We start from the raw sequence: 72,089 nt of genomic DNA on the forward strand, positions 1-72,089 counted from the left end.
CGTGAAGCTCCGCCGCCCCGCCTCCTCATCGCCGGCGGCCTCTCCGGCGAGAGATCCGGCCGCCGCGGCTCTATTTCCGGCGGTCCTCGAGCTGCTACAGTGCCGCCGGAGTTTGCCTCGGTTTCCGTGCAAACCCTAGATCCGGATCCGGAGGTTGAATTTTTCCTAAGTCCCCAGAATTTTTAGTCCAAGTGCTCCTGTTCGGGCCCCCGTAACTTTGCATTCGTAGCTCCAATTCATGCATATAGCATATCAAAATGTTCACCTCAGAGAGTACATCATTTCATTCCATTGCATCATTTTCATTTGAGCTCATCTTGATGCCCGAAATGCTATTAGAATAGGGCTACTTGAGTTAATTGTCAGATCTGTTACTCCGTTTAGCACTTTTGTCATTTTTGCCATGATTAATGTGTGCCTGTTATGCCCGTGAGTTCTTCATATGTTTTGTTAAGGGTTTTGTCATCTATCCAGAGGTGCAACCCATGTATTTTTAGGATGTGTGTAGTGACTTGTGCAAGCTTGCAAAGTGGTGCACTTGCTAATTCTGTTTTCAGGGACTTAGTGATTTCACCAAGTCCTGGGATTGTTTATCTCATGATGTCATATGTTCTTGTTGTTTCCTAGTGATCCGTGCCTCTTTTGAGGATGATCATTAAGGGAGTTTTGTTAATATTGTAGTGCTCTATCCATCCATGTCTTTGTTTGCAATTATGGAGCACCCTAGCTTGAGTCAATCGAGCTCTACTTTTGCTTCGTTGTGATTCTGGGCAGATCATCAACTTGTTTGCGATTTTGCCGATGTTATTGTAGTTGATACGTGCATGCTATGCCATTGTTCTTCCCATGCCTAGCTTCTATTTTGTGCCTTCTTAAGGGATGTATGCTTGTCTTGCCATGACTTGCACCGTAGTGAGTGCATCGAGCTCGTAAACATGCCTTCGTGAGTTATGTTTCAGCATGTCCCAGTTTTTCACTAAGTCTGAAACTGATTATGTTTTTGCTATGTTCGTGTGCTTGTTAGTATATTTTATGATCCCTTTTGGCTCAAGGTCACTAAGCTTGTTGAGTAGCTCCATGCCATGTTTTTCTTTGTCATGTTCAGGTCCTGTAGCATGTTGTTTTGTTGCTCCAAAGAGGGCTATATGATCTGAAATTCCAGACAAGTGTTAATTTCACTAAGTCTGAGATCTGTTTGTCATTTGCATTTTTGCCATGCTTGTTTGAACCTGTTAATGGATGATTTGGCCGTAGCTCAGTGCTAGACTTTTGTTAAGCATCTTGTGTGCATCCCTGCCATGTATTTTGTTGTCATGTTTGGGTGCTGTAGCATGTTCGTTTCGTTGCATTTAGATGCCTACTTGCTTTAAATCGCAGACCGGTGTCATTTTTGAATCGCATGCCATTTCCAAACCGTAACTCCGATTCCGGCGTTCTTTATATCGTTTTCAAGCGATTTCATCTCATCTTTCCAGTGGCACACTTGGAATTCCAAGTTGAGGCCAGGTTCATGCATTTCCTGTCATATCTTGCATTTTGCATCTCGCATCGCATCCCGCATAGCATATCACCATTTCATCATGTTGCTTGATCTTGCACGTGGTTGATTGTATCCTTGTTGTTGTTTGTCTTGTTTGGGTAGAGCCGGGAGATGAGTTTGCTAACGAGGAGCCCATTGATTTTGCTTTTGAGGATCCAGTCAACTCTGACAACTGTGTAGGCAAGATGATCATACCCTCGAAATCACTACTATCTTTGCTATGCTAGTTTGCTCGCTCTTTTGCTATGTCATTGCTATGATGCCTACCACTTGCTTGCAAGCCTCCCAAATTGCCATGTCAAACCTCTAACCCACCATTCTCCTAGCAAACCGTTGATTGGCTATGTTACCACTTTGCTCAACCCCTCTTATAAAGATGCTAGTTGCAGGTGAAGTTTGGAGGCCGTTCCTTATTGGAACATTCATTTACTTGTTGGGATATCATTATATTGCTATGTTATCTTAATGCATCTATATACTTGGTAAAGGGTGGAAGGCTCGGCATCTCGTCTAGTGTTTTGTTCCACTCTTGCCGCCCTAGTTTCCGTCATATCGGTGTTATGTTCCCGGATTTTTGCGTTCCTTACGCGGTTGGGTTATAATGGGAACCCCTTGATATTTCGCCTTGATTAAAGCTTTTCCAGCAATGCCCAACATTGGTCTTACCATTTGCCACCTAGCCTTTTCTTTCCCTTGGGTTCTGCAGACACAAGGGTCATCTTATTTTATCCCCCCCCGGGCCAGTGCTCCTCTGAGTGTTGGTCCCACCGAGCGATGTCCGGGGCTACCAGGGGCAACTTTGGGCTGGCCTACCCGATGTTTGGCTCATCTGAGTGTGCCCTGAGAAAGAGATATGTCCAGCTCCTATCGGGATTTGTCGGCACATTCGGGCGATGTTGCTGGTCTTGTTTTAACCTTTCGAAGTGTCTTGAGTTACCGAGATACCGAGTCTGATCGGAACGTCTTGGGAGGAGGTCTATTCCTTCGTTGACCGTGAGAGCTTGTCATGGGCTAAGTTGGGACTCCCCTGCAGGGATTGAACTTTCGAAAGCGGTGCCCGCGGTTATGGGCAGATGGGAATTTGTTAATGTCCGGTTGTAGATAACTTGAACCTTAATTTAATTAAAATGAATCAACTGAGTGTGTTACCGTGATGGCCTCTTTTCGGCGGAGTCCGGGAACTGGACACGGTGTTGGAGTAATGTTTGCGCAGGTTGCTCTCTAGTTTCTCGCTCGCGCTTTGCCTCCTCTTCTCGCTCTCTTTTGCGAATAAGTTAGCCACCATACTTGCTAGTCGCTTGCTGCAGCTCCACTCATATTTTACCTTGCCATTCCTACAAGCTTAAATAGTCTTGATCGCGAGGGTGCGAGATTGCTGAGTCCCTGTGGCTCATAGATTACTATTACACCAGATGCAGGGCCTGATGATTCCGCTCCAGGAGACGCGTATGAGCTTAAGTGGGAGTTCGACGAAGACTCTCAACGATACTATGTTTCCTTTCCCGATGATCAGTAGTGGTGCCCAGTTGGGGGTGATTGGGACCGTTGTCGCATGTTGGGTTCACTTTATTTTGGCGCCGTAGTCGGGCCATGAGTGTTTTGGATGATGTAATGTTATTTATGTACTTGATTGACGTGGCGAGTGTAAGCCAACTATGTTATCTCCCTTTTTATTATCATATTACATGGGATGTTGTGAAGATTGCCTAACTTGCGACATATGCCTTCAATGCGATTATATCTCTAAGTCGTGCCTCGACACGTGGGAGCTATAGTCGCATCGAGGGTGTTACACTTTTGGTACTTTTGCTTATAGACGTATGCCTTTTGGTTTATGTAATGCACCTGCTACCTTTTAAAGATGCATGATGGCTATATTCTCTGACTTTTGTGGAAAGATTTGTGAGGTTTTCATGGACGATTTTTCCGTCTATGGATCTTCTTTTGATGATTCCTTGAGCAACCTTGATCGAGTTTTGCAGAGATGTGAAGAAACTAATCTTGTCTTGAATTGGGAAAAGTGCCACTTTATGGTTAATGAAGGTATTGTCTTGGGGCATAAAGTTTCTGAAAGAGGTATTGAAGTTGATAAAGCCAAGGTTGATGCTATTGAAAAGATGCCATGTCCCAAGGACATCAAAGTTATAAGAAGTTTCCTTGGTCATGCCGGTTTTTATAGGAGGTTCATCAAAGACTTCTCAAAAATCTCTCGGCCTCTGACTAATTTATTACAAAAAGATATACCATTTGTCTTTGATGATGATTGTGTAGAAGCATTTGAAATACTTAAGAAAGCATTGATCTCTGCACCTATTGTTCAGCCACCTGATTGGAATTTACCCTTTGAAATTATGTGCGATGCTAATGATTGTGCTGTAGGTGCTGTTCTAGAAGAAAAGTTGATAAGAAACTAAATGTTATTCAATATGCTAGTAAAACTCTAGACAATGCTAAAAGAAATTATGCTACTACTGAAAAAGAATTCTTAGCAGTTGTATTTGCCTGTGATAAGTTTAGACCCTATATTGTTGATTCTAAAGTAACTATTCACACTAATCATGCTGCTATTAAATATCTTATGGAAAATAAAGATGCTAAACCTAGACTTATTAGATGGGTTAGAATTTGATTTACATATTGTTGATAGAAAAGGAACTGAGAACCCCGTTGCAGACAACTTTTCTAGGCTAGAAAATGTGCTTGATTACCCACTACCGATTGATGATAGCTTTCCCGATGAGCAATTAAGTGTCATAAATACTTCTCATACTGCTCCATGGTATGCTGACTATGCTAATTATATTGTTGCTAAGTTTATGCCACCTAGTTTCACATACCAGCAAAAGAAAAAGTTATTCTATGATTTGAGGCATTACTTTTGTGATGACCCACATCTTTATAAAGAAGGAGTAGATGGTGTTATTAGACGTTGTGTACCTAAGCATGAATAGGAACAGATCCTACGCAAGTGTCACTCCGAAGCTTATGGAGGACACCATGCCGGAGATAGGACTTCACATAAGGTACTGCAATCTGGTTTTTATTGGCCTACTCTCTTCAAGGATGCCCGTAAGTTTGTCTTATCTTGTGATGAATGTCGAAGAATTGGTAATATTAGTAGACGACAAGAAATGCGTATGAATTATTCACTTGTTATTGAACTATTTGATGTTTGGGGCTTTGACTATATGGGACCTTTTCCTTCCTCTATGGTAATACACATATTTTAGTTGCTGTTGATTACGTTACTAAGTGGGTAGAAGATATTCAAACTAGTAGTGCTGATCATAACACTTCTATTAAAATTCTTAAAGAAGTTATCTTTCCAAGGTTTGGAGTCCCTAGATATTTAATGACTCATGGTGGCTCTCATTTTATTCATGGTGCTTTCTGTAAAATGCTTGCTAAATATGATGTTAATCATAGAATTGCATCTCCTTATCACCCTCAGTCTAGTGGTCAAGTAGAACTGAGTAATAGAGAACTCAAATTAATTTTGCAAAAGACTGTTAATAGGTCCAGAAAGAATTGGTCCAAGAAACTTGATGATGCATTATGGGCCTATAGAACCGCATATAAAAATCCTATGGGTATGTCTCTGTATAAAATGGTCTATGGAAAAGCATGACACTTACCTCTCGAACTAGAACACAAGGCTTATTGGGCTATTAAAGAACTTAATTATGATTTTAAGCTTGCCGGTGAGAAGAGTTTATTTGATATTAGCTCACTTGATGAATGAAGAACTCAAGCCTATGAAAATGCCAAGTTTTTTAAATAAAAAGTTAAAAGATGGCATGACAAAAGGATACAAAAGCGCGAGTTTAATGTAGGTGATTATGTATTGCTATACAACTCTCTTTTAAGATTTTTTGCAGGAAAACTTCTCTCTAAATGGGAAGGCCCTGACGTTATCGAGGAGGTCTATCATTCCGGTGCCATAAAAATCAACAATTTTGAAGGCACAAATCCGAAGGTGGTGAACGGTCAAAGAATCAAACACTATATCTTAGGTAATCCTATAAATGTTGTGAAACCGTAACCCCAGAGGAATACATAAGGGACACTTTCCGGAACGTTTCAGACTCCGAAAAGGAATATGTATGTGGTACGGTAAGTAAACCGACTCCAAAACAGTTTTTAAGGCAATATTTCTCCGTTTTGGAATATTTAGAAAAATAGAAAAATAAGCGGCAGTCCGGAAAGGACACGAGGGCTCCACGAGGGTGGAGGGCGCCCCCTACCTCGTGTGCTCTCCGGACTCTGTTTTCTTACATGACACGTATTTTGGTCGGTAAAAATTCATTATATAACCTCCTGGGGGTTTTGACTCCCGTATCACGTGAAAATCTTCTATCTTTGTTTCGAGCTGTTTTCTGTCAGGGTTCTCAAGGCCAGGCACTATGTCATCTCCCTCCTCCTCCAACCATGAAGGCAATGAGGCTTGGCTGATGAAGATAGAGCTGAAGAGAGAAGAACCTATGGAGATCAACAAGGATGAAGGGATCAAGAAGGCCATGGAGGACCAAGTTCCAGCAACAGAAGACACCCTCCAACTGGATCACAATCTTCATACCCCAACAGAAATCAAAGCTTTCAAGATGATTGAGTTGGCTTGTATACAAAATAAGTATCTCACACGTGAAAATATTTTGTTGAAGGAGCATATCATCGCACTCAAGGGCATTATCTGCAAGCTAGAAGACCTCCTACGCTCGATGTGCGACTATCCATCATCAACAACTCCCCCTTCTTCACCAACAAAGGAGACATAATCACCTGGGTATGGGCACTCCACTTGGCAACTGCCAAGCTTGGGGGAGTGCCCCGGTATCGTATCACCATCACTTTATCTTTACCGTTTTTCTTAGTTCGATCCTTTTGGTAATATCTTGATCTAGTAGAATAAAAGCACTTAGTATGATCTAGTTGTGAGTTTTGCTTTATTACCCCTCTATGTAATCGAGTCCGTGAGCTATATAATCAAGATTAGTGTTGAGTCAAGGGCTTGATTATTTTGCCATGATCATAAGTGAATAAAGGAAAAGAGAAAAAAATAAAAAGAAACAAAGAGATCATGTGACTCTTATGGAGAGTAATGAGCTCACATAGAAAGAGTATGATGAATAAAAGTTGTTGAGAGTTGACAAACATAGTTTTGGTCATCGTTGCAATTAATAGGAAGTAATAAAGAAACAGAGGTCTTCACATATAAATATATTATCTTGGACATCTTTTATGATTGTGAGCACTCATTAAAATGACATGCTAAAGAGTTGACATTGGACAAGGAAGAGAACATAATGGGTTATGTTTTCTTACATCTGAGACAAATTATATTGTCTTGGATCCTCCAACATGTTGAGCTTGCCTTTCTCCCTCATGCTAGCCAAATTCATTGCACCAAGTAGAAATACTACTTGTGCTTCCAAATACCCTTAAACCAGTTTTGCCATGAGAGTCCACCATACCTACCTATGGGTTGAGTAAGATCCATCAAGTAAGTTGTCATCGGTGTAAGCAATAAAAATTGCTCTCTAAATATGTATGATTGATTGGTGTGGTAGAAATAAGCTTTATACAATCGTGTGATATGGAAGTAATAAAAGCGACAGACGCCATAATAAAGGTCCATATCACAAGTGGCAATATAAAGTGACGTTCTTTCGCATTAGGATTTTGTGCATCCAACCATAAAAGCGCATGACAACCTCTGCTTCCCTCTACGAAGGGCCTATTTTTTACTTTTATCTCCTATACTGCAATAGAGTCATGGTGATCTTCACCGTTCCTTTTTAAATTTTATCCTTTGGCAAGCACAATTTGTTGGAAAGATCCTGGTATATATGGCTAATTGGATGTGATTTCTCATGAACTATTACTGTTGACATTACCCTTGAGGTAAGACGTTGGGAGGCGAAACTATAAGCCCCTATATTTCTCTATGTCCGATTAAAACTCCATACCCATAAGTATTGCGTGAGTGTCAGCAACTGTGAAAGACTATATGATAGTTGAGTATGTGGACTTGCTGAAAAGCTCTTATACATTGACTCTTTCCTATGTTATGATTAATTGCAATTGCTTCAATGACTGAGATTATAGTTTGTTAGTTTTCAATGAAGTTTACGATTCATACTTGATGTTGTGATTGAATTATTACTCTATCATAAGAAATCATATGACAAGAATTATATAAGTTGTTGTTCTAAGAATGATCATGATGCCCTCATGTCCATATTTTATTTTTTAACAACACCTCTTTCTCTAAACATGTGGACATATTTTTCGATTTCGGCTTTTCGCTTGAGGACAAGCGTGGTCTAAGCTTGGGGGAGTTGATACGTCCATTTTGCATCATGCTTTTATATCAACATTTATTGCATTATGGGGTATTATTAAACATTATGTCACAATACTTATGCCTATTCTCTCTTATTTTATAAGGTTTAAAAAAAGAGGGAGAATGTCGGCAGCTGGGATTCTGGCTGGAAAAGGAGCAAATATTAGAGACCTATTCTGCACAGCTCCGAAAATCCTGAAACTTCACGGATGATGTTTTCCAAATATATAAAAAACATTGAGCGCAAGAACTTCACAAGGGGGGGCACACCCTGCCCACGAGGCTGGGGGCGCGCCCCCTACCTCGTGGGCCCCCTGGTGGCCCTCCAGTGACCATCTTCTGCTATATGGACTCTTTCAATGAGAAAAAAAATCATAAGCCACCTTCTCGGACGAAACTCAGCCGCCACGAGGTGAAACCTTGGTGGAACCAATCTAGGGTTCTAGCGGGGCTGTTCTTCCATGGAAACTTCCCTCTCGGAGGGGGAAATCATCGCCATCGTCATCACCAATGCTCCTCTCATCGGGAGAGGGCAATCTCCATCAACATCTTCATCAGCACCATCTCATCTCAAAACCCTAGTTTATCTCTTGTACCCAATTCTTGTCTCCAAGTCCTGGATTGGTGCTAGTAGGTTGCTAGTAGTGTTAATTACTCCTTGTAGTTGATGCTAGTTGGTTTAATTGGTGGAAGATCATATGTTCAGATCCTATATGCACATTAATACCCCTCTGATTATAAACATGTTTATGCTTTGTGAGTAGTTACTTTTGTACCTGAGGACATGGGAGAAGTCTTGCTATTAGTAGTCATGTGAATTTGGTATTCGTTCGATATTTTGATGAGATGTATGTTGTCTCTCCTCTAGTGGTGTTATGTGAACGTCGACTACATGACACTTCACCATTGTTTGGGCCTAGAGGAAGGCATTGCGAAGTAGTAAGTAGATGATGGGTTGCTAGAGTAACAGAAGCTTAAACCCTAGTTTATGCGTTGCTTCGTAAGGGGTTGATTTGGATCCATATGTTTCATGCTATGGTTAGGTTTACCTTAATACTTTTGTTGTATTTGCGGATGCTTGCAATAGAGGTTAATCATAAGTGGGATGCTTGTCCAAGTAAGGGCAGCACCTAAGAACCGATCCACCCACATACCAAATTATCAAAGTACCGAACGCAAATCATATGAATGTGATGAAAACTAGCTTGACGATATTCCCATGTGTTCTCGGGAGCGCTTTACATCATATAAGAGTGTGTCCAGGCTTGTCCTTTTCTACAAAAAGGATTGGGCCACCTTGCTGCACCTTATTTACTTTTGTCACTTGTTGCTCATTACAAATTATCTTATCACAAAACTATCTGTTACCACTTGTTTCAGTACTTGCAGAGAATACCTTGCTAGAAACCGCTTATCATTTCCTTCTTCTCCTCGTTGGGTTCGACACTCTTACTTATCGAAAGGACTACGATAGATCCCCTATACTTGTGGGTCATCAACCATTCGTCCTAGCCAATGATGTGGCATAGATTTTCTATGTGAAGGACATGTCTACCAAGCCGAGAAAAAGAAAAGATAAGGAATCGAATGCATCATACGATGAGCCAAAGCGCCACATAGTTCTTTTTGGAAAGAGAAACATCGTGGGAGTGGATGACAAGACAGACATATCAGAAGATTATGAAAAGTTTGATGAAATTGCTCCATTCACAGTGAATATTGACCCGAGCATCCCGTTAAATGATGAAGATTTTCCATGGCTACGGCGCAAAGGGACACACGCGAAGAAAAAGTTTCACACCCAAAGATCTGGGATGTTATCGGCTTCACTATCATCACTTTCTTTTGTGTTTCACACCCAGGAGGGAATCTCTGTAATAGTTAGGTAGTTATGTGTTTTGGCATTTGAAACGCGAAGAAATTTTATGTGCAAACAAATTATTTCAGGCATTTACTGATTTTTTCAGCTAAATGGCCCTGAAATTGAAAAGCATTTCAAATGAACTGAGAAAAGGTTGAAAGTTAGCATGGTATCATAATTTCACCCACATAGCATGTGCAAAAAAGTAGAGAGGGTTACTGCAAAAACTGGATGCACTTCGGGTACAAAATGGACAATCTCTTTCGAAGTATCAGGGTTTCGGACGAAAACTCATCTGTTACAAAGGCATTTCATTTTTTAAATAACCTAAGCATTGCCAAATTGAATATAATGATAAAACACACTAATATTAAACATAAAAAAAAGAATCACTGAAAAATCTATTTTCAAAGTTAAGTTATTCACAAACTAGTGATTCACACAAATTTCAAATAATTCAAAATTTAAGCTATTCAAATTTGAAAACTACCGGCACTAATAGAAAGTTAGTAATTTTTTGTGCCTAAAGCAAAAATATTCACAAAGAAACCCTAAATACAGCAAAAAAAACTAAAAAAATAAAAAAATAAAGCAAATAAACAAGAAAATAAAAAAGCCCGCCTACTGGGCCAGAGCGGCCTACATACGACTAGAAACCCAACGTGTTATTGGGCCAGGATGCAGGCCCGCAAAGGCCCAGTAGGCCCACAGGGCAGCAGAGAACATATAGGCCCAGTAGGCCTGCTTTGGAGAGGAGCTCGAGGGAGCTGCCGCACTGAGGCTTATAAACCAGTGCGGACGCCCCTCGACTAGCGAGGTGGGACTAAACTTGCCGCACCGCACCTGTGCCAACGCAACCCCTTTAGTACCGGGTCGTAGCTCCAATGGTACTAAAGGGGGATCTTTACTACCGGTTGGTGTCACCACCCAGTACTAAAGGGGGTGCGCTTCCCGCCGCTTCGCCTAGCCAAAACAGACCTTTAGTACCGGTTGGTGGCTCCAACCGGTACTAAAGGGGTGTTCTATATAAGAAAACCCTTCAAAAAATTCGTTAGTTCGTTCTCCCTCTGCTTCTTCTTCTCCTCTGCCCCGTCACTCCCGCCCCTCGTCGCCGCCCCCGTCGCCATCCCTGTCGCCGTCCCCTCTGTCTCGTCGTCCCATCGCCGTCGCCCACGCTGTGAGCCCCTCTCCCCGGCCCCTCTCCTCCCTCCAATCGAAGCCGCTGCGCCACCGGCGCCGTAGGTGCACACGCGCACACGCGTGCGCACACACACACACACACACACGCACACACACGCGCGCGCACACACACACGATTCTGTTTTTTGTTTTTTCTGTTTTTATACAAATGTTTTAGATGAAATAAATAATTAGATTAGATTAATGTCAAATAGTATATAGAAATTTTAGAAATGTTAGTTTTAGCTAGATGAATTAGATTAATTTCAAGTTGTTATAGAAATGTTAGAACTGTTATAAAAATGTTAGTTTTAGCTAGATAAATTGGATTAATTTCAAATTTTTATAGAAATGTTAGAAATGTTAGTTTTTAGTTTCTTATAATTCTAGTTATAGAAATTTAGAATTTGCATATAAGTCACAATCAAATAATTTAAAAAATGTTACTTTTGGGGCATATAGTATTTTTCCTCGACGATGCCCGCCCGCATCCTCGCCGTCGACCCGTTCGTGACGACGTCCTACTTCAGGGGACCCATGTCCAGGACTGGGCTCCGCCGGGCTGGCACTGGGAGGTGCTACCTTTAGGGGCTCGCCGCTTGGTGAGGAACCCGGGCCCCGTCGTCGACCCTGATCTCCTTTGGTGGCCTTCACATGGGCCACATTCGATGCAGAGGGAGTCGGCCCCGCCGGAGGTGGTGCATCGCCGTGTCAGGGAGGAGGACAAACACGTCCATCGCTACATGGCTGCTATGGACGCCAGGTTCTCCAATACCTGGCAGGTTCTTTGGGCAGATGACCGGAGATATGATCCTGTGATGGTTCCTTCTCTTTGGGTGTCCACCGCCCGCGCCCTAGGAACCGCGAGTGGCCTAGATTCTTTTGTAGTATTGGATCTTTATTAGCTACCTAGCCAGTGATTATTCGAGACGATGTATTCGAGATTATATATTATTGGAGACGATGTATTCGAGATTATATATTATTCGAGACGATGTATTCGAGATTATATATTATTTGAGACGATGCATATTATGTACTATATGATTCAGTTTTTCCTTATTGATTGCATCCATGGTTGTAATTTTTGAATATTAAATTGTTTTATATTTCTTCTGGATTAGTTAAATAAAAGCTATGGCGGACAATACTGGCAGAGAGGGAAAAGAGGCCCTGTTCGAGATCATACGAGATCATACACAGCCAGATGATCTGAATGAAGCAGATGACGGCTCCCAATATCTGAGTAATACCAGGGAGGATGATGATAAGATATTCGATCAGGATGGCCGAGCCGATGAAGTCATGAACTATGATTATGATTATGATGACGCAGACAATGTTGATCTTCAAATAACAAAGACTACCGGCGAGGTATATTTATATAAGCAGGCATCTGGTGATCGTCGCATGTTTTTTTATTTGAAGATATATTAATGAATCGATCTTTCTTCTTTCAGCCCTCCAGATCGAGCAAATCTGTTTCTACAGACAGTAGGACAAAGCGAGGCCCAGGCACAAAGTTGAAGGAGGGTGTAAATTACAACATCGATTCCATCAAAGCTAGTGGCGAACCCCTCACGCCTAAGAACATTGCGAACAAGTTTGTTCGTCAGTGCGGAGTTCTTGTGAAGGACCAACTCCCGATCTCCATTCAAGAATGGAAAGAGCCAAAAACTAAACATCCAGATGTTACTTGGGTCGACGACAGAGCAAAAGAAAAGCTTTGGGAATCTCTGATGGAACATTTCACCCTACCATATTATTTCACTGATGCAGATGTGCAGAAAGTCAAGGACGCTGCTCTTAAGAAGATGGCAATTGCATTCAACACCCACAAGAAAACTGTATGGGCCAACTACGTCGCTGCAGAAAGGAAGACTCCTGAATTCAATGGAACACTTGAGAAGCAAAGAGAACACTGGCCCGCTTTCGTGAAATTTAAGGAATCAGAATTATCTAAGGAACGGTCGAGAAAAAATAAGGCCAATGCCGCAAAAAAGACGCAGTTCCATAGGCTGGGGCCAGGTGGCTACGCGGTGGCAATGCCTAAGTGGGATAAGTCTGAGCAAGAGATGGAGGATGCAGGGGTCACTCCAGTTACTAGGAGCTAGCCCCCCAGGTGCAGAACTTGGTTCTATGCGCATGGGGGGCGTTGGACCCGGAGATAGGCATGGTTTCGAAGAAGACAAGTCTAAAAGGAGCCGAACAAAATTTACTTGACGCAATAGAAGATGATCGAAAGGGGGTGTTCACGCCCAACAGAGAGAACGACGAGCTTACGCGCGCCCTGGGAAATCCTGAACACCCGGGAAGAACACGAGGCAAGGGTGTTATTCCTTGGTATGAGGGCTTTTCGGAATGGAACGACGACTACAAGTGTCGTGCAAGAAAGAAGATGGAGGAGGAGAAGAAGAGGAAGATGGAGGAGGAGCAGAGGAAGCAGGAAGCAGAACGCCTTCAAGGCCTAGAAGTAAGGCACGCGGACTTGGCACTCAAATTCCAGCGGTAGCAGCAGCAGATTGACTCACTTAGCCAGGAAATGGGGTCTCAGCAGCGGCAGCAGCAAGCGGATGATCCGGCATTGGATAGCACTGTCCCATCCATGCCGAGAAGCAGCGTTGGTTCCGCCCCGGGCGACGCACTGCTGGATACATACCCTGTGGATGACATCATAGAGAACACTAACCGCGAGCTAACTTCAAAATGAAGAACATATCCATGAAGGTGGTGGACGCCGTTGCTTTTAAAAATACCCCCGAAGCAACCTTCCATTTCACCCTGATTCCAGCGGGCTATGCTCGTGTCTTGGTTGATGAGGTGATGGACCAATATTCGAGGCTAGAGTTTGACATTCCTGGAGGTGACGACGAGCACACACTGGGATAGGCCATACATCGTATCATCCTATGGAGAAAGGATTGCATCATCTTTCGAAGGCCACCGACACCGCGTCAGCCGACTCCTCCTCGAAGTCCACCACCGAGTTAGCAGACTCCCGCTCCTCCATGTCCACGAACGCGTGAGCTGACTCCTCCTCGAAGTCCGCCACCGTGTCAGCAGACTCCCACTCCTCCAAGTCCACGAACGCGTGAGCCGACTCCTCCTCGAAGTCCGCCACCGTGTCAGCAGACTCCCCCTCCTCCAAGTCCACCAATGCATGAGCAGACTCCTGCTCCAACTCAGCCACGTCAGCTGTCTCCGCTGCCTCGGCAATCGCAGAAGGGACACGCCGCAGCTATGGTGCATAGCGGTACGAGTCGAGGTAGTACAGGAGGTACATGCGGAGGCAAGCGATATAAATATGGTCCAAGCCTCGCTCCTCTTCCTCAGAGGCCTTACGACATGACTGAGGAGCAAAACGAAGCCATAGTTAAGGCCCAAGTGGACGCCCATTTTGGACCGAAACCGGCACCGCCGCCAAGGGAGAAAGTGCCTGAGGAAAAGATTGACCACTTCATTCGTATGGCTAGACCACCAGCTCCCAAGCCTGTTGACTCAGACTATGAGCGCCAAATCAGGAAGGCACATCGAGCACGACTATAGAAGGAAGCAACCTTGAGCTCGAGCCAACAAGCAACTGTCAAAAAATGTGGGAAACCCGTTCCCCAGCTGGGAGAACAGGCGGCGCAATCGACCCCCCCCCCCCGCTTGTTGTGCCAACAACACATGAGAGTACGTGCGCCCTATATTATTATGGGCAAACTGTTCCCCAGCTGAACAATCTGGTAATAACCGAGGATCATATAAGGCAGGCTAAAATTCTCGATATCAGTGTTGGACAAGTCCTCGAGATCGAGCCCATGTCTCCTCTTAGAGAGGAGGAAATAAAACGGAAATATGTCCGGGGCCAACCTTTTGTCAAGCCCGAGGAGGTCAAGAACCTCCCAACGAGAATGTATGAATTACATCAGTGGTACATGAACATTACCAAGATTTCCAATCGAGAGTCCATCATGGTGAATGTCAAGGAGGAGCATTACTTCCATGAGAAAGCACTATCCGTTGAGTATTCAGAACTATTTCAGTTATAAAATCAAGACGCACTCGACAAATCTCTCGTCAGTTGCTATTGTCTGTAAGTGATTTCTTTCTGTAATTTAAGTCTCAAGCTAGCTGTAGTGATCATTTTGATCAATCATTACCTATAATTATCCTCACTATATTATTTTTTGTGGTATTATGCAAGATGAAGATGTATGAAATGAAAGAATCTAGACGCTATGGCATCGGGTTCATTGACCCAAATACTGTTAATAGCAATGAAGATATACACATGGCAAATCCCAAGTTGTCGAGCAAGTTTAGAGGAAAGTATGCTAGAGTTCTTCAAGCGCCTCAATAGCAATGAAGATATACTACTTCCTTACAACTTCAGGTGAGTCACACTGTCTTGTAGTGCAAATTCTATTTTTGCTTACTAGCTAGCTAGATGTTAATAATTAAGTGTATATGGTTAGGCTAGTTAATTAGTGTTGTGCACATGCCCGCTTAATTAAGACATGCAAACGTGTGCGCATGCAGTTACCACTGGATCTTGTTAGTCATTAAAGTTGATAAAGGAACAGTTGAAGTACTGGACTCACTAGTTAAGAAAGAAAGTGACTTCGCCATCGTGAAGGGGATAGTCGGCAGGTAATTTCAATCAACTATATCTCGGCCTATTTAATTAGTTCGTCATTTCCTGATATCAACTATTTAATAACCCCTTTATTCATTTTCTTTGCTGGCGGGCAGGGCTTGGGAAAAGTTCATCAAGGTGACTCCAGGCAAATGGCGACAAAACCTATTTTGGTTTTGACCCAAGGTAAGTAATTAAGTATTACTAGCTAGCTTACCATCTCTTTAATTCTTGTTTCAATACCATTAATTAATTATCATGCTTGATTAATTATTATCTAATTAAATTTCATTCTCGTAAAGGCCCTGAAGCAGGCTCCGGGAACTGACCTGTGTGCATACTACGTTTGCGAGAACATTCACATGATGGCGTCTGAAATGAGCAAATCTGATAGACAGGAATATGTACGTTTGGCTGAACACTATTCACAATATTTACATCATTATCGATATCTAGTCATGCAACTAATATACATGCATATTGATCTCCTTCTTAACAGTTCAAAGAGGTGCGGGAGAAGCTCCTACCAACGGAGCGCATACTAGCACTTCAAGAGGAAATAGCGAAATTTTTGCTCGACCAGGTCATAGATCCTAAAGAAGAAAACTATTACCCGCTACCACCCCCATGAACCACTTGTCATCGTGCTTTGAAGGTACCAAGGCAACATGTAGGAGAAGTTGTATATATATATACACATGTGTATGTGTGAATAATTAATGGTGGTTGTGTGATAAATGTTTCCTACCACCCATGGTAGTTACCACCACTTCCGTTTTGTATGTTGTATGTAGTATTTGTCAAAATCGAAAGTATGTACGTGTAGTATGTAGTATATAATAACATTTGGTTAGTATGTATCACATTTTTAGGTAGCATGTATCGTATTTTGAGTATGCTCTTTTTTACATACAAATATGTATGTATTTTATAAATATAATAAAAACTATGGGCCAACTTGTAATTTTTTTATGTAACTCACTTTCAAGTATCTTAAATATAGTGTATGAACATACTAAAAATAATAAAGTAGTATATATACTAACACATGGTAGTATTTGAGACATGTGGGGTAACTACCCCTAGGTGGTAGGATAGATTTTTCCTATATATATATATATATATATATATATATATATATATATATATATATATATATATATATAATCGGTTGTACGAGAAAATCTATTTATATATATGCATAATATGTATAATACATAGTATCGTAAAATACCAGCAAACAAAAAAGAATTAAATGGAAAACAAAAAATTAATGGAAAAATAAAAAATAAAACCGAACCACCACCCCCCCCCCCCCCAAAACATTTAGTACCGATTCGTGTTACCAACCGGTACTAATGGTCTACCAGCACCCGGACCTGGCTCGTGCCACGTGTGGCACTTTAGCGCCGGTTCGTGCCGAACCGTTAGTAAAGAGGGGGGGGGGGAGGTGGGGGGAGGGCTTTAGTCTCCACTCTTTAGTGCCGGTTGTAGAACCGGCACTAAAAACCTTTACGAACCGGCGCTAAAGCCCGGTTCTGCACTAGTGTATACCTATATATTTGTCTTGTGGTCTTCTTCCAAGGCCATTCACCTGTAGCATCTCATACATGTCAAGACTTACGAGGAAGCTGAAATCGTGGCACTTAGGATTTAGGTGTTAGATACATGTAGAGTGTTCGGAATAGTAGGCATACAGGAATATGTTCATTTATGTTGTGTTCAAACTGGCGTCATGTAATTACGGCCACCACGCTAGACGTGGCAGCTAGGGAAAAAAATTAGGAAAACGTTTCCAAACAGTCGGATGATTTCTCGCATTCGTAAGCCGCGTCCGGCGTCGTCTGATGCTACCCGATCATGTGGCGCGGAGCGCTTCTCTGTCCCCACGCGCGAAGATAGCACATCCACGTCAGTTTCGTGAGTTCATGACTGTAGTATGTAGCATGTAGCATCAGTATTGTCAGTTTACACTGTACTTCATAAGCGGTGTTCTTACCAGTAGCTACACATGTGATGGTACAAATAATCTGAAGAGAAAGCACGTAGCAAATGCTAAATGAGGATTCTAAGCACCATCTTTTGAACGCTGATCGTGAGTATTGGTTTTGATCTCGTACTAGCAAGCTCATGTTTTTTTTTTTAGAAAAGGAGGACGACCCCCGGCCTCTGCATCTGGGCGATGCATACGGTCATTTTATTAATTATTGACACAAGACCGTACAGAGTCATACAATAATAAGTCTAAAGCCACCAAAACAAGCAACAACTGTCGCTATCCCTATCCAGTTGATGTAGGGGCGCTGAAAGTCTGGGCCTAATACCAAACAGACCACGCAGCCAAACCTAAACATCTAAAGACTTGAGGTCCCACCCAGGACGCCTGCCTGGTATGGGCACCCACCAGTCCGGCGTGCTTCTCAACCAAGACCCCTGCCGGGTATGAGGCCGCCGCAGCCGCCTGCCACCAATCCATCTTCAGAGCTGTACTGTTGCACCGACCTTGCCAGGCCTATCTGCCATCAACGCCACCATGACGCCAGACAGCTTCCACCTCCTGCACGAGTCCATCTCCGCGCATCAGACGCCGAGTCTCCACAGCGCCACGCCGCCGAGATCCGCCACCATCAATGTGTAAGATGAAGCACCGCTCCACCAAAGTCACCGTCCTCTAGTCCCTCGAGCCCATGTGCACCTCCAAGAATGACGCCCCCAGGGGGGAAACGACACCAGCGAGCCGCCGTCATCCGATCTACTGATCTAGGGTTTCCCCCGGAGGTAGCAGAGAGTGGCCTTGAACTTCTCCACGACGATGCCTTCAGGAAGGGAACGACGCAGACAGCGTCGCCATCGCCGGCCTTGGCAATCGCCAATAGCAGGTTTTCACCCGGATTTGATCGAAGACCTCCATCCCTCGTGCACGGGTCGCCAAACCGCCGGGCACGCACCACCGGAACCACAATCCGTCGGCCAACCCCAAAGCGTTGCCGCCGCGAGGTCAGCTTTGGCTGGGGCGCCGACAGCCATCCCCGACCCCCGGCCCATCCCACCTCCTCCCCCCCGGATGAAGAAGAGGAGGGGAAGGCCGAGGCCGAGGCCACCACTGCTGCACCGACCCCTCCGCCAGCCGGCCACGGCGGAGGAAGCCGCCCGCAGCCCGCACCGCCCGCAGCCCGCCCCAACCAGATCTGGATCGAGCCGCCGCCGTCACCACACCAGCCGAGCACCACCGAGGAGCAGCCCATCACGCCACCCGCACACCCGCGCGCCAACCTGCGCCGATGAGGGGCCGCGCCGTGGCGCCCCGCGAGAACGCCGTGACCAGATCCAGGTCGGCCGGCCCGCGCCAGCCCTCCCGAACGAGGCGATGAAGACGCCCCGCCGCCGCCGGCGCCGACCGGGCTTCGCCCGGGCGCGCCCTCTGGCGGCGGCGGGAGGAGGAGGAGGAGAAGAGAGGTGGAGAGGCGGCCGGCGGCTAGGGTTCCTCCCCTGCCGCCCGCGGGAGCACCAAAGGAGGACGAGTCCTTGCAGTCGTCACGGGCACTAGCAAGCTCATGTAGTCAAGGTTGCTTTGGATATAGTGTCCTTGACGCTGTTGCCGCCGCATTCGAAGCATGCCATCGCAACATCATCAAAGCAGCTGGGTCGCCATCGCCTCATCGTTATGTCGAAGCATGCCATTGCACCATCATCAAAGCAGCCATGTTCGTCCTCAGAAGAGTGTCGTGTCCGTGAAACACGCCATTGCAACACCATTGAAGTAGCCGGGCCTCCACGGTTGTCGAAGCACGACGTCCAAGTATCACCACAACTGTTCAAAGCACACTGGTGTAGCATCATCGTGAGCCGTAGAAGCATGTTATCGCAGCATCATCTGGGCCGTCGAAGCACACCACGACCATTCAAAGCATGTCGTCATGCCATTGTCGTGGCCGCCAAAGCATGTCATCTCGGCATCGTTGAAGCCCACCATGGGTATTCGAAGCATGTCGTTGTGCTAACACCGCATCGTCGCGGCCACAGTAGCATTGCCTCGTAACATCATCAAAGAAAAACCGAGATGTCGTCGCAGCACACCCATGGGCGTTCGAAGCATGTCGTTGCGGCCGCCAAAGCAAGCAGACAGAACATCATCGAAGAAGTTGCAATGCGGTCACAACACACCACGGGCGTTTGAAGCATGTCGACACGGCCGCCGAAGCAAGCAGTCGGAACATCCTCGAAGAAGCCGGGGTGCCATCGCAACTCACCATGGCGTTCGAAGCATGTCGCCGTTGCCGCCAAGGCAAGCTGTCAGAACATCCTCGAAGAAGCTGAGGTGCCTTCGCAGCACACCATGGGCGTTCGAAGCATGTCACCGGCTGCCGAAGCAATCCGTTGGAACATCCTCGAAGAAGCCGGGGTGCTTTCGCAGCACACCATGGGCGTTCGAAGCATGTCGCCGCGGCCGCCGAAGTAAGCCATCGCAACATCCTCAAAGAAGTCGGGATGTTGTCGCACCACATGTACCGTGGGTGTTCGAAGCATGTCGTCGCGCCATCGGCGTGGTCGCCGCAACCAAAGCAGTCGCATGTTGCAAAGACCGCCTCGAGTCGTAGCACTGCCTCGCGACCTCATAGTGACACCCGTAGCAGCCAAACCACCCTCGCAACATCATCATCTCAGCTTTTCAGTGCACCAGGCCTCATATGTAGCAGCCACTCTGTCGCTGGTGTTCGAAGCATCTCGTGTCGTTGCAATGGGGTTGTCATTTAACTTTCAAAGTTGCACGCTGTTGCATGTCATTGCATGTCAGACATCAATGCTTCAAGGGCCTCCTCCAGTGTTGATGCAAGGATGGTTCTCCACTGACCACAGGCATGTTGCTGCGTTGCAGCATGCAACGCCAAGCTTGGCCGTTGTGTTGGTTGGCTTCTTTGACAAGCCGATAATGGTGGTATGACGAAGAATGTGAACGCACATGTGGCTGTAAGGTGAAAGGAATAAAACAAGTTGATATTTCGATCGTGACCATGCCAATCGAGTGGATGGGGAGGCGGCTGATCTCCGCATGGGATCAACCGGATGATCCCTAGTACAAGCCATTTTTGCTGCAATGTTAGAGCACCATGTTGCAAAGCGAGGCACGTGATGCTAGAATAGTCGAAGATGTTGCCGGTGTTGCAACCATTGCGGGAGTGTCGTCGGTGCTTCGGGAGCTTCACCCAATGTGTCGGTGCTTTAGGAGCATCGTCGATGTTGCGGCTGCCGAGGGCACGTCATGCTGTTATGATGGCGGTTGAAAGGTTGTGATGTTGTTGTGAAGCAGGACTAGTAGAGTATGGAAGGGACGTTGCAACCAGACCTCTAGTAGGAAGGGTACAAGTGAGGCGAAGGCCATACTAGGTCTGCTCGATGCGTCCAATGATAGGCAACTCAGACTGATTTTTTTGAAACCTAAGGCGTAGGATGCATCATGATTTTAAAATAATTAAGTGAAATAATTTTAAATTTTTGACAGTAGAAATTGTTGCAAAGACCATTAGGCTGGCTAGCTACACTTTTGTGCTTTGTCTGCTAATGCCGTAGGTACAACAAGAAAAAATATAGTTGTAGTAGCTAGTCAAAAGATGCTCCCGTGTACCACATCCTGAGCTCAGTGGCCGCTCTGCTGCTGCATGTGGGGAGGCGACGTGTGAAAGGGAATTTTTGTGGGCCAAAGCATCCCACGCGATCTGGTCTCTCGTTATCAGGGCATGTACAATGGAAGCATCACCGGTGCTGCCCCATCGCCTCCAACTAGACTCAGTGAGGTGAGGCCATAGATTAGTTTTCTCCCCTCCATCGCCAAGAGTTGAGGCCACCATCTTGTGGACCTGATATGCTGAGATCATCCTAGGTGGAGAAGTCCATCTCTCACTTGCTTTCTCTCAGCTTTTCCCCTATCCCCTTGCCTTTTCTTTGGTTTCTCTCGAGGAGCATCAGCCTCCTCTGCAGACTACACCATGAGGGTTTGGGCGACCACTTTTTTTCCAACATGGCATCCGAACCTAGGTGGACAGTGGGGCAGCAGGTATGGAGCAGCCAGTTGGCCATGCCCTCAGGTAACCAGGGCAGGCTATATCTGACGGTGTGCCATGCCTCATCGCACGGCTCCTTAGGCGGCTGATAACTGGCAAACATCATCCGAATGACGGGTAGCAGCCGCCAACATCCTGAATGCGGAGGCAAGCGAGTGCGTTGCTTTCATGGATTCCGGGCTATAGTGTGGATCTTCCTATGAACCATGGGCTACCATGAAACGAAAGAAGTCGGATTCTACTACCACGGCTCAAGAAGAAACAATTGTCTAGGATAGTCTTTTTTTACTTCATACGCACCTGACTAACTCTTCTAATCGGGGTTGTTAACGAAACCCCCCTTTGCTACAATTACTTTTGAAAAAGTAATCTAGCTAATGTGATACGTACGAGAGCTAGAATGTAGCCTTTGCTACAATTACTTTTGAAAAAGTAATCTAGCTAATGTGATACGAGAGCTAGAATGTAGAGGACCCATCGTGTTGATACATGACTACTTTACTACGGAGTATACTACTGCACGGTAATGTTTGCGACAGATACGTCATGGAACACTTGAGAAAATGAACGCTTGTATGTGAGCATCATGTCGCAGGCCAGAGAGGGAAAGTATAAGGCTTGTCTAAAAGACTGTACCCTAAAGAAGGAAAAAAATTGTCCCTTGGATAGTACTGACCCGGTGGAAACATGCACGGTGTGCTCTACCTCCGCGTCGACTCTCTTTTATCTAGGTGGTACGTGCTTGGACATGCATGTCCAAGCATGTCTCCACAAGATAATGAACAAGCCGTAAACTAATATGTGGCTGGATAGTTAGGAGGACAGTGATATCTCCAGCCCACCAGAGTTCAAGTCATAGACTTGACATTGGTGCTCGCATTATTTCTGGATTTATTTCAGGCTTTCGGTGATGTCCGTTCAGTGGGACAAGACGGTCATGTCGATTGCGACACGTCTGTGGTGACTTCATAAAATCTTAAAATGCTATGTCGGCTCAGTCTCCCGGATGTTCTCATAGGGGTATGGTGTGCATACGTACGTTCATAGGGGTGAGTATATGCTCGTCTATGTGAGCTACTTTGATTGTACTTTGTTAAAAAAAACCCACCACCACTCTTTTATCGACGTGGGGTATATTGATATGGTTGCTGGCCTGGAGAGACTAGTATAGTATTTTTTTGAAAATGCAAAACATGTTCAAACATTCTCAGAAAAATTGCAGACACGTGCACAACCTTGAAAAGTTTTAGGTCCTAGTTCGACCCACACTAATAGAAACAAAAAAGAGAAAATCGGGTGTGAATAGTGTCAAAATACTATTCACCCAAATATGCGACTATTCACATTTGAATTTGTATTTTTTTGAATCTCTAAATGTACATGGAGTTTTGAGCTGGGTTTTTTTGGAGTTGTAGATATACGCCGCAAGTATGTTGTCAAGTAATTTCAGAATTTTTTGGATTGCTGAATATGAAATTTTGTGAATGATCTCATTGATGACCCATGTCGCCACCACACGTCAATTCATACTTAGGGCAATGGTTAGTTTGGTTTGTAACATAAGGTTTTCACATCTAACCTTAGTCATTCCACAATACATTAGACATGTACTTGATTATTGCCACAGTTGTAGCTTGCCACTTCTTTAGCTACTAGAAGGGTTGGGCGCGCTGTGTTGTGCTGTTGGTGTTGTTGAGATTCTCAAAAAAATTACTCATTTTGTTTTAAAATATAAGGTGTATTACATTTTTGAAAATCCAACCTCTTTAAGTTTGACCAAACTTATGAAAAAATATATCAAAATTCATAATATCAAATTGTTGTTATTAGATTCATCATGAAATGAATTTCCATAATTTTTTGGCTTAATATTGTGGATGTTGACATTTTTGGCTCTAAATTTGGTCAAAGATAAGGAAATTTGACTTCCAAAAAACTAATACCCCTCGTATTTTGGAATCGATGGAATATTTACTTTGGCGGATGGGGGACACAATGGAGTGTATTTTATGTGTTATTATGCGGTTATTTGGTGGGTCTTTCATGATGTGATTCTGTGTTATGCACTAATCAACTCATACTTCTGTGGGTAAATTTCTGCGTCGGTGGCTACATGTACTATATTGGTGCTATAGTATCATCACATGGTGACGCTTCTTTTTTCTAGGTGATAAGACGGTGCACGGGGTTGATATGTTTTTCTAGTCGGTTAGTGTTGATTAATTTGAAAAATCATTGGCCCAATCAAAAATCATAAACCGTATTCAAAATTGAATATCTCAATCGAATAAAAGAGCTTCAAAATTAGGGAATATGGTGAATTAAAATAATTAAATGGGAGAGTTCCTTGAAAATTTATTGACCCGGTTAAACTCAGGTGACCATGTTCTAAAATGAAGATCTCAATTAATTGTGAGTACTTAAAAATTAGGAAGTATAGTGTATAGAATAAAATAATTGAATGAGAGCTTTGAGAAATTGTTGACCCGGTTAAACTCAGGTGACCATGTTCTAAACTGAAGATCTCAATTAATTGTGAGTACTTAAAAATTAGGAAGCATAGTGTATAGAATAAAAGAATTGAATGAGAGCTTTGAGAAATTGCTGACTTGGTCAAAATCAACCCAATTCCAATTGGACACCTCAATTAATTGTGAGGAGTTAAAGATTAGGAAGCATGGTGTATAATATAAAAGAATTGAATGAGAGCTTTCAGCAATTGTTAACTTGGCCAAAATCGGGTGACCCAATTCCAATTGGACACCTCAATTAATTGTGAGGCCTTTTACCCATAGGGAGCTTAGTGATATAGTAGATATGGTCCATATACCATAGGCTTGGTTTTGCCAAATCATGTCACACTTGTCGCCGTCATATTATTCACCACACTTTGTGGTAGCAGCAGAAAGTTAAGCATGAACAAAACATGCCCTTAGTTGCATTCGACCTCCCACTGTTGATCTTCTCTCTCAAGAAAGACATATATGGCCGGACATGCGTCGGAACATTGCACACCGGTTGGGAACCACCTCCATGCTAATGTGCTTGTTATTTTTGGACACTGCATTGCCATACATAATCAAGTAGTTTTGTGTGTGCATTGATTCTTCAAAAGTTTATTATTGTGTTAATTGGCACATCACGTCATATACTATGCACCAGTCTATATTTATGTAGGATTGGTACATATAAGTAGTTCACTCATTTCCATCACTTTATCCATGTGATTCTCCTTCTAGTGCAACAACAATTGAATTGAATCGTCATTTCCACTAGCTTGATCTTTTTGCTAGGTGATAGTATATAACGACCATCGAATTGAAGTGTGAAATTACATATATGAATGTACATTGTACTACAATAATATTTTGATATTTATTTGGGCTTGTAAATACTTAGTGTGCACCCACTACACCAACCTTGGATCTCGTTTCGTAAATATTAAGGATGCACTACCTTCAATATGAGCACTATATATATATATATCCATCTAGTTGTCTTGTGGTCTTCCTCCTATGACATCCCGCCTACACCATCTTTTAGATGCCAAGACTTAAGATGAAAAGGAAGCAGCGGCACTTAGGATGTAGGAATTACACACATGTAGCATGTTTGGAATAGGGGGCTTCCATGAATATGTTCATCCTAGCAACAAGTAACCGGGTGTAATTGACCTAACTATGAACAACATGAAAGGCGCCACAACTAGACAGTGAGTTGCTCGTGGAGGTAGTGTCACGTCAGAAAGAAAACGAGGGATGCATCTTGAGAAGACTATAATGTGTGTGCCTTGTCGCACCGTCTTCTCTACCACATTTTCTTATCTGGTTGTATTTTTTTGTGGGATTTTTTTTGGGGCCTTTAATCTTTTTAGGTCCCAATCGACAAAGTTCTATGCCAACGTGGATACAAAACAAAGTCCATGTGAATTAGGCCGACCAAAAAACATAATACATACAACCACTAGCAGGACATGCACTCCATGCCTATAAGATAAGCTATGCTCTTTTTGAACAACTGCGTTAAACTAGCGAATGTAAGAATAGTTGAACAAGCATGAAAGATTGTCCAGCCAGCCAGATCAAAACATGCAGGGTGTTCTCTACTTCCATGTCACCTCACTTTTTTTTGAGGTGGTTCTTAGGCGTGCACGTCCGACAAGATAGTGAACAATTGCCACATGCCCCTCTGCCTTTAGCCTATGCGATGATGATAGCTTACCCACGTCACCCCTGCAAGTCGATCAGTACGTAATTGCATCCGATCAACGTTTTGTCGATCTTCTCTTCCAAGAAAGATCAAGGTTGTGGTGAACATATATGGTCGGTAGACTGCTCGTTGGCGAGCAACAAATATAATGGCGTGAGACAGGCACCACCTTCCATGTCTACTAGTGGCTGGGGCGCGCCCTTGGCGCGCCTCCTGGACGGTCCTGTGCGCACCTGACTTGGAGGTGCAATTGTGCATGTGCATACGTGGGTCAGGGTAGATCGTAATTTTGAGTTTCTACAACATAATGTATGAGCTAAGAACAAACAAATGAAAATAACTTGTACCAAAGTTCATATAGTAAGCAATCAGATGTAATATTGCAAAAGAGAGTTGAATGAATCTCGTTGAGTAGAAGAAAGTATTATTATAGTGAGCAAGAATGCCGGCGAAAGAAAATTGAGCTTAGAGATAGACATGGCAATTCAAATTTGTCATTTTCACATAGTGGGTGCATGTCACTAAAGCATTAGCAATTGTGTTCAAAAAATAAAGTTACAGGCACAGATATTTAGTGAGAATCAATCAACATGTTAAAAAATCAATAAAAAAGTGGGACTCTATAGTATCGATTGATAGGGTATGAGGCGGGTACAATGATCTCATACCCATGCCCATGTTGCTCACGGGCACAAAACCTCACTCATACCCATGCCCACGGGTACAAAACCATGCCCATACCCAAACCAACCGGGTACCCATACCCACTGGGTACCCATCGGGCAGCTCAACAATATGCGCACTATACAATCACCACTAGCAAATTCAACAAAAAAATGATTTTAATTCAAAGTTAACAAGCTAACAAGTGACAATCGCATAAATATGTAAATAACATGATTGACGGAGTAGCCTCCGAACTGAACTCTGCTTAATGTACCAGCAATAGCCCCTTGAGATGATGGAGTAGCTTCATATGTTAGTGGCTTGAGAATATGAATACTGGGTACCTAAGTTAACATTTTCAGTATTTGCCACAGCTGAACGTTGTGCTATATGTTGAGAAGCTGTGAACAATACATAATAAAAAACAAACAAGTTTCTGAATTGTACAAAAAATAGTCTTCAGCAGAAAATGCCGGTGTACAGAAATGTGGCATTAATAAAAGAGCTCTTGAATGCAAATAAGAAGATTTTTAGTTGAAAGGAAGATATCCAGGTTGAGTATTGCCGTTAGTGATAGAAGAAATAAGTCTGTAAATGAGAACTGTTTGAGCAGCGATGAAGTGCATGTAGCTTTTATGTGCATTTTAGTTTTTGCAATGTAGATGAGGAAGAATTAGATGTGTCATAATTTAGAGGAAGTATATGCAAGGAAGCAGATTTTATACATAATTAGAAATTGGAGAATGAGATTTATTAGTATTGAGCAACTAAATACATCAATATGGTTGAGAGACGTACAACGAGAGGAAACACACATGGTCCTTGTTCAGGAAATAATCGTGTCATATATATCATTTCTGTGAGAAATGTGTAAACCGGTATAAGATCTGGTAGTTAATTATTATTTTTGAATGCATCAGGTTACCAGCATAGAAGGAAATTAAATTCATACAGTAACGTTTCCATATAGCGAAAATAGAAGAGGAAAGAAATAGAGACCCCATGTACTGAACTTAGGTAAATTATTTCGAAAAACACAAGTGCATGCACAACCCATCTGATCCCCTTTGGCCAAGAGCCATGAACCGGAGATTTTTAAAGTGCAAGAGTACGACACGCACGACGCGGAGAGCTAACCATTTATGTAATTGATACTGAAGCGAAAAACTTAATCAATGACCAAATTAAAATAATATAATATGTGGACTAATCCTAAAGGCAATGAGGTAAATCACAGACTAAATAAAACTAATGGTTGAGCCACAAAGAGCAGACACTATCTTGTAACGCATGAGCCAGTGCATGAAAAGCATATCTGAATGTTTTGATAGAAGTTTCCATGAGAATAGAGTGAAGTGTTGTACCTGATGGGTAGCGCCGCCAATTAGTGCGGCTTGAGTGTGTTCTTGCCTGCGATGGATGCGTTTCTTGTGGATCTGGTTGTCATGGAGCGCCACCGACGTGACCACCTTTTTTCATGAGGAATAAGCAAACGCTTAAAGTATGGATAAAAATAATAGTACTCCATGAAACAATTCTAGATATTAACCAGCACAAGCAAGTCAAACTTTCGACAAATCGAAATGAAAGAGCAGTTCTAGATATAGAAAAAGAACACATTAACTAAGAAAGTATTTTTCTTCCACTATACCACTACCATGAATCAGATGGTCTAATTCAAGTGATATTGATAAACTGCATCACATTAATTTTATATGAGAAATGCAACTCATTGTAGGAACCAAATTGCAGGAAACAAGAGACAATTTATACCAAAACATGAACAAAATTTGGCAGCAATAGAGCCTACACTTATATATCATGAAAACAGAAGCAAATCACCTCAGGCCATCTTCTTCTTATAGGTAGGTGCAAAAAGGAAATTATAGGGCTATAATAATGATTCCATATAGGGCACTCCTATGCGCCGGCGCACCGGCCCAACTTTGGGCTGGTCCTACCAGCATCGTCCGGTAAAATAACTCTTAGCCGTACGATTATCTCTTCTTTCGTCGGACGTCTTTTAGAAAAAACTTCCATCGCGCCGCCATGGATGAGCTATGCGCCCGGCCTCGAAGCACCGCTTGACACACTCGTCTGGCGCTGCCCTCCCCGGCGGTCACCGGTCACCGTCGTTGCCGCCGGCCGCCGGTCGCTGTGTCGCTGCTGGTCCTCGTCATGGTGGAAGCAAAAAATATAGCTAGATCCAACAAAAACAGAACAAGGTGGAAACAAAAATTGAAGCGGCTCGCCACGGGTCAGAGTGCCTAGCAAAAAAACTCAGAAGCAGCAAAAATCTTTGCCACGGATCAAAGTCTGGTGGTAGGTTGAAGCAAAATAAAAAAGCTTCGAACAAAAACGACATGAGCATTTGAGAGCTCTGCAATCGTTGAAGCACAAAATTATCTTGGTTCCAGCAAAAAAAATACATCGTTCCAGCAAAAACAAAAAATTGGTTCGGCAAAAAGAAAACGCATTCGCACAAATGGCCACCCCTCTTGCAGCTCCCCCAGTAGCCGGTTGCAGCTCCGACGTGCACGGTTGCAGCTCCCGACATCAAACGGCATTGGATGCAGCAATCTTCACCGCTGGATGAAGCTTCCTCCGGCGAGGCATCGACCTTGTAGCATATACACCAGCTGGTTCCAGCAAAATGGGGTACCGGTTCCAGCAAACAGCGAAGATGTTCATCAAAATCAAATGGGGATGGTAGCAAAAAACAAAAGGGGCTGTAGCAAAACAAAAAGGTGGATTCAGCAAAAAAAATACCTGGTTCCAGCACGAACTCGCCGCCACCGTGGTAGGTTGCAGCTTGGCCATGGCGATGGGCGCACCCTGGCTGCGGCGGCCATGGAGAGGGCATGCATCCAACTGCTGGCGGAGGCAGACAAGGCGACGAGTGCGCCCGTGGCTGCGAGCGGCCATGGAGAAGGGTGCATCCCGCGCCGGCGATCCACATACGAATCAGATGAGGCGCATCGATTTGCCGGCGGCCATGGCGGCGAGCTTGCCTCCTGGGTGCGGGTGGATGGGGAAGAAGAGACGGCTGGCTGGATAAGAATACGGATGGGCACCGAATGGATAAGAAGAGGAAGACGAGAGTCATGAGCGGTGCATGGGTCCCCCAACAGCCACGTGTTTAGTGCCTAGGTGTGATGACATGGCTAATCAAATAAAAAAATCCAACGACGCGCACTTGGTCGGCCGAAACTTTGGCCGGCGTGCCAGTCACAAACATTTAACTTCCATATACCGTAAATAGAGGAAGACAGACATAGAGGCCCCATGTAATGAACTCGGCTAAACTATTTTGAAGAACGCAAGTGTATGCACAACCCATCTGATCCCCTTTGTTCGAGAGACATGAATCAAAGGTTTTAAAGCACAAGTATGACAGGCAAGATGCGAACAGCTAAGCATTCATTTAATTAATCCTGAAGTGAAAAACTTAATCAATGACCAAACTAAAGTAATATAATCCATGAACTTAACCTAAAGCCAATCAGATAAATCACAGAGTAAATTAAACTAATGCTTGAACTACAAACAGCAGATATGACCTTGTAATCAATGAGCTAGTGCCTGAAAAGCGGATCTGAATATTTTATTAGAAGTGCCCATGAGAATAGAGTTGAATTGATGTACCTCTGATGAATTGCGGCGCCGTGTAGCGCGACTCGAGTTGTCGGAGCGTCCTCCTTCCGGTGATGGGTGTGTTTCTTGCGGATCTGGTTGCCGCGGAGCGCTGGCGACGCAGTCATCTTTCTGTAGTTGTGCACCTTGGCGAGATTCTTCTTGTAGAGCCTGCATCGCTCGCAGCCGCGCATGGTGGTGGATGAAAACCCTAGAGGGCTCTGGTCAGAAGTGTGTAGAAATGCGGATGGGTGCAATAATGAATAGCTAGGTTAGGTTATTTATTGGGTAGTGGTTGTGCCGCTTAGGGTTGGAAGCGGTGGCGCCGCTTTTGGGCTTTGTTCATTAAGAAACTGAATATCTGAAATAAGCAACAAGAGCAAGTCATGCAGGAAACCCCTCAGCAAGAGAATCTCACTGCCTCAAAACTAATTAAGAGGGCATCTGAAATTACTTACCATGTTGAATTACTCGCTCCTGAGCTATACTCTTCACCCTTTGCTTCAAGGCATCATTTTTCAAGTCTCCTGATATGTTTTGTCAAGTAAGAAAGTCCATTCTAGTGAACACATATATCACTTCCAACTGCATTATTCAGGCATGAATATATTCTGAAAATATCAGTGCATCGGGGAGCAAAAATATATAAACATCTATTGCCATGAGATCATGTGATGGTTCCTTGCAAAAAAAAGATCAAGTATTGGTTAGTTTTTCTCTTAAGCTCCTCAAAATACTGCAGACTCTGAATATGAGATCTCTAAGCAAAACTGACAAGTGATGTGTAGTATATGATGACAAACACAACCCACTCACTGGCAGGGTAAACATCTTTCAAATAAGTTTTTTGTTCTTGATCTGCACCAATAGACCAAATTTATCATTTTCTTGTGTTAGAGAATACCATGTGTTCTTTTACTCTTGGTTATCTTGCCCCGTGAAATGCAATTCACCACTTTGTACACATGCATGTTTTGTCCATAAACCAAAAGCATCAGATGGCTATCATGAACAAAAAAAGGGGGTTGCAATGAATTAAAAAAAGACAATATGCTAATGAATTAAAAGTTAACATATGGAAATATCCATAATGGTAAACCTAAGGCATAGTCTTTCCTCTAGTCAACACAGGCATATCAAATTGCATGCCAAAAATACTAACAAGAGGCAAGAACCGGTACAGACTGGAATTAATCATAAATGATAGATGGGCATGTGGGAACATAAACCACAAAAGCAAAAAAAATAGCAAGATCATAGAAAAATAGCGCAAGAGTAATCTTGACATTGCATCAATCCATTGCTTGAAAATACAACTTCATGCACAAAAGCAGAGAAATAGAAAGATCACAGAAAAGAAGGACATGAGTTCCAAGGACTCTTCTACTTTCTCTTGAATGCTTGGGCGGGGGGGGGGGGGGGGGGGTATGCATACATCATGGAGAGGGATATGGTATGGCTTGATAGCTTGCAACATTCTGAATGGTAAAAGGAAATAGCTTTAATTTAGTAACTGGAACTTGTGCATAGTGTATGTTTCATACAAAAGTAAGTGAGAGTTATGCAGTCCTAAGTATAAGAAAGCAAGGCTGGTGTACAAGTCCTATGAAGAGAGAAGGTGTAACCTTAAAACCGAGAGATGAAACATGAATGATCCAGTCTTTTTAGAGATATTTCTAACTACAAGTATAGCACCCATGCAAATTTATCCAATGTGGATGCGAACGACAGATAAAAAGCACTGAAGATCTGTTTGTTCGATAAAACAGAAAAACCAATGCAGTAAAAATATGTAATCAATATGGTGAAGATACTTAACACATATATGTTGAAGCTAGCATAGTGCGTCCACACGGTATGATATGTGGGATTACCTTAGTTTCTCGAAGCTGGGGTCTTGTTAGATGCAAGAACTTCAACATTCGCCAATTCTGAAGTTGGGCATACAAGAAAATATATTAGAATCAAGGAAAGAAGGTAGAGGACAAAGTTCAGTTTGTTGACTGGCTTAGCAATCAACTTTAAATTAAATATCCTTTTATGCTTTGCTACACTTCCTTTGTACATTACTTTTGCAATCTTTTTTAGGGCACATACTTGTGTAATCATCGGTGTAAGTGAAACTTAACAATCGTGCTTGATCAATCTTACATACTCTGAATATCAGTCCATTTGTTCACTGCTTGTATCTATGCACGTGCAAACTATAAATGATGAATGATCACCAAATCCATAAGCATGTCAGCATACGGAGGAACAATGCTGATCAAACAAAAATCCACTCACAAATTATACATGTTCCTATAAATTAAAGCGTCAAGTCATATTGCATTTGCTTTGTGCATTTTGATTCGCCGTCATGCCATAAGTGTGTGGCGTGCATGCAATTGTCTAAAGAGTTAAATAGATTTATTTTGTGTTCCTATCAGAAACCGAAACACATGACGCACGCCTCTACCTAATCAGAATGTATTTATAATGACCTCGTTGAACTACTACTTGAATAACCACCTGTGATGTATTTCACCCCGTAGGAAAATGTGGCAACACTGAAATAATTCGGAATTAGTACAAGCACATGAAACCATCTATTGAGCAATCTTACTGAAGATCCAATTATTTGTTCATCCTTTCACATCACCCTCACACATGACAGCATGACTAAATTCAGTCATCCGCTCCTAGGGCGCCACCATCGAACGGGAACAAAGAGCAACGGAAGATGGGTAACTACACAGAACGACATTTATAAAAAAACAAAAAACTGACGTACTCCGCAACAGTAGATACAAACTAAAAAACGGTACACATGTGAGAAGGTAACTTGTTGCACACTTGACAAATGATGACAGTGAAGTAGTGTGAGGGGCTAGTAGTGAGACTAAAAGGAGGCAATATACAACACTAACATGTACACAAGATTGAGAACCTCCTGAGCTCTGAAGTCATTTCAACACTTCTGAGAGTAGCATCAGCAATTCATAAAACCATAAGTGTGTCACTTACAGGTGAGTTTGATGGCACAGTTAGTTGAATTCTGTAGTGGCCAAGCAATTCTCCTAGCAGCACAACAAAGAGATAAACCGTTGAACTAACACAACCGAACATGAACAATCATGAATGGTGCGGCACAAAATAAATCTTAGGGTTGCGAGAAGGGGCGGGAGGAGAGCAGGCTGCACGCACCAATTGAGGCCGTGGTCGTGGAGGACGAGGACACGCGTGAGCCCCACGTGGCTGCGAATGTTAAACGAGTAATATGATGCACCACATTCCTTTTTTTCTTCACAATATCATGATGTTCCAACAATATCTGATGAATTAAATATAGATCATTTGTTAAGTTAACCTTGCCATACAACAACAACAAGGGCCTAAGCAGGGAAGGTATTCACCTGGGCTTGCAACGTCGGTGGAGTCGAGCGTGCCGGGACATCCAGGGCGCCTAGTCCCTGGTCCAAGTCTGACCAACCGCTAGCGAACTCCCAAAGGCCTGGAGATTATTGATGAGGATCAGAAGTAAGAAATACATCCATCAGTACAAGGCCCAAATGGTTTCCTCCTATGCAGTAGTAGTTCATCGAGAATTTGTTTAAAAATTATGTAAAGCAAACTCGATGTAATAAACTATCAATTAAATACATTTGTACCATTAGGGAGATAGAAAGTAAAAGAAGTTTAAAAGAGAAAATAACACTTGCGTCTGGTCTTTCCATGTTTAGTCCAGCTTCAGAGCTGGTAAAATAAGTGTTGCACTACACCCATTATTTTACCAGTTGCAACAACATTATACATCTGCAAAAGCACCAAAGACTGGAAATTAACAAATGGGACTACATTACTGAAACTCAATATCATCTTAGAAAATAATTACCAGTGCCCGCTGGTCAAGCAATTGGCATGATATTATTAGGCAAGCATGTAAATACATATTGAACTTCAGAAGAATCTATTTTTTGGTTAAATAAATAACAGATCTTGGCAAAACATGCTATCAAGAGGAATTATCATAAATATATTAGGTTTACCCTGATTATGCTTAAGCAACAACTGACCTCATAGGGAAAAAATTCAGGTAACAACAAGATTTGGAGATAGCAACAGATTGTAACATATCCATCAGCAGCTATCCATTGATGGTTCTGTCCACCCTCGGTATGAATAAAACATATCCATCAGCACGCGGGAGCGAGGTTGGATTTGATGACTCAAAAACTGAACACAAACGAACACAAAGAGAGAGAAGAGATGGAGAGGGCACCTTGTTCATGGTGTCGACACCAGGGTCAGAGCCACATCGAGCTTCCTCCTCGCGCAGCCGCGGTGTATCTTAGCGCTCGCGCCCCCATGGCCATTGATTCGGACCTACTGCTCAATCTGGGAGAGGCGAATGGGAGGAGGTCACCAGTGGAGGGGAAAAGGGGAGGAGAGGAGAGGAGGGGTGGGGGCGCAGGCTGTACGAGAGGGCGTCGGTGGCTGTGGGGGAGGTCGTCCAGAGAGAGGGAGAGGGGAAGGAATCGGGGCGCAGACTCTCTGCCTTGGCATGGCAAAGGCTGCCTCTACCTTACCCCTCATGGATGCCCTCCCTTTCTGATCTCACGGCTGCTGAGCGAGCTGCCTCTCTATGTGCACATCAACCAGCCCAAACTGAAACAAAGCCAGCCCGTAGTTACCCAAAGAAGGCCCAGCTAGAGGGGATCGTGGAGGAGGGAAAGCGAGAGGATTTTGGCGGGTGAGCAGCCGCCAGATGCGATTTTTGGTGGGGACGCGGGCGTCTAGCGCGGGATCTCATCTCAGTTAGGCGTTCGTCGGGGTGCCTGGACGCCTCGCTGGCTGGGCCGTCCTAATTGAGCGTCGAAGCAGATCAAAGTTGCTCGACTTCACTCTGCTTCAGGTTCATGTCCATCTTCAATTTCAAGAAACAGAGACTGCCTAGTATTTTAGGTTTGTGTCCGAGCCGCCCTGGAATTGCTATTTCTCTGAAATACTCACTCTTTCGCTGCCTAGTATGATTTTGATTTATTCATTCAGTTATGCTAAAGAAATCTGCACAATTTCACTTATAATTGTCTAAAATATTCAGTCTATTTGTTCATAATATGTGCAGTATACATCTGAGTTCTTCCCTTCCAGATAAGATTCAATGGCACAATCTAACAAGTAAGTTAGACTTTCCATGGAAAAAAATTATTTGTTTGCAACCAGATCTGTAGCAACAAAGATTAATTAATTTTTGTGTAGGGAGAATGAGAATCCTATCTGGTTACCTCAAGTTGGTCTGAAATTCAGAAACTTAGATGATGCTTGGTTGTTCTGGGTAAACTATGGAGGTCGTGCGGGTTTTGAGGTCAGAAAAAGGTATAAAAATATGAGTAAATTTGACGAGAAAGCAACATCATGTAGATATGTGTGTGCCAAGGAGGGTTTTCGAGCACACGACAAGAGGGATCATATCACAAAGAATCCTCGAGCTCAAACAAGAACAAATTGTGAAGTTCGGATGACACTTTCATTGGATCGAGTGGCAGGGAATTATGAAGTGGTTGATGTAATGCTTGTACACAATCATGGTCTTTACTTGCCACAAACATTCCATTTGATGTTATCACAAAGGAAGATTTCAGAAGTTCAAGCTTTTGAAATTGCGATAGCCGATGATTCTGGAATTAGGCCAAAAGCTTCACATGAGCTAGCTAGTCGCCGAGTTGGAGGACCAATGAATCTCACCTACACTCCTCGTGATCTAAAAAATCACTTGCAGGGCAGGCGCCAGAGAGAGTTGGCATATGGACAGGCAGGAAGCATGTTGAAGTATTTTCAAGACAAGATCGCTGAGAATCCTTCTTACCAATATGCTTTGCAATTGGATTGTGAGGAGAATATAAGCAATATATTCTGGGCTGATGCTAAGATGGTCATTGATTATGCACACTTTGGTGATGTTGTCACATTTGATACTACATTTGGCACAAACAAAGAATATAGGCCTTTTGGAGTTTTTGTTGGACTGAATCAGTTCAGGGAGACCGTTATTTTTTGTGCTGCTCTTATGTTTGATGAAACATTTGCCTCTTTCCAATGGCTATTTAAGGCTTTTCTAGCTGCACACAATGAAAAACAACCTAGAGCTATATTTACTGACCAAGACACTGCAATGGGAAATGCTGTCGGGGAGGTATTCACAGAAGCATGGCATGGATTATGTACCTTTCACATAATGCAAAATGTTGTGAAGCACTTATACAATAGCAAAGCTGATGACTCACATTCTCCAAAAGATAAAAATGGGGCAGATGAAGAAGAAGAAGAAGAAGAAGAACCACACATTCTCTCAGATTTTAGTGCTTGCATGTATAACATTGAGGACACGACGGCCTTTGAAGAAGCATTTTACATCATGAGGAATAAGGTGGACGAAAAGAAGATGTCATGGCTGGATAGCATCTACAAGTTCAAGGAAAAATGGGCTGAATGTTACATGAGAGATGTCTTCACATTGGGTATGAGAAGCACACAATTAAGTGAGAGTTTCAATAGTGACTTGAAAAAACATTTAAAATCAAATTTTGACATCATTCGGTTCTTGAAGCATTTCGAAAGGGCGGTGCAAGGAAAAAGAAACAAGGAACTAGATGCAGAATTTGAAGCTAGGAAAAAGTTACCTAGAATACGCATGAAGACACCCATGCTATTGCAAGCAAGCAAACTTTACACACCCACAATATTTGAAGCATTTCAAGCTGAATATGAAAGATCCATGGCTGCATGCACTAGAGCATTGGATGGAAATAACACATATTCTGTTGCAATTGTGAGGGTTGATGGTGATTTAAGTTCTGAACTAGAGCGCATTGTTGTTGGTGATTCTTTGGAGAAAACATCTTCATGTAGTTGTGGGCAGTTTCAAAGGACTGGAATATTGTGTGGCCATGCATTAAAAGTTCTTGACTTGATGAATATCAAGCTGTTGCCAAACCATTACATTCTAAAGAGATGGACAAGGGAAGCAAGATATGGAACTATACAAGACAACAAAGGAAATAGCATCGTTGAAAATCCAAAAATGGATGCTATGCTCCGATATAAGTCTTGGTCTCACACATTCCTAAATTTGGCATATCAAGCCACAAGCTCTCCAGAATGTTGCATATTGGTGGACAACACACTATATTGCCTCCAGAAGCAACTTCAAGACAAACTTAGTGCATCTACAAGTATTTTGAGTGATTCATATCATGTCCAACATGTTGTTCCACAAGATGAAGGTTTGCTTAGTGCTGCATGCTTAAAGAAAAAGGAGGTTAAAGAAAAAACTTCAAAGAGGCGTGGCAGTTGGCTCGAGAGGATGCGCAAGTTCAAAAGGAAAAAAAAGCAAACTAAATCTAGCGTATGTTGATGAAAACCATTGCAATATAGAGTTCGTATTCATTATTACTACATGCTAAATAACAAAGTTGATTTTTTATCCAGAAAAAGAAGAATGGTGGTGGTGGTGTGAAAAGTCAAGTACCAATGGATGTCCCTCATAAATCTAGCGTCTGTTGCTGAAAACCCTTGTAATTGTGAGTATTTAATTTGTTCCTTACTATATGCTAAATAACTACGTTGATTGCTTTGTGCAGCAACATGAGAATGGTGGTGGTGTAGGCTCTCAAGTACCAATGGGTGTTTCTCATAAGGACGGCAATGCCTTCACCAGCTACACAAATTTGCTAATGGTATTTCCAAATTTCTCTGTTTCATCTTCTCTAAACTAGTTTCAATATTGCCATGTTTTAAGCATGCCTTTCCCTTTGCAGGGTTTTAGTGAAATTGATGATATGTCCTTTCAAGGTCTTCTTTAGAGCTTTAGAAACAAGAGAATTGCAGTGCTGCAGAGCAAGTGAAATGTTTTGGTCTTTTTGGGTGAATGTGTGCCAAAACTGAATTCTGTAACTTAGGTGTGCCAAAACTGAATGTGTGGCAAAACTCAAGTGAAATTCAAAAGAAAATCTGTGCTGATTGATGGCTTTTGGAATGTATTATTTTGGATATATAGAATGTCCAAAATACTCAAGTGAAATGTTTGTTTAATTATGATTGTACTGTACTGCAGTGCCAAAACTTAATTTTGTCTATACGTGTGTATGTACTTAACTGAATCTTCTCTGTATTTGTTCCTGTACTGAACCAGAGTTCATTTCTGAACCTGAATCGCTGCACTTCTCCTCTCTCTGGCGAGCTGGGCTTGTTTCCTCCTGAATTGGGCCTTAGTTGGGCCAAGGAATCACATGGTTCACAAGCTGTACGTAGAGAGAGGCAGCTCGCTTAGCATCCATTGGATCAGAAAGGGAGGGCATCCATGAGGGGAAAGGTAGAGGCAGCCTTTGCCATGGCAAGTCAGAGAATCTGCGCCCAAGGAATCGGGGGATGGGGGACGAATCGGGGGCTGGTGGGGATGCCGATTCGTTTCTGTTTTGTCTCGTAGCCTCTGCCAACGTGGACGTCGCGAGAGAGCGCCTCTTGCGCGACTCTTATTGGGTTGTATGTTGTTGCACTTTTTATATTTTTAAGTCATTCATTTCGTTGCGAGTTATGAGGGCGCTTGTGAATGCCCCTTCCCTCCTTGAAGGCACTTCCCTCAACACTGGGTCGTGTCATGGTGGCTGTTTGAACGACCGGATCTTTTGCGATGTTCGATGGGTTGATAATGTGCGGGTCCTAGCAAAAGTTTGTGGTTGACTAGGGTCGATATCAGTGACGATGGCGTCCCTGTGCGTTGCTTCCATTCTTGGAGGTGTATTGAAGACCTCGCTCGCAATCGCTCCGGGTGGGCACCATGTTAGGTGATGGTGTTCTATTTGGATCGATTTTAGGGTTGTGTTTTTCTCCCTTGCTCAGTGTGGTTTTTGGCCTAGTTTCCCTTATGAAGATATACTTTGTATTTTTCACATTTTCCTATCTTATTAAATTGGTAGAGCTCCTGCATTGCATGAGTAGATCATTAATTTCAGCATGCATGTGATTCTCCTTGTACCAGACAGATGGAACAACCATTGAAATGAAATGCATTTACACTTCAAATTTGTTACTGAGAGATAGCACAATCATCGAACTGATGCCTGAATTCATATATGAATTTTCATAGTCCTCAAATATAGTACGATCTTGGTTTAGGATTTTATAAAGAGTCTTTTACATTTGTATCCCCAACTCAAACCCACTACTCAGATTTGTCCCTAATTACGAAGTCTGCTCAAATTTGCCCCTCTGTCATTAGGTGCCCTTACAGAAATGCCCTTCTGCGCCATTATCGTCCGGTCAAAGGGCTTTGACCGTCTCGAAAAATAGCAAAACAAAAAAAAATCTGAAATTTTGTGGGATCAAAGATACTCAGGAGCGCAAGGTGCATGCAAATTTGTGTGCTATTTAGACATACCAGGAGCTCGTGGCAAAGGAAAACAATAAATTTGTACGCCTGTGAATAGTAAATTCAAAAAATAGCAAGAAAATTAAAAAAAGAATTTTTTTGGCATGCAAGATGCTCGGGTGCACAAGGTATGTGCAAAATTTTGATGTGTTCGGACATTGTAGGAGCTCGTGGAGAAAACAAAACAAAATTAGGCTCAAAAAAAACTTTGGAAAATGCACTATTTTGGAAAGGAGCGCGTGTGATTCTAGTAGTTTTGTAGATATCAAAGATATTTCCAGCCCTTATAAAAAACAATAAAAGGACAACACATAAACAAAAAGAGGAGCACACCTTAGCATAGACCGCACAATCGTGAGAAAGGGAAGGACATATAATCCATTCACTCATGTTTGCTGAAGATTCATTCATCATTCTCATTGTTGTAGCCATGTCATTCCCATTTTACTGGATGCGAGGACCATTGAATTGAACCACATTTACACTTCCATCCTTTTATTAAAATATAGTTGTATACAACGACCATCTAATTGGATGTGAATTCGTAATATTTCATTGTACTAAAAGTATGGTCAAGATTTGTGCATTGTAAGTATTTAATGCACACTCACCATACGAACCTCCAATTTATTCTCTAAATATTAGGGATCCACACTTCCTTCAATATTAGCTCGATATATATCTATTAAGTTGTCATGAGTCTTCTTCCTATGGCCTCCGGCTTACACCATCTTTCAAATATCGAGACCTGGCAGGAAGAGGAAGCAATTACACTTTAACCTAGGAGTTAGACACACATAGCGTGTTTGGAATAGTAGTACTATAGTAGGCATCTAAGAATATGTTCATTCACGTGTTCTTAAGGGTTGTGTAACCGACCTAATTACGATCATCATGGCAGGCATAACACCTAGACAGAAGATATCTGCTACAGGAAGCATAGTTTACGAAGAGAAAATAGGGATGCACGTTGAGAAGACTAGAATCAGACGCGTTCCTTTCCACGCCGTTTTCTCTCAAGAAATTTTCATTTATTATTTTGGAGTTTCATACACCTCTATTGTACATTTTTCTATCGGTTGTTGTTACCTGCCTTTTTTACATCTTTTATTTTATCTTTCAATCTTTGTAGGTACCGAACATCAAACCGTCTTTTTGTTGAGCAAAACCGAACGACAAAGCCAAGCTGCCAACACAGAAAGAAAGAAAGAAAGAAAGCCCATGTATGTGAATTAAGCCGGCCAAAATAAAAATTGCACAAAAACAAAAAGCCTACCATTCATTAGATTAGAGCATAGTGTATCTAATTTGAAGGGCACGTCTGAAGTTCCCATTTCAAGAGGCAATTGACTTTACCACAGTGAGAGTAGTAACAGTCCAAATAAAATGGAAATCTTCTTAGTATCCAATTTTAAAAATGGCGTAAGATACACACCCACTCTATTGCTCAACCAATGGATGATAAACCAATGCAAGAGGGCTAGGTCTGCATCACTGCACATATTGGTAGGACACAACAGTAACAGGCCAGACATAATACGAATTTCTGAAAAATAGAGCAGGCACCATACAATGTTCACAGGCAGAACAAACAACCACTGCTATTACTAGTTTAAACATGATCAATTCCTTGAGGCTTCTTAAGGGTCACTAGCAGCAAAGCTAAGTTAGGCACTGGCAAAATAAAACAGGATAATCCAAGAACAGAATTGTTGACTGGTGTCATACAAGATATTTACTAGGTGTATAACACTTCAGTATATTCCCCACTTGCTTACCAAAAGTCTCCTACTTCAGGTGGATCCAATCATCCACCAAGATCTCATATTGGAATAAATGAATTATGCAATTAGATAATAAGTCTTACAAGAGATGACATAAATCCAGTTCAAACTTCAAAAACTATACATCCTTAACAACATTATCTAATTCCAAAAGAAATACTTACGAATAGATTATTTCATTCTTGACTGGAGATTAACAAAGCTTCCAGGCCATATCGTTAAAAATATGGGATCCAAACATTTATTTGCATGACAAAGCAAGAGGTCCAAATGCAAGAGCTGCAACACATATAATATATTCTCCAAGAGAGAAATAAGCAGAGACCATAATTTAATGGTTCAACAATATCCATGATTAAAGTAGTAGGTTATTAGTACAGATGATCGAGCATTCCACAATGATTAAAGCCAGCCCTTTCCAATAAAAAAGGCTGGTAAGCAACTCAGGGATTTACTCTAGGTGTTATGCCTTGTATTGTAAAGCCAGCCCTTTCCAATAAAAAAGGCTGGTAAGCAACTCAGGGAGTACAATACAAGGTCAACATGTTTGGTAGGGACATATGACAATTAATTTTGACTATTTATTATGAAAGTGCATAAATGTCATCTATAATACCTAAATAGTTGATCCCCACTACTTCTAATTCTCTCAACATGCAAGCCATCCACCTCATCATGTGTGCCACATCAGCATCCACTAACAATATTTTTCAGCCCATGCAAACCTTATTCCATTAATCACTAATTCTCTCAACATGCAAGCATCCTACTTCACCATACACTAACATTTTTTAAGCCCATGCAAATCATACCAATATGTTTATTTTTCCCACTGGACATATGTAGTAGATCAGATAATTATTTAATTTATTTACTTCCTAAAGGTTGTGAAATGCCCTCATTTACATAGAATGCAAGTACGGAATATTTATATATTAAAATTCGTAGCTTTTGATTTAGATCTTTTCCTTCATATATAAGTCATCTGTAACTAAACTTTATATTCCCGCAGCAACGCGCGGGGAAATTACCTAGTTTTAGTAGTTTCGGCTAGTCAAGGTGACTAACACATTGAACACAACAGAATAGACAAGTTATAATACGATTCTTGAAAAAAGTGGAGGTACCATACAAAGTTCACACACGTAACTAAATAACTACTCCCTCCGTTCCAAAATTGATGACTCAACTTTGTACTAACTCTAATACAAAGTTGAGTCATCTATTTTAGAACGGAGGGAGTAGCTAAGAACACCACTGCTGCTGCTTGCTCAAACCTGAAGTGAATTATCGCTTCAGGCTTAATTAGTGCCACTTACAGCAGACCTAAATTAGGCACAAATGACAGAATTGGCATACAATAATATTAGTTATTTAACACTTCAATATAGTCCCCACAAGTTCTACGGTTATGATAGCTATCTTTCAGCATTTAAAACTAACTTACAGAGAAGGCAGTTACTATCAAAAGTCTTCTACTTCAGATGGATCCGATCATTCCCTATATATGTGAATATCTCATACTGAATTATGCAATTGAATAAAAAATCTTGCAAGAAATGACATAGACGAAATTCCAACTTCAGAAACTATATAACTCAACAACATTACCTAATTCCAAGAGAAATACTTTACACATTGATCATTTTTCACTATTGAATGGAGATAAAAAAACGCTTCCAGACCACATTGTAATTTGTAAAAAAGATGGAATCCAAACATTCAGTAGCATGACAAAGGCAAGAGGAGATCCAAATGCAAAGGTTGCAACACATATAATTATTCTCAAAGAAAGAAATAAGCAAAGACCAGAATTTGGATATAGAAGACATTAATAATGGTTCAGCAGAACGATCATAATATCCATAATTAAAGCAGCAGGCTTGTTACAACTGCACGGGCTGCTAACTGCCATGAATATATACAAGTACACAATCACAAGCTCAGTTACTAACTTAACTGCAATAGTCAGGACATGAGTGTGCTCAAGCACCAACAAAAACTATCAGAACTTCATAAACAGCCACCCAAATCACTGCTGCCCGAATTCAATACCAAACTCCAATATCATCAGAAAGATGGGAGAATTGTGAAGCTGCAGTACACAAGAAAGAGATTTAGTGCTCATCTGCCAATGACTCTGAGAACAAGGGGACATGTGGATAAAAAGGAGGAGTCTTTTTGCCGCATTCAGGCCTTTGCCATTCAAGCTTACACTCAGAGCCAAGTTGACATATAAAACACAGCTGTCTAGAATCCATGTCGTATAACATTAGTGTCTTCTCAACTCCACCGACTATAAAAACCAAACTGTGTTCTGGATGGATAGAAACAACATTATAATTATTCGCATACGATGAATACTCTGTTCTGAATAACTGCAAGTGGCTCACATTGTGCTTCAAAGTCCATTTTCCTGTAACGTAGTCCTCAAGAACAAAGATTGATAGTTTAGAACCATCAGAATGACAGAATCAGCAAAATACAACCGTCCCTGTGATGGAAATATGCCACCTACACCAATCAGCATAGTATGGTGGCTCAGGAGCATCAATGAGCCACCAATTAGCTCCTTCCACATCAACAGCTACTATCCACTCAAATGAGTCAGCCAGATGCAAGATTCCATTAAAAAATGCGCTTACTGAATTCTTGGGTATCGCAAATGGACCAATATCAACTGTTTCGTATTTCCAAGCTCCAGCTTCGGATGAGTATATTGCTAGTGTTTCGATGCGTCCACAGCAATCCCCATCAAGCTCATCCTCAGCTATACCCCATGACTCCTCATCAATGAACTCAAATACACGGAAATCGGAAGAAACGGCTGGGTCGAATCCTAGGCGAGCGACGCTCACCATTCTGGACCAGTCAGTGGCAGGCATGGCCACCCATTTCTGAGTAGTGGGATTGCACACCACATAATCCATTATCTTGGGATGAGTCGTCGCCTTCCATCAGCGGCAGAGGAGGAGGCCATTGCAGGCTTGCACAAACATATATTTGACATTTGGATACCAAAAACAGCACATATGAGCCTGGGAACACATAAATTTGACTTCCAAAAAGCAAAAACAGCACATACATGAGCTTGCACAAAATATATATTTTGCACGCACATACCTGGGAAGATGTAGCCTCCCTCTCATAGTCGATTGCGGAGCCGGAGGCAGTGGCGATTCCGGCACCCACGGCAGCGCCGGTGGGGTCAGGGGGACGTTGAGGCGGAGGTCCCCGATACCGGCAACTTACTCTTCATAATGGATTCCAAGGTCCTCTCTTTCTCCTTCTCCTTCCCATTCGCCTTCCCCTTTTCTTTGTCTATTGTTGCGACGATAGGCCTCTGCACACATCAGCAAGCAACAAATGGTGAATCATCAACAGCAGTAAACTAATTACACATGGAATCAATGTAATTTCCCAGCAAGTAGATTTTTTTTTCAAGCTGCTATACTACAGCAAGTACTAGATCATCAACAGCAGAAAACTAATTACACATGGAATAAATGAAAATTTCGATCTACCAATCCATTCTGCCGTATAACTCCATCCATCCATGATCCATCCATCTGGCTCTTCTAGATCTAGCCCTACAGGCTACAGTCCGTCCATCCATCTGGCTCTTCTAGATCTAGCCCTACAGGCTACAATCCATCCATCCATGATCCATACATCTAGCCCTACATCTACATGACTATATCCATCGATCGATCGATCCATCCATCCATCCATCAGATGCATGCTAATTTAGACACCTACGGCTAGGGATTGGGAAGGAAGAACTACATGAGAACATCCATCGATCGATCCATTCATTGATCCATCACATGCGTACTAGTTCAGAGAGTTGCGGCTAGGGATTGGAAAGGAAGGACGTACCTGCTCCTGGTCGTCACGTTCGGCGAGAAACCAGGGGAGACGCGTCCGTGTGGTGAGGAAAGGTGGCGTCGCCCGTCGCCGTCGAGCCTGTTGCTGTCGGTGCGGTTAGGAAACGCGGCGTCGCTCGTCGCCGTCCATCCAGCTTTGCGGCGCAGAGCAGAGAAAGGGGCGAGGCAGCACAGAGCAGAGAAAGGGGAGGCGGCGCTCTCTCTGCGTCTCTCGTGCCCTAATGCGTTGCGTGCGATGGAGATGGACGAATTGGGCTGGGCCTCGAGCGAGTCACCGAGTTGGACCGAGCGAAACTCGGCTCGGCTCGGTTGGGAATCGGGCCTCTTTTCCCAACTGGGCTCGCTCGTTTATTGTATCAGGCCGAGCTGTAACGGGCCGAGCTGGAGCGAGCTTCGGGCCGAGCCGAAAAGCTCACTCGGACGTCCAGTCCTAATTGCAGCTATCCAAGATGTCAAGGCTCTCGCAATTGGGCAGGAAAGACAGTGAGGGGTCTACGAGAGGATAGCTTTGACGTGAAAGCAGATTGGTAAAATAACGAGCCTTCTTGGGGGAGCGGAATTTGTTGTAACCTTCGTAGAAGAAGCCGACGATGGACTGCGGCATCTTGTTCCGGTACTGGTAGGAGATGAGGTCGCGCCAACGCTTGGAGACGCACTTGCAACATGTCGACTTGTACGGCACGCGCGAGATGATATCGGCGAGGATGTCGTCGGTGAGCTTGGACACCGGGCTCCCCTTCAGGCGCTTCTTCTTCTTCTTGGAAGGCCGCGCCATGGCCGTCCGTGGAGACGAGGAGCTCATAGTCTGCTTAGATCGGGAGAAGGAGGGGACAAGATTAGAGATCCATCCCGGGTGTGAGGGGGGAGCGTGAGGGAAGAGAGGGTCTACCAGGTGTTTGCTGCGCGAACGGCGAAGCGGAGAGCGTGAGCTGCCCTCCGGAGAGCAGCCGCCAGATGCGGCGGAGCGGAGCTTAGATGGGGTTGGGAAGTGAAGTGGAGACGACGTTGGAGTGGTGCAGGCTTGGGACGTGTGACCTTCTCTTTTCCTTTTTGCAGGAATGGGCCGTATGACCTTGTCCTCCTTTTTGTTGGAGCGGGCCGCGTACCTAGCTCACCTTTATTTTTAATTTTTACTAGCACATATGCCCGTGCGTTGCAACGGGCGAAATAAATTCTAGCATGCACCAATGACTTATCTTGTTGCCACTTCTCCTTTTGACCACTGTCAGATCGGATAATCAATCCCAAGGCGGTCACTCTGTTTTATTGGTGTCAAAAAAACCTAAATTAGGTAGAAGATTGCCTCATCCCTTCCTGAGTGTATTCCAGTGAACTTGATAAACTAATTGGGTACTTCCTATGCTAACCCACATCCAAAATTATAGGGCCAAAATGATGCACTATTCATTTAGATCAATTCATTTCCTAATGATTCTAAATAGAATGATTGTGATTAAAACAATATAAATAGGTTGACGTGAAATACTTGGCACAAATGACCCTGAGGGCGCATTTGTACACCAGGCACCGAGGCATGGGATTGGTCAAGGACCCTCGGCAACCTCATCTATCCCTTGTGTAGAAAGTCAAAAAGAAAAAGTACCAGAAAAAGTTGTGTGTACCCAATTCGGTACACAACAATTTCCTTCTGTGTCATGTGAAAGTAAGTACAATTTGTTGGGTCATAGCTGCAATTTCACATCATAGTTTCTATTACTGGTTGCTGTAAACTCAACTCAAAGTACTGGATTTCAAAAGTAAAGATCATCCATATTCTTAGAGATGAAGATAAGTTACACAGTAACAGTTACATGAAAATTTCATATGGTTTTCTTTACATATAAAAATCACAAATCTGGGTCCTTGTTGCTGTATAAAATAGAAATAATGTAATTCAGTTCTTGTACAACTCAAGTACTTCATACATCCTTGATGGCCGGGAAGAGTTCTTAATTCTAATTAAGAAACCAATATACATTCTATTAGCATTAATAGAAGAATGTATGAAGATGGTATATGCTAAACTGTCAAACATATAATATATTCAGAACCTAGGCATTATGCCTTCGCTTAATACAGAGGGTAGAAGGATTAGCTATACAATGAAGATAATTAATCTGATATTTAATGTGTGTTATGAAGAAACAACGGACAACGAATAATGTGTATCCTCTTCATGAGAAATGTCATATAGATTTCATTGGCTATATTTAGATTTCATATTGCGAGATTAATTAATCTAAGATCCATGTGTTAATTCATGCATGCATTGTCTTAACTCACATAGATTACCTTAAATTGTAGAGGCCACGCACCATGGTCAGATCAAACGAATGCATGAGCTGGAGCAACATACATATGTGTGGAGCAAGCACCAAACATATATCTCTGAAGTTCAGAAGTGGTTTTACCAAAACATATAACACATGAGCTTTTACCAAAACAATCATTATACAACCATAATTACAATTTATCTATGTCTGCATGTTAGCTTGTATACACATCCATGCTAGAAAATTAAGTGATTAAATGGTTAATATGTTAATTACCATAAGTTAAAGTGGGCCCAATAGTTAATTATGGGATTAACACTAATTAACGGTAATTAGCAATTTGCGCCTGTGATTGGGGGCTAATTAAGATTATGGTTAGGTCCCACGTCATATACAGCGCTATATATAAAGGAGGGCATCCCTGCACCTAATTGATCGTTGTATCGTTTAGGATAACAGTGCCCTCCGAAATTTACTCCAAATCCAATCCGGATTGCGCTGGACGTTGACGTGAAGGCCTGACTTTGCTCCGGCGAGGTGCCGGAGTGACCTGGTACGTTGCTACAGTTCGTCAGCCGACTACTTCCTCCACCGTGATGGCCTCTCCAAACGGAGGTATGAACACTACTGTCAACTAATTTCCGCATCAAATTAAATAGTGTTCATGTGTATTAGATAAGATTCGATTAGCAATTGCATAATCCCAGCAATATAACTATCATTTGGTATCAGTAGCCGGTTGGATCTAATCACATGAATCTATTTGAGAAAAAACTGGCAGTAGATCAATCTGTGTCATAAAACTTGCCTGAAAATTCACGTAAGGAGGCCTCGGCCGCGCACATCAGCAGTGGTGTCACAACCGCCGTCCGCCTCAGGGTGATGCTGCTCTAGACGAGCACATCCGGCTGTGCTCGTGCCGCGCCGCCGTGCGCCTCAGGCCGTGCTGCCGCTGCCGCGCGCCTCATGGTGGCGCTCCCGCCGCCGCCGCGCGCCTCGCAGAGCTAACTCACTCTGCTTATCCGATCTGGTTTTCTCATGAACAGCGGCGACGCAGTAGGAAGCTAACTCGATTAGGGATTTACCCGCATGCTCGTAACTGGCCAGTTCCAATGATTTTGGGCTAGTACGAGTCAGTGGGCCGTACAACATTTTTTTCCTTTTGTTCGGCTAGCTACGTGATGGCAAGTAGCATACAGCAGCATTTTATTAGTACGTGCAGATTTGACATTAACTCACTGTATGCAGTACACAGATAAGTCTGCTAATTATCTACATACAGTTAATTCTTTGTGTAATCGGTAGAATTTTTTGGCATAATTGTGTTAAATTAAGATAGAACCAACGTGAAATTTTGGTTTAACACTGCAATAATATTCGGGATAATTGCCATGATTAATTTTAGTAATGCATGATTATATACTGACCAACGTTGTTTGTGATCATGAATATTACGGTTAATTCCCGATGATGTTATTATATGATTAGGTCCTTTTTTCGTTATTGCCCAGCAGTATTGCGAATTAGGATTTTATTAAATTTGTCATGATGTTAATCAGACCAACGTAGGATTGATATCATGCAATGTTTTTTTAATATGGATATTTTCATAATTCGTAATTTTAATATCCATGTTATTTATGTTTTATTCAGCTTTGAACCCATCACTTATTTCTGGGCTCCTAAACTCAATTAAGCACCTCAATGGGACTAACTTTCCTACATGGAAGGAGCAGATTTCCATTAACCTTGGGGTCATGGATCTTGACTACGCACTTAGGGAGAAGGCTCCAGTTCCCTTGTCCTCTGATGATGAAAACCTTGCTGAGAGAACTAAGGTTTATGAGGCTAACAAGGAGAAGTGGGAGCCCTCCAATCGATTGTCCCCCGATTCCGAATGTGCTAAGACTTATCTGGCATCGGTGGAGGAACAGTTTAAAGGCTCCACAAAAGTCTATGCCAGTACACTGATCATGAAAATGCTCACCACTAAGTATGATGGTGCAAGCGGTGTGAGAGAACATATCATGACTATGAACGATATGGCCGCAAAATTAAAGGGCATAGACATGGAGATTTCTGAGGGCTTCTTGGTTCATTTCATTATGACCTCCCTTCCTGTGGAGTTTGGTCCATTCAAGATCAACTATAACACACAGAAGGAGAAGTGGACCATGGGTGAGCTCACGGCTATGTGCGTTCAAGAAGAGGAGCGACTTAAGATTGAGAGAAAAGATTACGCTCATGTTACTTCCATGAACTCAGGGAAGAGAAAGTTTAATGGTGAAAATAAGACTCAGAAAAAATTAGGTCCTTCACATAAGGCCGAGTCAAACAAGTCTGGGGCCAAAAGGTCAAAGCCTTCTATTGCTAATGAGCCTTCTACACCTAACAAGCCGTATTGCAAGTTTTGCAAACATGACGGACATAAGCAGAATGATTGCGATGGCTTTAAGGCATGGCTTGTAAAGAAGGGTATGGACACAATTTCCATGGCTGATGAATCCCTTTACACTGATTTTTCCCCTAATACTTGGTGGGTTGACTCAGGTGCCACCGTGCACATTTCTAACTCATTGCAGGGATTCCTTACCGTGAGGACGCTTCAAAGGGGAGAGCGAACTCTTAGAGTTGCAAATGGACAGGAGGCTAATGTTGAAGCTGTTGGGACTCTCCCGTTAGTGCTAAAAGATGGCTTCACCCTCCTTATTAATAATGCTATTTATGTTCCTACCATGAGGAGGAACCTTATTTTTGTTTCTCTATTAGATGATGATGGTTTTGAGACTTATTTTGGGAACAAACGATGTGTTATTAAGTTTGGTCATGATGATATTGGTCATGGCGTTTGCCATGACAAACTCTATAAACTCCTTTTGAACGACTCCTCTGAATCTTTGAATGTTTGTGATGTAATAAATAAGCATGAGACTTCGTCGAAATTATGGCACTGTCGTTTAGGCCATATTTCGAAGGGGAGAATGGAGCGTCTCATTAAAGAAGAGATACTTCACCCCTTAGACTTCTTGGATTTAGATCACTGCATCGATTGTATTAAGGGAAAATTCGTAAAACAAATTAAGAAAGGAGCAATTCGTAGTAGTGGGGTTTTCGAATTAATCCACACTGACATTTGTGGTCCATTTCCTATTACTTCTGCTGATGGATATGACTCCTTTATTACTTTCACCGATGATTATTCTCGTTACGGATACATTTTTCCTATTCGCGAACGATCTGAAGCACTCGATAAATCTAAAATGTACAAAGCTGAAGTAGAAAATCAGCATAATTTGAAGATTAAAGTAGTGCGATCAGACGAGGCGGAGGATATTATGGGAGACATGCTCCTTATGGACAAATTTCTGGTCCCTTTGCTCTATTTCTTCAAGAAAATAGAATAATCGCCCAATACTCAATGCCGGGTGAACCTCAACAAAATGGAGTCGCTGAAAGACGCAACCGTACACTTATGGATATGGTACGGAGCATGGTTTCCAACTCCAGTTTACCGGTTAATTTGTGGATGGAAGCATTAAAGACAGCCGTGCATATACTTAATCGGGTTCCTAGTAAATCAGTACCCAAGACACCTTATGAATTGTGGACTGGGAAGAAACCCAGATTAAATTATTTGCATGTGTGGGGTTGTCCTTCTGAAGCTAAGATTTTTAATCCACACATTGGAAAATTAGATCCTAAAACCGTTAGTTGCCATTTTATTGGATATCCTGCAACATCCAAAGGCTTTCGTTTCTGTAGTCCAACACGTACCACTAAATTTGTCGAAACGAGGCATGCTAAATTTTTAGAGAATGTTAATGTCAGTGGGAGCTCCGAGACAAGAAAACTCACACTTGAGGAAAATCAGACTGACATACCATTACCGATGATCCCAGAGTCTGTTTTTCCTTTGTCTTCAAGCGCAACACCTCCAGTTAATCATTCTGGGTTTATTGGTGCAGCACCTAATAATGAGCCTCACATCATTCAGTCTTCTGTGATATCTAATGAACCTTTACGGAGATCACAGCGGGATAGAAGGACTGCCATTAATACAGATGAATATGTTGTTTACATGACCGAAGATGGAAATGGCATTAGTAAGGCAAATGATCCCACCTCCTTTGAGGAAGCCATGACGAGCGGACACTCATCTAAGTGGCTTGAGGCCATGAATGATGAAATTAAGTCAATGAGTATTAATGATGTTTGGGATTTAGTAGAAATTCCAAAGGAAGTCAAAAAGGTGGGCTGTAAGTGGGTCTACAAAACTAAGCATGACTCTAAAGGAAATGTCGAACGATTCAAAGCAAGACTTGTCGCTAAAGGTTATACACAAAGAGAGGACATAGACTATGTTAACACATTTTCTCCCGTCTCGAAGAAGGATTCGCTAAGAATTATTATGGCTCTTGTTGCTCATTATGATTTAGAGCTACATCAGATGGATGTTAAAACCGCATTCCTTAATGGTGACTTGCATGAGAATGTATATATGGCTCAACCGGAATGTTTTGTCGTAGAAGGCAAGGAACATATGGGATGTCGACTTAAGAAATCTATCTATGGGCTAAGACAAGCGTCTAGACAGTGGTACCTTAAATTTGATGAGGTTATAAGGAAATTTAATTTTAAGGAAAATGAAGTGGACAATTGCATATACATTAAGACCAGTGGGAGCAAGTTTATCATATTAGTACTTTATGTGGATGATATCTTGCTAGCCAGCAGTGATTTAGACATGTTATATGAGACCAAAAGATTTCTTTCATCTAATTTTGACATGAAAGATCTTGGGGATGCCTCTTATGTTTTGGGCATAGAAATCCACTGAGACAGGTCTAAAGGGACATTAGGACTGTCCCAGACGGCATATATTGACAAAGTCCTTTAAAAGATACAACATGCATAACTGTTCTTCCACTCCCGCACCTATTGTTAAAGGTGATAAGTTTGGTCTATTTCAGTGTCCCAAGAATCAATTAGAGATTGATCGAATGAAGACAATTCCTTATGCCTCGACTGTTGGGAGCATCATGTATGCTCAAGTATGTACGCGTCCCGACTTAGCATATGTAACTGGAATGCTTGGCAGATATCAGTCTAATCCAAGCTTAGATCACTGGAAAGCTATCAAGAAAGTAATGCGCTATCTGCAAGGGACTAAAAATCATATGCTTACATATAGAAAGACTGACAGCCTAGAAATTATGGGTTACTCAGACGCTGATTTTGCAGGGTGTAAGGATACTAAGAGATCCACATCAGGCTATATCTTCACACTTGCACGGGGAGCAATTTCATGGAAAAGCTGCAAACAAACACTTACTGCATCGTCAACTATGCAATCAGAGTTTGTGGCATGTTTTGAGGCTACCGGGCAAGTCGTATGGCTTAAGAACTTCTCCCCGGACTTATAGTGGTAGACAACATAAATAAACCACTTACATTATTCTGCGATAATCAAGCTGCAGTTTTCCTTTCAAGTAACAACAAGTCAAGTGGTGCTGCCAAACATATTGACCTTAAGTACCTTGTTGTGAAAGATAGAGTCCAAGATCAAACAATTAAAATTCAGCATATAAGTACTAAAATGATGATTGCTGATCCCATGACTAAAGGCTTGCCACCAAATCTCTTTCGAGAACATATTGCTAGCATGGGTCTAATGGAAAGCCTATAACTACTGGGGTAACTAACTGATGAGATCTCAATATTTGAACTTGGAATAAGGAAGTTTGTTTCGCTTACTAAGTGCACATAATGATTAATAAAGAAACAAACTATTACGACCATAAGTAGGGAGTATGGATGCATGCCCATACGACTCCCAACCATAAATAATTATCCATTCTGAAATGAAGTCTTACGCTATAGATTTTGGGGTTCCAGTAATGATTATACTATTGCTGCGAATACATTATCTTGGTGTGATGCCTTTGTTAAAGTATGGACTAATGACATTAACCATTCAATCAAGTGGGAGAATGTTAGAAAATTAAGTGATTAAATGGTTAATATGTTAATTACCATAAGTTAAAGTGGGACCAATAGTTAATTACGGGATTAACACTAATTAATGGTAATTAGCAATTTGCGCCTGTGATTGGGGGGCTAATTAAGATTATGGTTAGGTCCCACGTCATATACAACGCTATATATAAAGGAGGGCATCCCTGCACCTAATTGATCGTTGTATCGTTTAGGATAACAGTGCCCTCCGAAATTTACTCCAAATCCAATCAGGAGTGCGCTGGACGTTGACGTGAAGGCCTGACTTTGCTCCGGCGAGGTGCCGGAGTGACCTGCTATGCTGCTACAGTTCGTCATCCGACTACTTCCTCCACTGTGATGGCCTCTCCAAACGGAGGTATGAACACTACTGCCAACTAATTTCCGCATCAAATCCAATAGTGTTCATGTGTATTAGATAAGATCCAATTAGCAATTGCATAATCCCAGCAATATAACTATCAATCGACACACAACATGAAAAACACGATCACCAAGAAGAGCTGTGTATACACCGGATAGATTAAACTATGCAAGCATCGACATATAGTAAGGAGAAGCAATGCATCATTTTAAAATTTACCTCAAATGAACAGCATGGAAACAGTCGCGCAACTAAAATATCAATCACCGCATGGCCCAGGTTCCAGTGTAGCAATTCTTGTTTCTGTGTTGTTAAACAGGCAATAGATTAATGGTGATCTTGGCATGTGCATCTGAGTGTCAGTTTTCCTAAATAAAAGCAACACACATTTTTTCTCACCTCGATCATCTGGTTTTCTGAAAAAATGTCGAGAATACACATTTAAGCGCACCAATGATAGTCCATATCGATAAATCAGGTCACATGGACTTGTGCAAAAAACAAAAACATGAATTCTTATACAAAGATACAGATGGAATTTTGAACCCACACTTAAGTAAGTATAATCTAAACTCTGAGTGGAATTACTACTTCAAATGCCACATGTATCACAATTAACATAGACTCCATCTTCAGTGTTGAAATTTCTTGAGAAGGTAAAATTGTACTCTAAATTAACGTCAAATCCATTATATATTGTATGGCAATCTTGGATGCCTGTACTTCAAGGAGACATGCTAAGCAATATTACATTCTTCCTATTGTGGGGAACATATTCATGAGTTTGAAACAAAGATCCTCTATCATTGGGGAAAGTAACATCCCACATCGAGCTTTTGTTCAGTTGAGCACAAACAGAAAAGCTTGAATTCCAGAATGTCATGATTAGCAGAAACAACATGCACCTATCTTGTGGACTGAACACAAAGAAAACAAGAAACCTATTTATTAAAAAGTAGAAACAAATACTACATACTTCTTCCTATTGTCAAATAATTACTACTTCTATTATCATAGATATGTGTCAACTAACTTTCCAAGTACTAACCAGTAAGAGAGAGAGAGAGAGAGAGAGAGAGAGAGAGAGAGAGAGAGAGAGCTCCTGCGATTCGAGACGATTGTGTAGGAGGGGATGGGCAGGGGGACGCGAGCTGGCGCATGGCGGTGGTTGAAAGCCTACTGGTGTACGCAGGCGGAGCGGCGCGCTGGGAAGGTGGCTCCACAAGGCGGCGATCGACGAGCAGGAGCTGAAGCGAGCGGCGGTGCTAGATGGATGGGAGCAGGTGGCATATTGGAGGACGGGGTCGTGTAGTGCGTGGATTCTTTTTCTTTTTGGACTAACCTACCAACAGGAGCTCGGATTGGCCACACCCGTGGCAGTTCGCCGTGCCTGCCGACGCCGCTCACCGGACCCCGAGGTAGGAGACAGCCGGTGCATTAGGAGGAGCAGGTGGTCCGCGCTGCGATGAGGGAAGCTCGGGGTGTTGGAGGACGATGAGGGGAGGGGGATGAAGAGGGAGTGCTTGAGGAGGCGACCGGGCCATCAACGGTGCTCGGGGCGGAGCAGCATCTGGCGGCGGGCGACTATGCGGCCTGAATTGGGGACATGCGAGGGCATGTGTCTAACAGGAAAACGAACCGGTACGTTGACCTATGGATAGCAGTGATGGGATTGCGGGTTTAATTCCTAAATTAGTACCACCTTGTTTATATTATGATTTTGTCTATACAAATCGTAAAAGTGTATTACGACTGGACCAGTGGCGAAGCCACGTTTTGGTTGTGTGGTCACTTGACTACACATGAATTTCACAGGTCAAGTACTCCCATGTATGGGTACTGAGCTGCTGAATAAACAATTTCTAAAAATGCCTAAACATGCCAACTCGTCATCTGTGTTGGGTAACTTTTGGCTGGGAAAAAAAAGCAAATTTGCAATGGAAGTCCTAATAACTATAGAAATAGCATTAGATATTGGTCTAAATATATGAAATATTGAGGAAATACACACTTATGTGGGATACTTGAGGACATGCAATAGTACCGAAGTCTATTCTCCATTTGTACCAGTCTCTTGCTTCTTTTCGACTCCGCAATCGCCAAGAGTTAAATCTAAAAATCATCAGCTCTTATATAAATCATGTATTTTCTTTCTCAAGATGTTGCGCCTCTAGTTACATCTGTATTCGTTTAATCTATTCCATGAGCATTGTCTCCGAAGGTCAGATGTTCTACGCTTGCCCATCTACTCTAGTTGTCTTGTTCGAACATTTTTTCACATTCAGTTTTATTGTGTCTTTTTTAATTCAAACGCCATTTCATATATCTCAAATCTATGTATCAGCAAAAAAAAACATGAACATGGTCAAAGATAATAAGCTATGACGATAGTACTTCCAAATGTATACTTTTTTCGAAAATACATTTATAATTAAAATATTAAAATAGCTCAAAAATAATGCATTGAAAGAAACACTGGTAATAAATTTGAAATATTAACTATCTTTAAAAAGGAATTACAATCCTTTGTGTTCCTATTTAATTTGTCTACAAAAATTCGCTAGTACAAAACCTGACATCACAAGGTTTTGATCCTGGCACCGCCACTGGACTGGACGGAAGCGTATTGTAACGGTGAACCCGACAAAGTCAATCCGTACTTTATTATTAGGGAAAAGATACAAGTTGACCAGTTGACATTTAGTTGTGGCGGAGCCGGTGTCTCAAAAAAAAGTTGTGGCGGGGCCAAGGTACCCTCTCTATTAGGGTTTGCGTGGTGATCACCATGGCTGCACCAGAGTCCTCGGGGGGCAGCGAGACTACCGTCGGAAGATAATATCAAGGAGATGATGAAGCATATGGATCTACAAAATGATGAACTGGATGATGTGGTTCTGGGAAAGAAGAGGTGAAGAAGATGAAGCTGGAGACGCGCTGGCTGTATGATGTGGTTATGGGGAAGTTGGATCTACTACCGTAGATTCGACCAAGTCTCAACATCTATAGTCATGTAATTGATTTGCCTCTCCATAGGTTTTTAGTTTTTGAGTTTCTCCTCCACTTTCCACAAAATACATAATTTTTCAGAAAATCAATATGGCAAACCATGTGTGTTTCAATACATTCTTGTGAATTTTTAGAGTACCCTTGAAGAGATAGTACTTTATCGCTTCAACCATGTGGTTCTCTTTATACCAGATGGGATGCAACGACCATCAAACTAAATAGCATTTACACTTCATTTTTTCACTACTGAAAGATAATCTACAACAACCAAGAAAGCATGAATTTTTATTGTACTAAAAATATAGTATGACCGTGATTAGGGATCTTTAAATATTCATGATGCGTAGCCGCCACAACAACCTCCAACCCGTTTCTGTACATATCAGGGACATGCTATCCTCAATTTTAGCTCGATATATATCCATCTAGTTGTCGCATGGTCTTCTTTCTATAGGCTTCCACCTAAGCCATCTCACAGATGTCGATAATTAAGAGGAAGAAGATGAAAAAATGACACTTAGGTTCTTGGAGTTACACACGTAGCATACGTGTTGGGAATAGTAGGCATCCAGGAATATGTTCCCTGAAGCTCCAAAACCATGCATCCACGAAATTCTTGTTGTCGCGCTCAGTGAGCCGCTCCATCATTTGGATGATGATAACATTATCATAGTGGATCCAGAACTCTAGCCCCATGAACTTATCCTTCTACCTCTTCTTTTACTCATCTAGTGCCTGAAAGGACTTGTTGTCCATCCCCCGCATCAGGAAGCTTTCCATCCTCATCGTCCTTCAGGGCATTAAAGCCTTCTTGATCTTCATCTTTAGACCAAGCAATATATCTTTTGGTCTGGATGACCACAAGCTCGGCGCTGCCTCCACCATACTGGACGAGCAATTTCTTGCCATCATCCATTCAGACACTTTGCCTTCCTCGACTAGCCGTTGGCACCGAAGATGCTCCAGCCGCATACTAGCCCTCCTCGCGACACTACTCGCCGCCTCGTCGGAAAACCTGCATCGGCGCTCCACACCATAGAGCGGGAGCGTGGGGTGCTGCGGAAGAAATGGGCAATCTCGGACGACATCGACGACTAGGCCTTTGATGAAGCCATGATGCAACACCTCATCAACCTCTTCAAGGACCCTCATTCTTGGTGAAGAAATAGAGGCGGTTAAGGCCCTATTCGGTTCTTTTAAGTTCTCCAAGATTAATGCTCCACCCTCCAGACGACACGCAGCGGTCCAGAGGCTGTGCGACGGTCTAGTTGTAACATATATTGTTGTCTCTGACTGCAACTGCACCAATGGCACATCACCGTCTTCCAAAAATGATGATGTGCCATCCATGGAGTTGTATCTTTACTTCTAGTCTGCACTAGCCATGTTCTCCCTGTTCTTTCTATACTATCGTCAATTCACCATTCTATTTTCAGTAGCAACTTCCAGTTACTCCCTCGCCAAACGTACTTCACTACTGAGTTATTTTGGTCTCCCCATGGTTAAACACAACTGCATTGTCTTCAACTAGGAAAAATGCCCGTGCGTTGCAACGGGTACAAAATAAATACATGTGTGTGCTTCAAAGTTTGAAGAAAAAAACCACTTTGCATACATGGCATGATTGCAACTCAGATCTGAATGAAATTTTCCATGTATATGAAATAGCAAAGTTTAACACACTGCCCAGTGATGTACCATTATAAGTTTTGTCTTTCATAAGTCAGGAACAGGTCTTGTATCTCTTGTGATGTGATTCGTCCCTATGTCAGAAGATAGTTAGAAATCAAAGCAGTGTGTGGAAAGAAACATGTAAGAGAGCGCTATAGTGACTATTGTTGGCAACAGGGAGGTAGTTATAGACACTGACACAGTAAAATATGTTGGTATGGCCTATGATTTTTGCTTGGAGAAAATAACTACAGAAAAGAGCACAAATATGTAAATAATTTGGTATGATGGCCCAACTAATATATATGTTGCTCTAATAAATTGATTAGACATTGGCTAAAAGCCAAATAATCCCTTTTCACTACAGACAACAGCTAGAGCAAGGAATTAATGTATCAGGTAAAGTAAACTGCCAAATCCCTCTTTACTATTGGATATTCTTAAGAAAGCATAGTCCTGCATGTATATATTGAGCAAAATGAATGAAGAAAAGGAAACATATTCACTTAAGGTAAAAGTAATTGCACTCTGACAACTAAGAGAATAAGTTAGAGCAGGGGAGATTGCTCTTTCTAAGCTATAACAGCATGCAAAAAATGGGCCCTTTATGAAGATGAAGGTAGACCATCAAGTTGCAGTAAGTGATGTGCTGGACAGTGATATACAGTATGGTTGTTTTGTAATGTGTCCCCTCGTATTTAAATATGCGATGTGATGCAACAGTAGACAGTAAACAAACAAAAAATGGCCGTCATACATGATTGTTAGAAAGAGGCCTCACATTTGATCGATATCATGATTGTTGCGCCATGATACACCATTTTCAATCTTGGAAAACCGACCGGCCTTATTCATGTCAGACCTGCACAAAGGTTATAGACGTCTTAGATTCTATTGAATTCACTACTGGTTTAATTCTCAAAATTTGGTCTCAACAAATAGAAAAGGTATGTAAGTATTAGCAGAACGAAATGTAATTAATGTCACTTAAAAACCAAAATAGTCCACCCAAATGCAGTTATAAAAATACCACGGAATCGGTATGATCTCTGTGCTTGTTTGCTTGCCACCGGTCTATTCTTCTAATTCTTGTATATTGTACAACAGAGAATAACTAAACATATGCAAAAATGTTTACAAGTCACTGGAAACTAAATCAAGCTGGATGGTTAGTCAAGTCGTTCTCAAATAGCGAAGCATGTGTAGGAGTAACCCGCAGATATTGGTCTATTTTCACTACCAACTCACATACAGAATTTAATGAGAATGCAAAATATGGCAAAAGAGGATCACACGAATAACTGTTAACTAACAACATCTACCACGATTGCCCGCAATGTACATCAAGGCTTTTTCTGTTGCAGGCTTGGAAGTACTAACAAAAGAGAATCACAACATACTATTTGGTGCATTGGACTATTATCGCATAGTTAAGATGCAACATAAGCATTAAGACGGAATTTCATAAGAAATAACACATAAATACAATAAATATGAGAACTACCTGTGGTGACATGGTCACCATGTACAACATTAATCTATTTCAGGAAAAAGGGTAAAATATTTAAATTGACCAAAGATAAGAATGCATGTATACCCAAAACATTTCTTAAAAAAAGTCATAAACTTGAGAAAATATATCACATGCCAACTATAACGACAAATAGTGAATTGTATTTCACATGTTTTTGCAGGTAATCCATGACAAATAAAAGAAAGCATAATCAATGAAGGGAGAAGACAACTTCATAAATTGTTGATTAGGGCCATCCTTAGAAACTTAACAGTTAACACCATAGCACCCACAGAAAATGGAATAAACGTGCCCTTACAGATCTGAACAATCACATAAGCAATTTTCAACAGGAAGCCATTCAGAATTGACAGCATAGGGAAGAACATTGATATTATATATGATTGCTGCAGTTTTATTTTGATTCAAAAATTGTTCTTTTTTATTTGGGATCCAGAATCTGGACAAGCTCACTGATGGACCATACACGCATATAATTGTGTTAAGAATTGAATTCTCTGACCACAAGATACACAAACATGAAGGAATTTTAGAGAGGATAAGAATATAAGACTACTACTTGTTGGAGCAGAAGGTGATGATTTAGTCGGGTGACTGGTCGTGGGTGAATATGCTCCTAGGTTGCCGTAGATATAGATGTAGACAACGGGGTCGCCGCCTTGAACCACTTGGAGTAGAACGTCGGCTCACTCCCAGGTTCACGTACTGCCACAGCAGCAGTACTGCCGGTTGAAATGTGAAGCAAACCATTCCTAGTTAGAAATTTTAAGCTAGAATAAATCCCCAATTATATGTTTGTGTGCACTACTACAGAAGACAATTATATGACCCAAGTAACAAAGTTAAATAGGAATAGCCTCGTACCAGTGTTGTCCTAGGGTTCTAGCACCACAACACTACACCGTGACGCTGTCTGCTATTCGTTCAGCACAACCAACAATTTTCTTCTGCGAGCCATCTCCCACTTTCGGCACCTATTTTTGGCAAAATAATGAAACAAAGACCATTACAGTTGATTAGAGATGGTGTTTTACTATTCTGAGACAATACACCATATTCCTTATCCATATGCTGAATTACACAATATCATCTTATAAAAATTATAGCTTGATGATGCATTATACCAGTAAAACATGGACAAAAAGTAAGCTCAATCTTGATAATGAAAATGAAAACTCAAATAAAATACAACTTTTCTGTTACCATGAGAACTAAAATACTTTGTATTATCCAGTAACCGAAATAATTTTCTATTCTTTATTATTCAGTTATCAGAACAATTATCTAGCTACTCTGTAGTGTATCGAAAAGGTTTTGATTTTATCAGCCTACAATATGCATCAAAGACCCGTTGTGCAGATATCTCAGCTTTGACATAAAAATTCCACCTGCTCTTAATCGAACATCATTTTTAGAACAGGTTAACATGAAAATAAACTAAAAGGAAAATTACCGAGTTGTTTATCGCATTGGGATGCTTGCAGTCCTGATTTTGTGCCACGTCGTTTTGTACAGAGCATTGAACTGCATACATGTCATCTTCAAACTTTACAATTTGGATATGTTGTTCTTCAATCGCTATATCTCAAATCAACTCTGAATCATCAAAATGATGGAAACTAACTTCTAAAGTATGTTTCTGTGGACATAAAGGGAAATTAATGTCCTAATTCATATCTTTCTAATACAGTATGCATTATGAAGACGGTTTCGAAGAAAATAAATAGTTGATTCCAGGCACATGCATCATACCTTTGCATATGGTGTTGGAATATTGATCTGAAGGAGATCTAGTTTGTAGTAAACAATTGTATGTAGCCTGCAGATCGCCAATTCTTTGGTTGCAACTTTTCTTCGCTGGTGGCATGGAGCACATTGAAGATGAGGATGAGGGCGCTGGATGATTCCGAGGATGAGGTCGTCGGGAAGCAGGCTGATTCTGTCCTCATCTTTTACCGAAAAAGGCTTTCGCCCCGCTTTATAAATAAAGCAATGACCAACAACATCTAGGTACAGACGCACACCACCACAACACACGCACACACCTGGCCCAAGGCGGGATACATAGGCGCTGAGCGCAGCAACACGACCCCCAGCACTACTCAAGCACCCGGGACTCCACTAGTGAACACGCCACCACAAAGAGATGCCACCGCATACGACGAACCGTGGGCTCCAAGACGGTGCCTTCAGGAAGGGAACGACACGGTAGCATCACCACCGCCTGATCCGAGGATCAAGGTTTCCCCCGGAGCCACACGACAGACAATGAGAGCCGTGATGACGCCTTCAAGAAGGGAACGAGCTACGCCGCCGCCAGTCTGTCCGAAGAAAGAGCAGGTTTTCACCCCGGGCAATACTCACTGCCATCGAACGCCGCACCCCGACAACCACGCCGCCCACACGGTCATGGCCACCGGGCAGCACCAAGCGACGGGCTCTGCCCGTGAGCACCGCGCAACCACCACCAGGGCCACCGCCCCGGAATCCAAGACCTAGGAACCACCACAACCGACACCCGCCGCTACCCCAACGGAAGAGATGATCGGATCCCGGGGCACACAAGTCCATCGATTCGTCCTACAGCTCCGGGCGCGAGACTAGCTTGGTCCTGCTGCCGGGCGCGAGACGAGCTCGGTCCTGCTGCCGGGCGCCGAGACAGGCTCGGTCCTGCTGCCGGGCGCGAGACGAGGAGGTCCTGCTGCCGGGCGCGAGACAAGCACAGTCCTGCTGCCCGAGCACGGGACTAGTGATGGGTCGTAGCAGGGAGAGGGCCATCCCACCGACGAAGATTGCGCCCGGGCATCGAGAAGAGGGGTCGAAGCTCATCACAGGCCGCTCACGAACGGGCCAACGACGAAGAAGTCCGGCCGCCGCCGTGAGACGATCCTGACCGCCGCCATGAGCCACCACCATGCCGTGGTAGCCCACATCCCCGCCGAGCGCAGCCCGCGGCACCTGCCATCGCCGGAACAGCCGGGGGCCAGCAGGTCCACCACCACCAGGGAGAGCTGCAACAGGGGCAGCCACCGGAGCAGGCCACCACGTGCGGCGAGCCGGGGCCCCGCCACCACAAGGGCCCAAAGCACCTGAGCCGCAGCCGCGACGGATCTAGGCCGCGCCCACACGCCGCCGCCGCCGGGAACAGGGCACGCCCCCAGCCCGTCCCAGCCACCCGCGCCGCCGCCAGCAAGCCGCGCCCCCGTCGCGGGCCGCCGTCGCCGCGCCGCCGTGCCCTGGGCCAGCGCCGTGCCGCCGCCCAACAAGGATGGCCCGCGCCATCCAGCACCGCGCGGGGGAGGAAGAGGCCCCGCCGCCGCCCGATCTGGCCGGGCTTTGCCCGCCAGCACGCTGGGGCGGCGGCGAGGGGAGGGAGAAACGAGGGGGGGGGCCGTGCCCCGCGGGCTAGGGTTTCCCCCTGGCGGCGCTCGTGGGAGTGGCCAGGGAGGGGAGGGGAGGGGCTGGATAACGACTTGCACTAATGTCTGTCCTCATCTTGGCCGTTGTTGATCCTGTAGGACGTGACTCATCCTCCACCTCTGACATGCATCACTGATCTGGAAGGAGCTGGGCATAGAGCGGGGCGGCCGCGGCCAGAGCTTCCGCGTCCGTGTCGTCGTAACCCTCGGCCGAATCCGAGGCATGCTGATTCTGACGTTGCACCGCCTCCCACGCGTCCTCCTCCTCCTCCCGGCCCTTGACCGTGGCGGTGAGTAGTGCGTTGAGCAGCCCGTCATGGTCCGCGGCGCGCGCTCGAGCCGGCCGACATGAGCCCGGAGTGCGGCGGCCTAGGCCTCGGCATTGGCGAACCGCGCGTGAAGGACTCAGATGGCGCGGGGAGGAGGGCGAGGCAGAGAGTAGGCAGGCCGGGGTTTGGGGAGGACGTCGCGGCGGAGTATGCAGGCCGGCGGCGGATCCAGATGGGGGTGACAGGAGGGGTCGCTTGACTCGGGGTGTTTTTTTTTTTTCCTTTTTTGTCAAATACGAAACATTTTTCACTTATTTTCTGGACTGCAGGTAAATTCCTTAATAACATAGGGATTGTTTCACAAAATTGCCGCGACAGTGAATCCGAAGACTCAATCGGTGCTTTATTATTAGAGAGAGATTAGGATGTTCGGGGATTGAACAACCCCGTCCGTCGTCTAATCGTCAAATATATAGCCTCCAAAATCCATGCCTCCACGTTGCCTACTTACATGAAACAAAATTGAGCTTTGTTGACCGCCATCTTAGGCTCTTAGCTTCTTGGCCCCTCTTCGCCAATTCTTTCTGCTATCTTCCAATGATGGGAACTAGAGGTGGCATCGTCTTAGCCCTGCTGACCACTATAATATCCTACACTAGCATGTCCAACAATATTGTATCGGCAAACGTTTTGGGGAGTGCCTCTGTCGCATCTTGTAAAATATATAACTGCGGTTTATGGGCTGCAGGGAGACAGTGATAAATTTGATTTCACTGAAGAATTCAAAGATTATGCTTGAGCGTGCAACCATTCTGGCTTCTTTTGGGCAATTTCAACATGATTTGCAAGGTTGATGACAAAAGCAAGCTCAAATCAACCGCCGCTTGATCAATTCCTTTTGGGCAGCTCTCAATATTTCGGAAGTGGATAAGCTACACTTTTCTTCTTCTTTTTTCTTTGAAACAAGGCAAAAGATTTGCCATTTTCATTGATCAAGAAGAAGTTAGAATTTCTCGATTAATTGACTGAAAATCAGGCTAAAATCGATACAATCCAACCCATAACATGGGCACCACCAGCCAACCTGACCACTGACATGGACCACATAGCTGCAAAAGAAGGAAGCCATCCGCCAATGAGTCGCAAGCATCATCGTCATCACCGATTGCCTCCGAACGGGCGACTCCGACTTCAGCATAGAGCTCCAACATCGAAGCCAACCTGCAAACAGCCGCCAAGAAGCCACAGCGGCACATGCCAACAGAAGGCCACACACGCGAGCAACCTACAACCCCGTCTTTGACGACGAGCTTTGCAAGGAAAATATGCAGGACTTGCGCCGGGCATGCCCTCCGCACGACCACCGAGCGCATGTCATCGTCACCACCTAGACACGACGCTCCACCGCAGCTCTGATTTTAAAACAACCAAGCAACCCACTGAAGAGCACCTCGAACACGCCGAAAGAACCGACTACCGAAGTCTGTGCCGTGACCCAAGCTCCTCACGATGCCATCATTGTTATCAAACAGAAACCAACGGCCCGCCTCAGCAAACCACGCGGCGAAGATGACAATAGAAAACGAAGACTAAGATTGACCATGTTTCTACACTACTGAATAGAATCTTCTATTTCATCAATGCCATCTCCGGGTCCTCCCGTGTTCCATGTTTGATCACTGCGCCATGGTTCTTACTGGAGAGATGTGTCAAAAGATATTCAGAGGGTTCACATTCGAGAACTCCTGCTAGGAAAAGGCATAATTAGGATTCCGGGAAAGACTAGACAAAAGGAAAAAAATATAGATAAGACCAAGAAATGTCGCACTTATATCGGTTGGTAGAGATCGCGCTGAGAAATCTGGGACTCAAGGGGTCTGCCAGATTTTACTCCGTCGGTGATCAACAGATCTCACAATTTTGTCGCAGAAATAAAATCTTACCTCTTTAACAATATAAACCCACATAACACACATCACAAGGGAAAACACCTCCACAATATGAAATTTATACCATGTGATCGATCATGAAAGGTAGTTTCATATTTTATCTATTAGGTATTGGAGATGTTTTTATATTGTTCTATAATCTTGGTCAAACTTTAAAATGGTTGACTTGCACGGAGACGAATACACTCTATATTCTGGAACAGAGGGAGTATTTTATTTCGTTTCCTAAATGCATAAGATAGTTCCTTTTTTGGGGGAAAGTACTTAAACAAGTCAGGCGGACGTGATGAACATATCATTTTGGGTGTTGCCTACTAAATATCTCTAGAAATTTGTTGTGCCGAATTGCATTTAATATTTCCGGGCCTATCAAAGTTTTAGAAAATCACTCACACACACACACATATGTTAGTCTACCTTTCTTTAGAATATAGCATGTCTCTATTCTGAAGGACTCTAAAGACAAAGCTTGTTCCACATTCAAGTGGAACAGATATTTCGTCGTTGACATTATCCCATACTACTAGGGGCAGAGCTAGAAATTGTAGCTATAGGGTTCACACATGGGGATTACCTCGTTAGGTATTGCTTGCCCAAACCCGTTCTAGCGACACCATTTTCATGCCCGTCCCCGCCTGCAGGGAAAAAAAACCTATCTCTGCCCCCATCCTGGTTATCCATCCCCGTGGGAACCCTTTTTTGGTGGCTGGGTTAGGGGGTTTTGTGGGCTTCGGTGGATCAAATGTTTTAGTCGCGACGACGGCTAGAAGCAAGCCGGCTATAAAATTTGGGTAAGACATGTAGGATTAGCTAGGGGCTAGTGATTTTGCGGGCCTACATGTTAGGCGTTCATCGGTGAGACAGGTATTGGTTGTCCTTATACCTGGCCATGGGCAGCCCGGCCCGGTCGGCCCGACCCGACCCGGCCCGAAAAAGCCCGGCCCGGCCCGGCCCGACCTTGTCCATGGGCCAGGCTCGGGCCGGGCCCGGGCCCGTCGATTTTGCCATTTAAGGAAGAGGCCCGCCCCGTGGCCCGAGGCCCGACGGGCTTTTGGTGTGATGGGCCGGGCTCGGGCCCGATTTTTAGGCCCGACGGCCGGGCCGGGCCGGGCTCGGGCCTGGGTTTTTTGCGCCGGGCTTTGGTTGGCCCGGCCCGGCCCGAGGAATGGCCAGGTATAGTTGTCCTATACTCATCCTTGTGAAGTTCATTAGGTATTATATTTGACCTGGTAGCGTCCTTGCCTTGGTTAAAATTGCCCCATTCTCATCCCCATAATAGAGAAAATACATGCGGACGACATAGGTAACGAGTACCATTTGCATCTATTTCTCTTTGAGAAATGTCGTTCCATCGTCTAAATCAGTCAAAGTATACAGGAAAATCAATAAGAAAACAAGGGCAAAGAAATCGTGGTACGAGAATATTATCTTTGATAGGACATGAACAAGAGGGGCGAGATGTGGATGTGACTTGATACCTTCAATTTATACATCAATTCTCGGCTTGCAGCTGCTGCCCACTCGATTTTGGCTTGATGTCGGCGGCCGCATGATGTGCGAACACGAGAGGAGAGGCATGTGGCCTGCTGAGTACACTTACTGTCGTGCCTTCTGCATAGATCGATGGGAGCGTACGGCATCACATTTAATTGTGGCATTTTTTCGGGTTTTGCATTGGCAACTATTAGTGGGATTTTGGTTATGTATTCATGTTATATATTTTTAAGGGACTAAGGGGCTTCTGGCTGCAGGTGCATTTTAAGTTTGATTGGTTCAATCATGTGTTTCTATTGGGTTCATAACAAACGACTACCTATATACATGTGTGTGCAACAAAACAATCGTTGGGTTCGTCCGAACCCAATGGCTGTATGCTAGCTCCGCCCCTGCGTGCTACATCATGTTAATCCATTATCACAATCATCATAAGAAGCGACACAAATAATATATAAATCCTCTCCTTAACGATCTTTTGGAACGGCACAAGGAAGCATTCTATGAGCGGTTTTGTTCCTTTCAAATTATGGCTCTGGTGCGAACCAACCTGTGGTTGAATGGTTAGAGGGACTGTGGTATCCTCAGCCCATCAGGGTTTAAATTCTGGTGCTCGCAATTATTCCTAGATTTATTTCAGGATTTTCGGTGATGCGCATTCAGTGGGAGAATATGAGCGCTTGCGTCTGTACTGTGTTAAAAAAATTATGGTTGTGGTTGGCTCCTAATAGTAATCTTTGTTGCCATTGCATAGATGAAGTCCCGGTGCCTGAACCAGCGGGTAACTGCAAAAGATGTAACCAACATAGCAAGATGCTTCTAACTAGTATCAAGTACATCAAGATGGGGCGCAGCAGCGAGTTTTGTAGGATTGTATGCAACACTCAAGACAAAGATGCTTGTCCACAGAGTGCATCGTGCCTGGCAGAAATTATAGTTGGATATTTATCAGCCACATTGCCATGGAACCAAACCAAAATATTCCATGCCACAAAGGCTAGTTGCTTGCAAGCCATGCAACATGAGCCAGTAGTTTTGCAGTGGCTGAAGTGTTTGGGGTGTGCGTGTGAATGGATGGTGTTTTTTTTAACGGTCACCGGGGGGGAGAGGATCCCCACCTGAATATATTACTCAAAAAGCTGCCAAAGCCAAAAGTCACCCCTTAATTTTTGCTGATCCAGTTTATAAGGGAAACCGGATAAAAAAACCTAAACAGGTTGACCCCGTTTATGAGAAAAGCCGGGTCGAAAACCGTACAGGTAAGAAGGTTAAAGAAGATGAGAAAAAAATGCCACCTAGAAGAAGGCATGACCTAGCTAGCAGGCAGAAAGACCCACACCACAAGAGACACAAGTAGATGTGGGGGGGGGGGGGGTACTGTCGAGGGATCACAATACCAAGACTCTGCAAACAACCTAACACACCTCACTAGCATGCGTACCGAGCCCCACGGCACAACAGAGGATCAACCATAATCAACGAGTGCCAAACCTTAACACGAAGCTTGACTGGGAGATCAACTATGGGCGGTCGAAACGATTAGCAGGTTGGGGTGGCATCATTGCGTCGTCATTGAGCAAAGGTGAACCAAGACAGCACCAAGAGCCCAAAGCTCGCCGCAGCACAACGGCACCCATGGGTGGGTCTTGACCATGCACAACAACAGGACGGAGACCACGCGAAGGACAACCGAAGAGAAACACATGAAGAAAAAAAAACATACCACCGTCAGCCCCAAGCTGGCCACACCACCAGCACCAAATGCACTACCCTCAACAACGCGCAACAACAGGAGCCATCGCTTTGGGCCTCCAAGATGACGCCTCCAAGGAGGTGAGAGTGTATCCCGTGCAACGGCTCAACTGGTGCACCAGATGCACCAGTAGATTATGGGCCGCCAGATGGAGAATAGATGAACGAGATGCATCTTAACATGGGCTGCGGGTATATTTACATCTTCAACCTCGTAGAGTCATTCAATTCATGAATAGTCCTGCCTAAACATGTCGAGGCTCTTTCCCTTTTCCTGTTCCTTCTGTACCTTATCTGTGTTATCTCTCTTTCTATACCAGGTGAGCTCTCCTCCACACGACTTCCCTCTACCTCTCCCCCACCATCTATCCCTCTACACGATGGTGCTGACTAGGGTTTGGTGCAGATCGTTGTGGGCTATGATCTGGCGAGGTGCTGCTCTCTTCATATCGCGAGTCATAGATTTTATTAGTAGCTAGGAGCAGTGAAAGAAAAGCCTCTAAATATTCATACTCTTCCAACTTACGGTGGAATAGATGTTTTTTCTCATATATGGGAGCCTTCCCATGTTGATTCTTATGAACTGTATTACCTCACATATATTTATACAATGTTTGTGCCTATTTGTGTATACGACAGTAGTGTATAGAAAGTTAAATATGATCCTGTCATGTTTTCCGGAGTTTTTCCAGAACATATCCTAATTTGATTAAACTTCTGTGAGACAATTGTTGCCTGAACGAAACTACTTTAGTAGATCTTGAAGCCTAAGTGCAACCTGTCAGGTGACTATCAAACTTGATACATACAAAAACATCCCTCAATTAATGTCATTCGTGGATGATGCCCTTATGGAGTGATCTGGAGCTATGGACACCTCTTTCCTGAAGCTTAAAACCTGTAGTTTATGTTCAGATTTTTTTAGGGTGCTGGAATGTTTGGAGCTTCAGTTGTGCACTTCGTTTTTTCCCTCTGAAGTGCGATAGGAAGAGGTCGGTAAACAGATTTGGAAGTGGCTGTGATGAGGTTTCATGGCACTGGAACAAGGTGCAGGAACAATGTCTTTGCTGGATGCTGCTATTTCAGAGGAGAAGAGTCTCGTTGGTGCTTCAATGGTGCTGGAACAAGGTGCAGGAGAGAGGGGAAGAAGGTCGAGTGGCCAGGAGAGGATGAGAGAGATGCGACAGAGCAAATTTTTATTACTGTACTAGCCTGCAACTCGACGGATAGGGCTAGTACAGAAGCAGACATGAAAACGGGGGACATATTTTTGGCCACGACTATTCATGCAATTGAATGACTCTATGAGGTTGAAGATGTAAAATGTACCCGCAGCGCATGTTGTGATGCATCTCGTCCATCTGTTCGCCAATCCGGCGGCCCATACTCTACTAGTGCATCCAGTGCACGAGTTGAGCCGTGTTGCATAGGATACACTCTCCCAAGGAGGTAGTGTTGTCGAAGCCACAACACCATCATCTGATCCGATGAGCCTATCTTAGGTTTTCACCCGCTGAACAAAGCAAAGTACCGTAGGTGCTGGAGCTTCACAGCGGCACCTCCTGCAAGGAAGGCGACGTCTATAGACGTCCCTGCCTCCGACATCGACATAGTCGATGCAAGGTTCTCACCCAGAGTTTAAGCACATCCCTACAGCAAGACGACTTGAACCACGCCGAACCCTAATGAACATCACCGAACAACCACCGTCGACTCCAAGTCAGTCGCACCACCGCCACCACTGGTCCCTCCAGCTGACCCCTGCTCCAAAAATGATGCCCACAAGAGGGAAACGACGCAATGCACCGCCATATTCCGATCCGAGAGAGCACGGATCTAAGGTTTCCCTCTAAGCAAGAAATGGTAAGAGAGAGGAGCACTTCACCACAGCAGCGCGTTCAAGAAGGCAGCGACGCCCGCAGACGCCATCGCTGCCGGCTCCAACCATAGCCGGAGACAGACTTTCGCCTGGCATCGCCTTCCACGCCACAGACCAAACCTAACTAGCTGGTCCACCGCATCCACCACCCACCACCTCGGACCAGATTCAGACTGCGTTTTGGATTTCGGTTTGAGATTTTTTTTCGCCCTAGGCCGAGATGGCCGAATTTCAGCCGTTTTCAAAAATTTCGGTTGAAATTTGACCAATATTTGACTGATGTTTGACTAAAATTTAACCAAAATTTGTCAAATTTGACCAATTTCGGCTGAAAGAGACTTTTCGCCCAAGGCCGAGATGGCCGAAATCTGTTTTTCTTGGCCGAAAATTAAAACACAGGATCCAGACGGATCCAACCCATACCACACCGGGCCTGCCAGATCCGAGCTGAGCCGAGGCGAGCAAGCATACGGCACCACCACGCCCAGCCATGCTCCCGGCAACGAGCTGCTACGGTACAACCAGCAACCACCCAAGATGACCAGCACCTCTGCACCAGGGCCCGCCCCATGCCTTCACCAGCGCAGCCCTCCGAGGAAACCCTGGCCAGGGCTGCCGGAGCCTACGCAACGCAGGCACTGACCAGACGGCAGCACCACGTCTCCCACCACACCCAGCCGCAGCACACCACTGCCTTCCACCGGAGGGGACAACCCCAACACACCGCGCCCGAGATCCGCCATGGCCAGCCACCACGGCTGAGCCGCCCCCTGGCCGACCTCCACCGCGGCAGAGAGCGGCCTGCTCGGCCGGACTAGGGCCGCCGCCCTGGCGCAGCCGCAGCTGCAAGCCGACGGGCAGCCGCCACGAAATGGCCGCGAAGGGCGAAATCCCCGCCTCCGCCGTCACCAGACCGGGCTTTGCCGGAGGTGACCACCGGCGGCGGCGAGGGGGCAACTGGTGTTCGCGTAGCAGTTTAGCAACTGTGGAAGTCCTTGCATATAGGAGTACTCGAGTAAAAGGAAGATTGTTCGTGTAGCAGTTCAACGATTGTGGGTGTCGTTGGAACATACTCGGCTTGCTCGGTTCGGTTCTGTGTATGTGGTTCTTCCCAAGGTTGCTGTTTTGTTAGTTGGCCTAGCATATACTGTGCGCTAGTCTACCTTCTTAAGAATCGGTACTTCATGGCTTCAATTCAACCATGTGGCTCTCCTTATACCAGATGGGTTGCAACAACCAGAATCGCATTTACACTCAATTTTTTACTACTAAA

General features: G+C 43.6%; 1 protein-coding gene and 1 long non-coding RNA gene across 6 annotated transcripts; both read right to left on the bottom strand.

The window, feature by feature from the left end:
• Positions 1 to 28,315: 28,315 nt before the first annotated feature.
• Positions 28,316 to 31,438, bottom strand: LOC123059153 (uncharacterized). 3 transcript variants are annotated; one of them, XM_044481792.1, is made up of 4 exons: positions 30,570 to 31,438; positions 30,124 to 30,472; positions 29,248 to 29,492; positions 28,316 to 29,117 (listed from the first exon to the last, which is right to left on the bottom strand). In XM_044481792.1, exons 2-4 carry the CDS (start codon positions 30,303 to 30,305, stop codon positions 29,035 to 29,037), a joined length of 510 nt encoding a protein of 169 aa, XP_044337727.1. In that variant the 5' UTR covers positions 30,306 to 30,472; positions 30,570 to 31,438; the 3' UTR covers positions 28,316 to 29,034. The 3 variants fall into 3 exon arrangements, with proteins under 3 accessions (XP_044337727.1, XP_044337726.1, XP_044337725.1); XM_044481791.1 differs by having other exon boundaries at positions 29,248 to 29,528; positions 30,570 to 31,434; XM_044481790.1 differs by lacking the exon at positions 30,570 to 31,438 and having other exon boundaries at positions 29,248 to 29,528; positions 30,124 to 30,546.
• Positions 31,439 to 43,469: 12,031 nt separating this feature from the next.
• Positions 43,470 to 45,612, bottom strand: LOC123063264 (uncharacterized). Of its 3 annotated transcripts, none has more exons than XR_006430229.1 (3): positions 45,184 to 45,415; positions 44,428 to 44,647; positions 43,470 to 44,290 (listed from the first exon to the last, which is right to left on the bottom strand). It is a non-coding gene; the product is annotated as an uncharacterized lncRNA (long non-coding RNA). The 3 variants fall into 3 exon arrangements; XR_006430228.1 differs by having other exon boundaries at positions 43,470 to 44,342; XR_006430227.1 differs by having other exon boundaries at positions 43,470 to 44,647; positions 45,184 to 45,612.
• Positions 45,613 to 72,089: the final 26,477 nt, after the last annotated feature.

This window comes from Triticum aestivum, chromosome 3A, assembly GCF_018294505.1.
Source record: "Triticum aestivum cultivar Chinese Spring chromosome 3A, IWGSC CS RefSeq v2.1, whole genome shotgun sequence".
NCBI lineage: Eukaryota > Viridiplantae > Streptophyta > Magnoliopsida > Poales > Poaceae > Triticum > Triticum aestivum.

Coding starts and splice junctions, on each gene's coding strand:
- LOC123059153 (XM_044481790.1), bottom strand. CDS start 30,288: ATGCAGGCTCTACAAGAAGAATCTCGCCAAGGTGCACAACTACAGAAA. Junction 29,529..30,123: donor GGCGCCGCAATTCATCAGAG/GTACATCAATTC, acceptor ATTCTTATCCAG/CCAGCCGTCTCTTCTTCCCC. Junction 29,118..29,247: donor CGAGTTCGTGCTGGAACCAG/GTATTTTTTTTG, acceptor TGCTGGAACCAG/CTGGTGTATATGCTACAAGG.